This window comes from Anabrus simplex, chromosome 3, assembly GCF_040414725.1.
Source record: "Anabrus simplex isolate iqAnaSimp1 chromosome 3, ASM4041472v1, whole genome shotgun sequence".
In the NCBI taxonomy this organism is placed as follows: Eukaryota; Metazoa; Arthropoda; class Insecta; order Orthoptera; family Tettigoniidae; genus Anabrus; species Anabrus simplex.
In genome coordinates this window covers 282,873,660-282,945,748 of record NC_090267.1, presented here as the reverse complement: position 1 = coordinate 282,945,748, position 72,089 = coordinate 282,873,660, and the positions used below count along the sequence as shown (strand labels likewise).

The 72,089-nt window shown below is 40.7% G+C and overlaps 1 protein-coding gene across 1 annotated transcript; it reads left to right on the top strand.

Annotated features, from left to right (window-relative positions):
• Positions 1–28,624: 28,624 nt before the first annotated feature.
• On the top strand, positions 28,625–68,059 carry RpS13 (ribosomal protein S13). The gene is made up of 4 exons (XM_067143065.2): positions 28,625–28,760; positions 28,987–29,114; positions 52,819–52,984; positions 67,868–68,059. Exons 1-4 carry the CDS (start codon positions 28,738–28,740, stop codon positions 68,004–68,006), a joined length of 456 nt encoding a protein of 151 aa, XP_066999166.1. The 5' UTR covers positions 28,625–28,737; the 3' UTR covers positions 68,007–68,059.
• Positions 68,060–72,089: the final 4,030 nt, after the last annotated feature.

Sequence of the window (72,089 nt, the reverse complement as noted above, 5' to 3'; positions counted from 1 at the left end):
AAGCGACAAATTAACTTGGCACCAGAAGCTATCAGAAAATTTGAAAAATGTAAGCAGGACTTGGCAAATGCAGCACTGCTTACATTTCCATACCCAACGCACCAGCTGATCCTGGTAGTAGATGCAAGTGAGTTTGCAGTAGGAAGTGTCCTGCAACAATATGATGGTGGTGATTATTATTTTAAGTGGAAGTACAACTGGGCAACCATCCTCTATATAACCAAATCAGAGAGAAAAAATGGAAGGGGCCCGACATTTCGAAAAATGATGGTATCGGCCCAAGGAGGTCAACGGCCACGAAGGGTGTGAAAATGAAAGACTCTCTAGGCCTCCATACGTAATACTGTCGGGGTCGGAAAAACAAGAGTTGACCAAGGGAGGTTGGATAGGATATATGAAAGTGAGGAGTCTGGGACAAGTAAGTTGAATCAATGCAATGACTCAGCTAAGGGCCCTGTGCGTGCCAACATACGCTCCAAAGTTCAGAGCCCCTTGGCCCCTTTTCGTCGCCTCTTACGACAGGCAGGGGATACCGTGGGTGTTATTCTACCGCCCCCACCCACAGGGGGTTGCATCAATAGGAAGAAAAGAATGGAAACCTGTTGAATTCTTTTTGAAGAAGTTAAGTGATACACAGAGAGCGTATAGCACCTGTGACTGTGAACTGTTAGGAATCTACCTCTCTGTCAAGCAGTTCAAACATTTTCTCGAAGGAAGAGACATAATAATATATACGGACCACAAACCACTCATTTTTGCGTTTCATCAGAAAAATGAGAATGCATCTCCACGGCAGCCGCGACATCTGCAGTACACCTCCCAGTTTACAACAAACAACAAACATCCAACACATTAGTGGCAAGGACAATATCGGTGCGGATAACCTGTCACGGATCGAATCTATGACTGTCATCGATTACGACACAGTCGCTGACAGCCAATGTCAAGTCAGTCAGTGAACTTCAAGAGGAAAGTCAGTCACTCGTGTTCAAAAGCTACCCACTGCCTTCTGGAAAGTTACTGTGGTGTGATACCTCCACAAACAATATGAGGCCATACATTCCAAAATAATTTCGCAAACATTTCTTTCTTCAGATCCACAACATGGCGCATCCAGGGAATTGGACTACTTTTAGGCTGATGACTTCCAAGTTTATCTGGCCTGGTATCATGATTAACGTCAGAAAATGGACGCAAGCCTGCATGGGATGTCAAAGAAACAAAATAACAAATACCATACAGAATCGCCAGTCAGCCATTTTCAAGAACCTGATGAGAGCTTCAGCACTGTTCACATAGACATTGTTGGCCCTCTTTGACATTCTGATGGCTATCTCTACTGCCTCAATAGATCGCTTCACCAACTGGATGGAAGCAATACCATTGCAAAATATAACAGCAGAGATGGTAGCAAAATCATTTTATGATCATTGGGTGACGCGGTTTGGAGTCCCATCAAATCTAGTTAGTGACCAAGATCGAAAGTTTGAAAGAATCTTTCCGCATTGTGTGGCGTGAAGTTTAAACGTACGGCACCCTATCATCCGCAGAGCAATGGTAAATTTGAACGTCTTCATCGAACAATAAAAACTGCTATTAAAGCCCACAACTTGCTTTCTTGGCTTACGCTGCCTGAACCGTCAACGATAGACCCCAGGTGTAAATGTAGGAATTGTAGAGCATAAAAACTTCTACAAAAAAATCCGCGAAAGTATATACCTATTTCGAATCGTTTACCCTCTAGAAGCAATTTTATGTTATAGTCCGCGGTAAGAAAACATAACTCCTTAATATTAAATAAATATTTCGATATTATCCTCGAACTCCTCATCAAAATAAATTATTTGACCTCCTCCACTATTTCACAAGGATTACAATAAGCCTGTCAGGACATTATTTGCATGAATGGTTCAGAAGTTATTACCATTTTAGACTGTAGTGGTAATTCGTTCCCTGTTGTCTGCTGGCAAGTTGCCTCTACCTAGCCGCTAGAGGTGCTAGTGTTGCTTCAGCTGTCAAGTGGATGAACCTTCTTCTTATTAGACCTTCGCGACTGTATATATTAGACTGTGCCTCCATCTCATATATAACAGGAAACTTTTGTCTCCAAACTTCAGCAGCACATGCAGCAACTCAGACCTTGAAGTTAAGCACAAAACATTCCGAACCGTGTTCATCCGTAAAGACTTAGTAAATGTACTCATGTATTTCTGAGAATCGATAGAGTGAGAAAACATTTGCAACCCACATATGAAGGTCCTTTCCTGGTAACTGCCAAAACTGATAAATATTTCACGGTTACCATAAAACATAAATCTGTGAATATCTGCATTGATCGCCTGCAACCAGCCTATTTCATAGCAGCAGATGATGAGACTTCTACAGCTCGTCATGAAGAACGACCGAGTGTCTTGCAAGGACTCTGCCCCCCTGATAGATTAACGGCAGATTCCCAGGACAACCCCAGCAAGGAGAAAGTGGTAAAAAAATCACGTAGTGGAAGGACTGTCAGGTTTCCCGCCCGCTATTTAGATGATGTTAATATTCTTGTAATTATGGTCTATTTTGTTTATGTTTATGTTGTCTTTGTATCGTAAGTTGGATACTGGAGGGGAAGCGGTGTAGGCCACCCCTAGTGGAGTTTGACTGAACTAAATACTGAAGATAAAAAATCATTGCCGAGGGAGAAAGGCGGCAGAAAAAGTAAAGATGGAGTGAGCTGTTTTTGTTTATTTGTGTAACGATGGTGCAAAAATAAAGTGTAGCTAAAGTGTATTCAGTGTGTTTTGTACTTCACTATATAATTTTTGTACTTCACTATAGACGCATAAGTTTGAGTGGTGTCTCTAGAAGTAGGAATGATCACAATATGAAAATCAAGTTTGAAATCAAGAAGACAAATTGGGGCAAATATTCGTTTATAGGAAGCGGTAGAGGCGGAAAACTATCGATAGTTATCGATAGCGACCACTATCGTCTGATATCGATAGTCAGCTGCCTACTATCGATAGTCAACGATAGGTTTTTTCCCTCATTGTCTTATTTTATAGCCTAACAGAAATTGTACCGCTGCTTGCAGTTAACTGGTGAGGAGTTTGTTCCAATTCAAAGGTGTGCATTTAAGTATCTCTGTATACATGCGACTTCATTGGCGGCAGAAAAAATATTTAGCATTTTGGAAGGTGGGATTCTCTATTCAACCTAACTTTAGTTGAGTTGGTGCCAATACGGTACAAATATGAGATTTATAAGTTGCCAGAGATTGTATGTTGGCGAGAAAAGATAAGGCACATTTTAGGTCAAAGACTTAATGAAAACAACTGAACACTCTCCTGCCAGCTGTTGAGAATGCTGTAAAACATATTTCCAAATATATTACAATACCCAAGAAAATGTCGGATGATCGCAAAATGAACACTGCAGCTGAACAAGAATTTCTCGTGCGTTCACGTTATAGGCAAGCGCGTGCACCCGGAGAATGTCACGGACGTGCCACTGAAGAGATTTATAAGTGATTCCGATTTGAATTTCAGAAATTACATAGCATGAAATTGTTGTGCTTTGTAATAATTTTTTGTAGATTGTGTTCAATAAATGTTCTATTTTCAGGCATAATGGTATGATTCGTTCCACTTTTTGAAAACTATCGATTTTTTTAAATGCTGTTTGTTCGGGGCGTCGTCTTATAGAGATCTTTTCCCCTACCTTCACCATGATCCTGCGTGTAATCGGAATGGAGGAAGTGTAGAGTGTTGAATATTAGGAAAGGAACGTTAAGGACGACACAAACACCCAGTCCCCAGGCCAGGGATATTAATCATTTACAATTAAACACCCCTGACCCAGCCTGGAATCGAACCCGGGCCACCGGGTGACAGGCGGACGCGTTGCCCCCTACACCGCGGGTCCAGGCAAACTATTGATTACTATCGATAGTAAAACTCGTAATATCAGAAAATATCGATGGCGATTACTATCAATAGTCTGCCGCCTCTAGGAAGCGGAATTAGGTATTCGAACAAATTACCATGGGCGATGTGCAATAAATATCCAAATATCCAATTTCTTTGAAATCATTTAAGAAAAGGCTATGAAAACAACAGATAGGAAATCTGCCACCTGGACGACTGTCCTAAATGCAAGTTAGTATTGATTGATTGATTGGTTGATTGATTGATTGATTGATTGATTGATTGATTGATTGATTGATTGATTGATTGATTGATTGATTGATTGATTGATTGATTTATAAATCTCCACCACCAATCAAAAAATCTGGAGCTATCACAGAAGATAAATAGCAGCACAGACTTTACATTTCCTTGTAGCCATTGCGCAGAGGCAAATGCAGTAGAGACAATACGTGACCCTTCCGGATTCAGCCTTGTTAAAATGGGAGACATGTCGCAAGTGGCGCTCCTATTGGGGCTTGACCTGAAAATTCGCGCTAAATTCAAACTTAGCCTACGAGGGTTTACAAATCCTGCCCAATAGCCACTCATAGCTGTCCGCCCTGTGGATGCTATATTTGCCGCTAGAGGCGCTGCAATTCAACCTCATATGAACACATCGGTTGGCGGTATTTCTACACGTTGTACGCTTACTGGTGACGTCTACTACGAAAGTTGAATGTTAATACTAATAGAAATAATGAAACTCAATAACGATTTTGTTTTGTCCGAATCCTTGGCTGAATGGTCAGCGGGAGGCCTTCGGTTCAGATGGTCCCAGATTCGATTGCCGGCCGAATGAGTAATTATAATCACGTCTAATTAATTCTTCTGGCTCGGGGACTGGTGTTTGTGCTTGTTCCAACAATTTTCCTTTCATATTCAGACAACACACTACACTTCCAACCACCACATGAACTTGATATAGTGATTACTAGACCTCGGATTTTTAGGTGCTAAATTGTTATTTTATCTGCCTAAAACAGACTCTGAAATAGGTTCTACAATATTTTTAGGCAGCTGCAGTTTTACGTATCTTAATATGCATTGTTTCAAATACCATGTTGATTTTGCTAAATTGATTATAATTCGTTATGGGGAAATATAAAACAAGTTTCAATCACTTTTTTGCTGCAAACGTCACAGAATTTAATTTTACCATCCAATGTGAAATGAGCAAACTTTTGTAAATTGAGGATGACATGGAACCGGACAATTTCGGCTTAATTCACACACTGACCAAACGGGAAGAGGTTACGTCAATTATCTTACACTGGTGTACTGCTGCGTAGCGTTTCGTAAACAAGGATTTTAAATAAAATTCCTGGAGCTACTGTAGTTTCCATGAATTTCCTTGCCAAGAGCCAACTAGGGAACTATGGATTAAAGCAATAAGCAGACAAGGTATGGTACAGTAAATACGCAGACCATGTGACGGCAGAAATTAGGTTACTTATTATTATTGCTCCTGTTCTTATGAAAATAATTTCCTTATTCTGTTGTGTAGGTGGTACCAAGGATAAGTTATGGAACCCTAGTGACCGCTCCGTCGAGTGCTGCAATGGCATATAATGGAGGGTATTTTGTAAGAGTTGTCGAAGACCACATGCCATGTCAAGAGTGTGTTGATGAAACTAGCAGTATCCAGAATAAATCTCCACTAACGTCATTAATAAAAATCAAAGACAGAGGTGGTCTCACTTCTCAAGTATCCAAAGCCAAGTTTTGTTTCACTACTGATGAAACTGGGTCAAGTAAGGGACGAAATGTTATCTTTAACGCTGAGCATTCCAAAACTAGCACAAACATTAAACGAAATACTGTTTCCACGTGTTGCTAAAAATCCTATTCTACAGTGTGGGAAAAGTTATCATCCTGAGGAACTAAGCAGAATAATACTGCAGAAGTTTCTGCGCCCCTCTGTCACAAACTACGCTAATGGCATGCAGATAAGTATCGCCGAGAATACTTCTCAAGAAGAAAAACAATTTATGAGAAGAAAATATTAAGGAAAATGGTTAAAGTCGTTCCTTTTCACTGATGATCTACGGTGCGGTAGTAGAAATATGTAGTGCAGATCTTATATCCTTTCAAATGCCAAACATAAATTTCGACAGTTATGTGTGTTATCTGAAATGAAAACCCATAGCTGAATTGAACTCCTAGGGTTAAAAGGTGAGCATTTATTATTTTCTACTTTATTCTGCTCAGTAACGTATATAATAAACAGGAAGTATAGTGTAGAGATAAATTTGTGCAGATTTTAACTCACGTTAGCAATGCTACTGAGTGCTGATGTGAGGTGGTATACTAGCGCTACAGTGGTCAAGACTCGCACTGCCAGGCGGACACTGTTTCTGAAGGGAGCACTGCGAGTGAGCAGGCTTTATCAATGGAAATGTATATACGGATATAAATAAATAAATTACGTCTAGAAAGAAAGTATTACTTAGATATTATGGCGGACCCGAGTATTAATATATGCATATAAACTCCTTGAACTTTGTTTATGTTTGGAAGACTTCTATATATTGATATTCTGCGCTACTAATGTTATCTATATTATCTCTCTGATAATTATTCATGTTGTACGTTCGTCCCCACGATACTTTGAGTGTTAATTCAAGACCGATTCCAATCCTCAGACCTTAATGCTACTCTCGATCGTTCAAAGATGGCGAATCGAGTAGCCGAAATTGTTGGAAATGTGGGTTTGTTTTGGTTTGTTGTTATCGTATGTAGTCGGTGTAATTTTATTAAATTTGACGATAAATGTTAGTTTCTTTGTAGAATATAAGTGTGCGAGTGTATTTATATGAGTCGGTGGGTACATAGGATCTGTAATTATACGCAGTAATGTGAGAATGTGCTTGTTTTGATCGTATTTTTACTCATTAAAAAACATGAGTGCACTAGGTGGACCAGTTTTTAGTCTAACTATGGCAATGCCTCTCATACAACAATTCTTAAGTTTCCTACGAAATAGAACATTAGAAGAGAAATCGATTAGGAATATACATCGTGATTATTTTGAAGTCCATGGCAAAACCGTAGCGTGCATACATAATTTTGAGAATAAGTCTGAGGTTAGGAAATCTAGTCCTCTACTTCCAAACTATTCGTGTTCCTCGAAACATATTAACTTAGATAGAATATACTTGATATTGTGTTATTCCGTCAGTGTCTATGTGCTTCAAAGTGTCTAGTGATTTAGATGCAGGTGTATTTTACAATAATCTGTGCTTTGCCTGCGGAAATGTTTGGCTGGTACTTGGAGTATAACAAAACTTATAAGTGTGACGGATGGAGCAATCTGCATACTGTTACACAAAATAAATAGTGACTTAGAGGGATTAACTGGGTTTGTAACGTAGGGTTTTACACTACCAACACCTTCCGATTCATGCTGTGGCTATCAGTTATTAAGCTGACTGTGCCGAACTGAAGCTCGTGCATGTGGTTAAATATCAATGTTTAGTCAATAGAGTTTTTCCACTCATGTTATTTAATGGGTAAAAACCTATTAGGCTATATATTTAGTGTCTGAACGTTTCCACCCCTGTGGGTGGGGGCGGTACAATAACACCCACGGTATCCCCTGCCTGTCGTAAGAGGCGACTAAAAGGGGCTTCAGGGGCTCTGAACTTTGTAGCGTGGGTTGGCGACCACGGGGCCCTCAGCTGAGTCCTGGCATTGCTTCCACTTACTTGTGCCAGGCTCCTTACTTTCAGCTATCCTATCCGACCTCCCTTGGTCAACTCTTGTTCTTTTCCGACCCCGACGCTATTAGGTTTGCGAGGGCTAGGGAGTCTTTCATTTTCATGCCCTTCGTGGCCCTTGTCTTCCTTTGGCCGATACCTTCATTTTTCGAAGTGTCGGATCCCTTCCATATTTCCCTCTGATTAGTGTTATATAGAGGATGGTTGCCTAGTTGTACTTCCTCTTAAAACAATAATCACCACCACCACCACCTCTGAATGTTTCATTACTAAGGTTACTATCCTTGCGTGAAGTGCTGTTATGCCATATGTCAACATTATATTAACATCATGTTAACATAATCATTTCGGGTGTACTTGATCTGAGTGACACCGAGCTCGAAAGCTGCAGTCGCTTAAGTGCGCCAGTGTCCAGTATTCGGGAGATAGTAGGTTCGAACCCCACTGTCGGCAGCACTTAACATGGCTTTCCTTGGTTTCCCATTTTCACACCAGGCAAATGCTGGGGCTGTACCTTAATTAAGGCCACGGCCGCTTCCTTCCCACTCCTAGACCTTTCCTGTCCCATCGTCGCCATAAGACCTATCTGTGTCGGTGCGACGTAAAGCAATTATCAAAAAACTAGCAATGATCTGAGTGACTCAGACGGTTAAGGCGCTGGCCTTCTGATCCCAAGTTGCTGGATTCGATCCTGACTCAGTCCGGTGGTATTTGATGGTGCTCAAATACGTCAGCCTCGTGTCGGTAGATTTACTGGCACGTAAAGGAACTATTGCAGGACTAAATTTCGGCATTTCGACGTTTCCGAAACCCGTAAAAAATGTAGTTAGTCGGACGTAAAACGAATAACATTATGATTTCGGGTGTACTTCCCATTCATTGGGTGGTGATTTTAAGAAATTATCTACCACTTCAAAGCTAAGGCAACAAGTTATGTTTGTGTTTCACAGTTCTCATGAGAGCGAATAAATCGAGGAATTTTGCACCTTAATTTATTTTGAAATATTCAAAATGATGCTAGAAATATCATTTTAACAGTTTTATAACATATTTTCATCTATCCAGCGAAGTGAAATCTAAGAGAAAACGTTATTTGACGAATTGAAATGTCTAAATAATCAGCTTGTTGGTCTCTTTTCTAGTAGAATATATGTGATTCTAGTTGATTATATGTGGTGCGTACTTGTTGGCGAAGCGATTTCATACGTGTAAAAGTGATTTTCCTTACGATGTTACATTTATCATATTAAATTACGGCCGTTTATATAAAATGCACGTGATATTTTCGTGTTAGCCAATACCAGCAATTCGGCTACTTCGGCCGCCATGTTTTTCTTATATTACGGTCTGAGGATTGGAGTCGGTCTTGGTTAATTAAACCAAGACCGACTACAATATATCAGACCTCATTGCTACTATCGATTGGGAGGAATTCCTGCCTGAACGTTCACGGCTAAATTTTTCTTTTTTCTCATTTAAAAGCATTGTATCATCATATAAGAACACATGTCAACAAAAATATCAGCACATTCCTTACACATATGATCCAATGAATTTACATTTGAGAGGTGGACAATTTTCCTTTTAACTTGAAGCCTACTAACAGAAAAAATGTATAAATTTAGCCTAAAAACATTCAGACTTTCCCTATAAGCAATACTTGCCACAATGCCATTATATTAGGGTAAAGGAAATTTGCATCATCATATTGTTTAAACAAAATATGTAAATGTCTTAAATCACCCATATTTTCTTCTGTGTTTGACAACGCATTACGGCATTCCAAATGGGGTAACTTGGAACACAACCAGCCCCAATCATATGCATATGTATTTTCCTGAATTAAAGCAAACCCACAGATCACACCTACAGCAACACATCGGTATTAAAGGTTAACTGCTGCACTATACAACAAAATATGCGTATTATATTTTAGGCCAGTTAAAATATCATTGGAAGAATATACATGCAAACACAGTATTACTTACATTTTCTTGTCACGAGGGAAACGGAAGAAAGACCGCGCATTCTTCTCTACTTCATAGTTACTGCAGCCAAACACAGCAGAGCAGAGCACATACCTTCAGTGGCGGCCCGTGGCCAAATTATCCGGCGGGGCACAACTTATAAAATAATATGGACAGTCAAGTAGAAACTCAAGGTATCGGTTGCAAAATATAACGCTAATGCGCATGTGAATAAATACACTAACAACTGACTTGTAGATCAGCTTATCCCGTTTACAGTTGGTGCCAGTTAGATATCAACACCAAGGAAAAAGACAGTGAAATTTCGGGTCAAAGGAACCGGGACACGAACCCGTGACCTCTCCATTTTCGGTCAAGTGTTATTTCACTGAGCTAAATGGCCAGGGATAAGCTGATCCACATTTCATTTATAACCTGTTCCCCTACAAGTCAAGTAATAATGAATACACTAACATTCTTATTTATAGATGAAGTCCATTCTTCGATCCTTTGCCTGAGCAAATACCTTGATAACTCGCTGGTTGAAGTCGGGAATCGAACGTACCATTGTACTTTCAACTGAAAGCATCACCAGGGCCATTAGTCTGTCTTGGCTCATCGTATTCCTCAAGAAGGTCTTTATTCGATTTAGAGTGGAGAAAAACCTTTCACTTTCCACTGTCGACATCGGGATTGTAACAATGGTGCTCAGTAACCTAACGCATTCATTGAACGTGTCTTGCATATTGTTGTGCAGGAAAAGTTGCAAAAGCGCCGCAGCACCATCTGCCGCTCGTACGTCTACCCTGGAATATAACACTTCAAGTTCGGTCCTGAGCCTGGCTTTGTTCACTTTCGGGTACGTGTTTACGGTTGACGCGAAATCTTTTTCCGTAAAGCGAGTACAAAATTCTCCAAAAATTTATACCCGAAAAAGGTTGGCAGCTGATAAATGGCCTGTGAAACTAAATCTTTCTTCTGCATGTAGTAAAATAGTATCACGTGTTTCCAAAGCAGCGATTCGTTTTCGTAGCTGGAAAGTTCGCTGCCGCTTAAGAGGAACTGGAGCTTCGTAGTCATCAGTTTCCTCTAAATCAGAGCGAATGCTTCTGATATTACGAAGAAAGTTCGTTAGGAATTCAGATACCAAGACAGGGTCAACATTACGCATCTGAATTTGGGAGAACAGTATATCAACATGAGGCATCACTCTATGGAAGAAATTCAGCCAATATATGAAGTCAGCGTCGTTCAGTAATCTGATAAATCCAGAAGCTTGCCCTACAGTGTTTTGATCTGTCTCTATTTCGCATATTGTTTGGAAGTACTCAATCAGGACATCTCTGTTTTCAAACACTGTATTGACAATGTGGGTCTGAAAGTTCCAACGCGTTCGAGCTGCTTTCGGCAAACGGCGCATTACAACTGTATCTAGTAGTTCGGTGCGTTTACTAGAGCGACTGAAAAAGGAGGAAATTCCCTGAATATCACTGAAAAATATCTTCACTTCTTTCTGCATAATCAAATTTCCTACATGAGCATAACAATGAACAAAATTAGCTTCATTATATACTTCCTTTATGCGTGCTTGTACACCAGTCTGCGCACCGCTCATTACACTGGCCCCGTCAAATATTTGAAAAATTAGTTTTTCAGGGGTTTTGTCAATACCCAACTTACTTAGTTCACTAAAAATCACAGAGCTTATACCTTCCGCTGTATGACTGGATGCCAGAAAGAAACCCGAAAACCGCTCATGTATTTCGCCATTTATATGATAGCGAAATATAAGCACCACCTGCATTTTCGTTGCATTGTCGGTTGTTTCATCTGCTTGGATGGCTAAGTAATTAGCAGCACTAATTTCTTTCATTATAAAAGTATGACATACTTCGAGCATAGCATCCAGTATATCGTTCTGTATCGTCTTCGACGTACCCTTAAAAACGGTTGCAGATTCTAAATGTTCTTTCATTGCGATATCCATGCTAGCTACAAAGTCAACTAAACCGCGAAATATTCCAGGATTGTTTGAATCGGTTTATTCATCATGGCCGCGGAGCGCAACTTCAAACACACCGCAGAATTTCACACAATCAATCAGACGAGATAAAATATATCTTTGTCGACTTGTTCATGCTGTTTACGAAGTGAAAGTATGTACCCACTATCAAGTTGCATCCTTATGTCCAGCTCACCTAAAAGTGCGAGATCCATTTCGTTGTTTAAATGTTTTTTTCGATTCGCTGTGTTTTTTCAGTTTTTCGTTCAAATGCTTTAAATCTTTGACACCTGTTGTGCTCCACGCACCGTCACCACACACATACCGAGCTCGATAGCTGCAGTCGCTTAAGTGTGGCCAGTATCCAATATTCGGGAGGCAGTAGGTTCGAACCCCACTGTCGACAGCCCTGAAGATGGTTTTCCGTGATTTCCCATTTTCACATCTTAATTAAGGCCACGGCCGCTTCCTTCCCACTCCTAGCCCATTCCTGTCCCATCGTCTCCATAAGACCTATCTGTGTCGGTGCGACGTAAAGCAACTAGCAAAAAAAAGTAGCATCGTCACCACCGAATAGAATGCAAGGAAAGCAAACAAATGAATTTCTCTCTTCGCATCCACATAATCATTTCGCTTTAGCATTCATACCACTATTAAATTTTCTGTTGAAATTCCTGTTTTTTCCTTCCGTCTGCTGCACAATAATCGTATCAGGTCGCGGTGGTCCATAAACTCTTGGCACGAACTCTGGTCTCAAAATTTAATTTCTTTTCAATTAACTCATTGCTAGTTGCTGTACGTCGCACCGACTCAGATAGGTCTTATGGCAACGATGGGACAGGATAGGTCTAGGAGTGGGAAGGAATCGGCCGTGGCCTTAATTAAGGTACAGCCCCAGCATTTGCCTGGTGTGAAAATGGGAAACCACGGAAAACTATTTTCAGGGCTGCCGATAGTGGGGTTCGAACCTACTATCTCCCGAATACTGGACACTGGCCAATTAACTCATTGACTTTATTCATTTTGCAATAAGCAAGCGCACAAATACACAAAATATAACACTGAAGAGAATTCACGTCACACCCAGTGTCATTGTAACTAACTTATCAGTAGCACCTCGAGCAAGAGAGAACGCGTGTAAGTGCCGGAACAAAATGTTACTGTTGCTAATTATTGGTCACTTGGTTATCTGATATAACTTATATCAGATATCGAAACACGGTAACCTCGTTTAAGATAACTTATTTTAATAATGCAAACATCTGAAAACAACTATATCCCTGCAGGAGTGATATGAACGCAGTTTTTAAATAAACAAGGCTAAAATATTATTAGATTTACTTTAGTTACAGAATTGGTGAATTGGCTACACTGATGTTTGTAAAGCGTGGATATTTCTCGTGATCTGCTATTTGCTCTATGCGCATGCGCTGCAGAAGTCCTCAAGGATCTGAGTGCCCAACCTGAAGCATCCCCCGTCGCCCGCTCACCCTCACAAGCCCACAGCTGTCATGGACGTTCACCATCTTCAAATACTGTGTTCTAATGCGCAGGCGCATCGTTTCGGCACGAGACGGTCTAGTGCCCAGAGCTGTACAATCCGCCTGCTACTTGCCTCGCAAGGCTCGTTTTGTCATTGTCGCGCTGACCGCAACAACTTGTCTCTTTAAAAGGTATCCTCTCTTCGTGCTTAAAGACATGGTGGGTTTAAATACCTACCAAAATCCGTAATCCAGTTAAGAATATAACATTTTTTCGTGATAATATTTGAAGAAATAATTATGTTGTTCGGCTGTAGCCCAACTACATTATAAATACTTTTCTGAAATTCTGAGTGCAAAAACTTGACAGGGCACGTGCCCCTGTGCCCCTAAGGGCCCACCGCCACTGCATACCTTTCCCCTCACGTTGAGAGGAGATATCAAGGACTGACACACGCTACTATTTAATGATGACAACTTCACATAAATACACATGCTCTTATGACAGAATCAGTAGTTCTCAGGTCAATCCGCTAGAGGAAGCTCTAATAGCTGTCCTTCGTTATCTCGCTGAGTGTCGCGCATTGTCTCTACTGTATTTGGCAGAGGCTGGGAGGAACGATACCTCTATCTCTCTCTCTCTATCACGCTCTCTTTCTCTTTTGTGTTTACTCATTGCCAGTATGATACTTCTCACTAGCTGTATCTTGTACCCCAATGAGTGATCGTATATTATTAAAAGAATTGCGCACAATGTGCATCAGTATTTAGCATGAGTACACAATGATTTGTTTATATTTTTGCAAAACTGCAAGTGATATCTGTGACAACTTTCACAACACAGTTCGCATACACATGAGTCACAAGGATAATGGAATCTCTTACTAGTGCAGACTACATGATGGAAACTATGACAAGCATACCGGGTCACCACATGTCTTAACTCGTAGTTACGCTGTGTCCACGCCTTATTTGTCATGGCGTCAGTGGTATAGAACTCGCATCAAATGTCATTTCGTTTTTGTTCTCGCTTTCTGATGCATTTTTGGGGCAGTCGTTGATTGTTAGTTGCATAGTATTTCTGATTTCTTGAATTAGATAGTTTTCTTTCGTTAGGACATATACAAGTTTCGATCGAGTGAATTGTGAAACACCAAGTGTTCTCTTCAGAAATGAAGCTTTCACTTTTTCTAGAGTTTCCACATCACATACTTTTAAATGGTCCCATATAATTTCTATTCCATATGTCAAAATTGGAATTATTTTCGCTTGAAAAAGTTTCATTGGTGTGGACAGAGACAATTTTTCCGGGCTTGGAATGTCTTTCATGGCTCTAATCGCTGCTGTTACTTTTTCTTTAACATGTATAAGGAAGGTTGCTCGAGTCGTCTGGAAACCAATACCCAGGTATTTGAATTGGTTCACAATTGCTAATTTGTTTCCTTCTAGGTACAGTTGGTCTTTAATGCATTCTTTCCTCCTTTCCGAAAAGTCATTTGAACTGTCTTCTTAGTATTAATTGAGAATTTGTTTTCAATTGCCCATTCCGAGAGTCTATTGAGTGTATTTTGGACGTTTTGTAGCACTGGCCCTCCTATGACAATATCATCGGCATACATGTAGATCGCGACGGCCTTATCCATCCCATGGGTGATTTCTGTTACATCAGATGTTACTATATTGAATAAGACGGGACTCATGGGGTCCCCCTGAAGTACACAATTCATTTGCTTTATGATACTGGATGCAGCAATGCCATCATCTATTATCACTCTTGTGTCAGCTATAATGTTTCTGATTATTATGGCGAGGTAGTTTTCTTGTCCTATCAGTTGCTCTAATTTCGTGATGAGTATTCCTCTGTCCAGAAATCAAATGCCTTGTTGAAATCTATAAAAACTGCCAAGAACTTTCCTTTTTCCTTCCTTAATGTATCATCGATGTCATTAAATAAATTCTTTATTGCATGAAGAGTTGATCTACACCTTCTAAAACCAAATTGACAGTCTGGGATAGAATTGTCAACCAGCTCTGTTAGTCTACTGCAAATAATTTTAGTGAAGACTTCAAAGCCACTGTTCGCTAGGGCGATACCTCGGTAGGAATTTGGAGTTTCTGTGTTTCCTTTCCCTTTGTAAAGAATTTTGTTTTTGGAGTACCACCAGCACTGTGGTATATCCCCTTTTTCTAAACATTTGTTGAACAATTTTGTCCATAACGTGTTCATCTGTTCAAGTGAGCCTTTTAAGTGCTCATTTACTATATCGTCGGGGCCAGCGGCTTTGTTTTTCTTAGACTCTGTTATTATCTCTGCAACTCCTTGCTCAGTGATAGGTTGGTAATTCGAGACAGGCGTTTCATCTATTTTCATATTTGCATCGAGGTTTCTTCAATTAAGAATTGACGTGAAATGTTTCTCCCATGTTTCTATCTCAATGTTGTTGCTGAAAAGTGGTTGTCTTGGTCTTAAGGCTGGTCTCCACTGATTAACATTTAAAACCAACATGTTAAATTTAACATGTTACAATTGACATGTATATTGTGAATGTGTCTTCCAATTGACTTTGCATGTTAACTCAGAATGTTGAGGTTAACACTTTTAACATGTTGGCGTGTTTTCCGCTCCAAGTGGAAAACATGTTAAGTCAATTCGTCGTTCGTGAGATGTTGGCACAGCTTCGGCAACTTCCTTGCCGTTTTCATGTCAACATATAGCCAGACGAAACAAACGACGTGCTTCTCGTGAAGCAGGATTATAGTTACAACACTCCGCATCACTCATTCTCTTTGTTATAAGCTACAAATACAGTACCGGTACCGGTACGCGCACGTGTGTCGTTCTCTCTGCACTATACTAAAATTTATAGTCAGAAATGGAGTGGAGCAAGATTATTTTGGACTTAATTAATGACATAATAGAAAGGCCTTGTTTGTGGGATGTCTCATCAAAGGAATACAGAGATAAAGCGAACAAATCCGACAGTTTCCAGGAACTCTAAATTATGTATAATTACTCCTGCGAGTGCATAAAAAAAACTAGCGTCCCTCCGCTCCCAGTACAGTGGAGTATCGCAAAAAAAAAAAAAAAAAAAACTCAGAAAAAGTCGGAAGTCGGGGGGCGGGAGCAGACGAAGTTTATACTTCAAAGAGGTTTGCTTTTGATTCAATGAGCAGGATGAAGGGAGAAATTGTATGTAATAACTGCATTTCTAAATCATAACAAGAAACAACAGTGGTAATAACAAAGGGCAAATCCTCTTCATCTGAGTCCATTTTCCTTGTTTGAAAATACTAGACACCACGTAAATGTATTACCGCAAATTGATATGATGAACTACCTATATATAAACAAAGAAAGTCAAGTTTAACATGTTTATTAAGTGTGGACACAATGTTAAATGAAAAAGTATTCAACATTTAACATTTAACATGTTGATGGTGTCACCAGTTAACATTCAACACTTTTAACATTTAACATGTTGTTGTTAAATGTTAATCAGTGGGGACCGGCCTTTAATACTACAAAAGGGTTTGCCTCTGCTTCTTCTGCCAATTGAGTGCAAGGATCATATAAGAGAAATAGATCCGTCACTCCTGTATAATATAGTTCACTGAGAAAACAGGTCATGGAAGCTATAGTGGCCCCTGTATCTCCGCCAACATAAGGAAATAAATACCACGATAATACCTCGTAATAAACTTGATAATAACAGTTGTTACTTTGTTAAAATTTTAATTGTGATAGAGATTGTTACCGTGTTTTTGTGGTAGGTAGAGGTGAAAGAAGGTGCGGGGGGTGAACAGGTCTCAGGCTACAAAATTAAAGTGAATTTAAAATTTAACAAGGTTATATTTTCTTTTCAAAGTTAAGAAATAACAAGCATGGCAGGTACAGAGTAGCAAGGCAACAAAGGTGCGATTACAGTATTTACAGGATTTGGGCTTCGAGCCCCGAATTCACACTTCTAGGGCAATTAGCCCAACTTTACTCCAAAATAAGTTTTTCACAGAGGGGCAGAAAACCCCATTCATGCCCAGGAGCACTTGCTCCAAAATTACACCATAAAGCCTCCACGAGGCATACAACCATCAATTTTCAAGAAAAGAGCCACTCGCTCTCAACTTTAAGCCTATCAAAGGCTACACCAAACTCCACCTTCAAGTTGTCCTCTAAGGACATAGACACAGGGGCAAAATACCCAACCTACTGAGGCCTATTAAGTGAGAAAAAGGTTAATTACATGACCTCAAAAATAACCAATTGAGAGGAGGTGACCTGCACTCCTAATACATTTGTTTAAAACCTACTTGGCACTAGGCCATTAATGCAAGGGCTAATCCCATACTAAAGAGGTGACTTTAGAAAGGAACAATTTACATTACGTTAAAGAAGAATAGGTTGAGAAAAAATAAGTTCACCTCAAAACACTATGAGTGGGAGCTCGAGAGGGTTAAGCACTCTCTATCCCGATATGCAGTTTAAAAGATAGAATAGATACTAAGTGTCTTTACATTTTTAAGGAAGGTTACATTATGGAAAAACTTCGGACCCGCCCCGAGAGTTAAACTGCTGAGCTAGCAAGGAAAGAAGTTATTAATCGGCCATTACCTTATTGTTGACTGCTGCCGAAGAAAGAGGCGCTTCCCGCCCCCTGCTATGTACTTTACACACTAAAAGATGGAACAGAAGTGGCCCAGAGACCCAAAAATCAGCAGTTTATATACTCTCGCGGAAAGTTCGAGGCGTTTTTGGAATGAGAACACCCTCCCACCAAAACTTTATTGGTTAGGGATAAGCAGCATATTCAAGTTGGGGGAAGATACATCAGATTGGTCAGAAATTAATTAAAGAAATTCGGGATTGGCTAAATACAAAACAAGGGGAAAGAGAGGGGTATACAGCCAACTTAAACAATAACAGAAAGAAATTTAACAAGAAACAAACTTTTGAAATAAAAATTTCTCCGAAAAACAGTTCTTTCACATCGCACTAGGGTGCACCATTGTAGTTTTTCAGTAGTGTCCTCTAGAAGAGAAAGTTCACACTTCTTACTACAGGTAAAACAAAAATACATCAAAAGTGACACAGTTCAAAAACTCCAAAATTTCCAAGTAGTGACATCTTCTGAGAAACTTGAAAATTAATACCGCAGATAAAGTTCAGACTTCCTCCAGCAGAGGAGTTTCAACTGGCGCAAATTTTAAATTAGCGGCGTGGAGGTGTACCGCCCGGTACAGAGATAATGATTGCATTTCGGTAGGAAAGTTGTATCTAAAGCTTCTCTCGTGTCTTTTACTTGAAAAGCAAATTGCAATTACCGTATTTGTATGTTGGCAATACTGCTATAATGCTAGCTTGTATCGTTGTTTCGCCGTTCGCATTGTAATGTACATTTACATCTATTAGATAATAAATGCAACATTGATTACTGAAAATGTTAATGCAATTCATATAAAACCCCAAAACGCCCATATTTGCCTAAATCACGATCTAACGTAACCTCATTCTTTCGCTCGTTCGTTAAACCCTTCGCACGACTTTTATGTATGGGAATGGAAAACAGGAGAAGGAGAGGAAGAAGTAAAACACAGCATAATGCACACAGTTTATATTTTGAATTTTATTCCAAACAGCAGGTAAGAAGCACAATCACACACACGTTAACTCGCAACAGCTAGGTAGTTCAATGTGAAATACGTTCATGATCATAATACTATTTCTTCACACTAAGAACGCGTATAATTGTAATTTCACTCCATACTCTCAAAAATCTGGATCAAAAATCTCGTTCAGTGCGAAAGAATCTCAACAAATTTCGTCTAACAAGCACTATTACTTACCGTACGACCAAGTTCCCTTCACGCGCAACGATAACAGTGTTGTGTTTTGAATTTGCTGTACCGCGCAACTGAATGTGTAATGCCAACCACTGCCTTCTAAATTAACCCTCTATGAGAGAATTTTAGTTTTCACTAGTTGGCGGAGATTGAGGAGCCCATCTCGGAACTGCTTCGGACGCTCCCTATGAAGTGTCACCCCCTTGATTGAGTGTGCTTCGTGTCTAAATAGTTTCTTTCTTTTTTCTTTACAATTTCTTTGTACTTGCGAGAGCATTGTTATATCTTTCAAGTTTTTCAGGATTCTTGTTATTAGATCTTGTTTTGTGTAGGCAGTCTAATACATATTTCCTTTCCGTGTAGCTTTGAGCATCAAACCAAGGTTTTGACTTACGATGATAGTTTCCTACTGGTTCAACCGCTGTTTTTATTGTGTCCACTGCCTGCTCGAACTGCATCAGATGGCTGCTTATACTGCCTGCTCATTCCATATTCAAACGTGAAACACGACCTACAAACAACCTGCCGCTAGATCGCAGCACCAGACGTACCCATTTATCACGTGAATACAGCTAGATAAGCATACAAGCAAAATTTAAAATCTGAAAGTAACAAAAAATTAAAGAATTGTACGCATAAAGTGGTGCTCTAGGAAGTGATAGCTTCAAGACTTTTCGAGAAAGAGATTTCGTCGAACAAGAAAACCTGGAAACTTTGTCTGTATGGTACTTCCCTACATTACTAGGTAGAGGTTTCACGAATTTGGTCACCACAGTTTCTGGCACAAGTTCCTGGTGCTTACTGTTACTAAAACCCTGTAAAATCTTACAGTGGCACAAAGAGGGTAGAACATCGGGCTAGTTGGCCGTGCGCGTAGAGGCGCGCGGCTGTGAGCTTGCATCCGGGAGATAGTAGGTTCGAATCCCACTATCGGCAGCCCCGAAGATGGTTTTCCGTGGTTTCCCATTTTCACACCAGGCAAATGCTGGGGCTGTACCTTAATTAAGGCCACGGCCGCTTCCTTCCAACTCCTAGGCCTTTCCTATCCCATCGTCGCCGTAAGACCTATCTGTGTCGGTGCGACGTAAAGCCCCTAGCAAAAAAAGAGTGTAGAACATAGTTTTTTATAGTCTGGAGCAGACTTGCAGATTTCTTGCAGTACGGTAGAGCCGCCTCAACAAATTTCTGTAGCCCCATAATTTGTTGCCGGGGATAGCGCAGAACTCCTCTATCCGACTATCTGATTAAGTTCATCAACGGGGATGCATTAACTGAGGTGGAAACGTTACTCATGCACGTGGTGCATTGTTTTTTTTTTTCGATTACACGCACTAAATAACCACACACTAATGCATGGGAAGCCGTTCCCAAAGTGACACACGCCGACACACACGGCTCACGAACATCTTCCAGTAAATCAAGTACATACTCAGGGAATAATAATAATAGACGGCCTGTTAGGCGACTTGTATATCTGAAGATGAAAGCCCTACCTAGGATGATTTCTAATGTTGAAGATGCCACACACACCCCAGCCCCGAGCCACTGGAATTAACCAATTATCTAAATAGGCCCTACTTGCGTAAATAATAATAGCAATAAAAAGAGCAGTATATTGACACGATTGTATACTGCTAGCAAAAGACTCGTAATGGAATCTTAATCTGCTTACCCTCCAGGGTTGGCTTTTCCCTCGGACTCAGCGAAGGATCCCACCTCTACCGCCTCAAGGGCAGTGTCCTGGAGCTTCAGACTCTGGGTCGGGGGGATGAAACTGGGGAGGATGACCAGTACCTCGCCCAGGCGGCCTCACCTGCTATGCTGAACAGGGGCCTTGGAAGGGATAGACAAGGAAGGGTGAAGGAAGCTCCCGGCATTTGCCTGGAGGAGAAGTGGGAAACCACGGAAAACCACTTACAGGATGGCTGAGGTGTGAATCGAACTCACCTCTACTCAGTTGACCTCCCGAGGCTGAGTGGACCCGTTCCAGCCCTCGTACCAATTTTCAAATTTCGTAGCAGAGTCAGGAATCGAACCCGGGCCTCCGGCGTTAGCAGCTAATCACACTAACCACTACACCACCGTGGAATCTATGACAGCATATTATTCTGTTTTGTACCTTCACATTAACAGTACAGTGTCCCCAGACATTATATTACTTAGTATGTAATACTTCAAACCTTACGCTTACCATTTTCTGCAATGGTGTTTGAAGAGCTCTTGTTAGACGTCTCTGTGCTTGAATCCCTTCTCTTAATCATCGCTGAAATTAGCGGTTGTTTATAAGCTGGATAATCAGGGAAAGGGCTGGGTACAGATCCTGTTTTTAATTTTCACGTTTTGCTGGTCACTTTCCCCCTCGTGTGTGCTTCTACAATTGTAGGGGGCTAACCTTGGTTACCCTCTTCAATTGAAGATCCTCTTCGTGGTGAGGGGGACTAGTAGCTCCTTTCTTGCGATGCCGAATGGAGCCCTATTGGGTAACCGTTCGGCATACAAGGAGGAGGAAGCTAAAGCACCGCCCAACCCTAAGGTGTAACGCGACCCGTGCCGATGGGGTGCATGGCACATGGGAGATGTGTCTTAGACGGAGCCTTCGAGATACTTGGCGCCCTCTCGAAGTAAGTAGCCTTACCCAGGTATGCGAGGCTCTGCCTGGGCGGACATATATTTCCCTAGCTACTCGTGGGATTTGTATGAATACGGTAGCCATCCATAAACCGGAGAGCCCTTCTGGGGCCTCCGAGAGAAACACTACAACAACGACCGAAGGGGACTCTTCGGAGATACCCTCGGATAGTTCATCTTCGACAGTTAGAGGACTCACTCAAGAGGTGGGCAATCTACAGGTCCAGAAGGAGAAGAAGAAACAGGGCTCTGGCGCTGAAAAAAGGAGATATAAGAAGGCCTTAAAGGCCCGGGAGCAGGCCAGAGAGGGCCTGACTCCTGGGGCTGAGGGGACTTCTACTATCACAACAGCGTCAACAGTGGAGGGATCCAATGGGCACAAGAGGCGGGACCCTGAAAAGGGCTCTACTTCTAGGGCACAGAGGACCCCACCCACTATGATGCCAGCGGGGAAACGACTTCTGTCGGGGGCAACCCCAGAAGAAGATCGGCAGACCCGCAAGAGACCCAAGGTGGAGTACGCTAGGATAGCCAGAGCTGGGATCAGGATGGCCATAGTACCTGTGGGATATCCTGACCAGCAGCTATCCGAGAAACAGGTGGAAGCTGTGGAAGAGGCTATCACCAATCTGATAGATGGGCTTCCGGAGCAGGGGCCTATTAAGCCTCAGTTCCTGGACTGCTATCTGTCGAGGGGTGCGGCCGTCATCATAGCAGAGAACAACGAAAGTGTAGCATGGCTTTCTAGTCTTGTTGCAGGTATACAACCGTGGGAAGGAGCCAGGCTCACAATTGTGGGCATGGACAAACTCCTTTCCTACAAGAGAGTCATGGTCTGGATACCAGGACAACCAAAGGACAATAATGTCCTTTTGGGAAGAATGGCACGCCAGAACCATGGCTTAAATCCCACCAGCTGGAGGGTCTACGACCGCAAGGAGGAGAAGAGAGGTGTCCACCTTGTGGTCAGCATGGACTCCAGGGATGTGGAGAAAGTGGTGGGGAAGAAGATCTTCTGCGGGGTGCATGTGGCTACCTTCACCTTGGTGGAGGGTAAGCGTGACAAGCAGAGGACCAACCCCACCACAGATAAAACCGAGACCAGCAGGGGCGAAGAGCTGGAGCCCGGACAGGAACCGGGGCCAGCCAAGCCCCAGGATCCATCGCGGGAGACGGAGCTGCAAGTTCCGGAGACCGCATAAGGTAAAGTATTCTATGAAAGTAAAGAATGATTATTTTCATACAAGCAAATATACAACATTGTATAGCGGCCTCTAGGGTACTTAATAGAAGTATCCAGAAAGGCGGGTTTTCGGTCGCCCTGATACAAGAACTCTGGCTTCGACAGGGACATATCATGGGACTAAAATGTGCAGGTTTCACTCTATTCAGTGGAATAGCAGAGGAGAAGCCTAGAGCTTGTATACTAGTTAAGGATCATAACGCTTGGGCTATACCGGGTTTCATTAGTAGAGACCTGGTAGCAGTCCTAATGAGATATGAAGAGGGCGGACAGCCAAGAGACTTAGTTGTTTGTTCTGCATATTTCCCAGGAGACTCTGAATCTCCACCCCCGCCGGAGGAGTTCAAGAGACTGGTGATATACTGTAGGAAACAAGGATTAAACCTCATAGTAGGATGCGATGCCAATGCTCATCATAGCATTTGGGGAAGCAAAAATACAAACCGAAGGGGAGAGCACTTCATAGAATTTCTATGTACAACTGATCTTGAGATCAAGAATATTGGTGATACCCCTACCTTCATTAATAATAGGAGCGAAGGGATCATAGATCTTACCCTGGGTCCCATGGGAATCATGCAGGAATTTAAAGACTGGAAGGTCTCTTTGGAGCCTTCCTTGTCAGATCATAGACACATTGTGTTCTATATAGAGGGATCCATCGAGATCCCGTCTTACAGAAACCCTAGAAGAACCGATTGGATATCTTTTAGGGAGGACGTGAGAAGGGGACTGGAGGGAGGACCCTCAAACATAATTAAAAACAAAGAGGAGCTGGAGCTCAGTGTGAGTTTTCTCACACGGACACTGGTTACCTCTTATGAATTAAACTGCCCTATTGTTAAGGCAAAGAGAGTAACAGGAAGCTTCAAGTGGAATAGTTATCTTGAACACCTGAGGAGAAATACACGAAGGCTCTGGAATAAATACAGGGAACTTCAGGATCAAGAAAGCCTAGATTCTTACAAAGAATCACAAAGAAGGTACAAGTCAGAAGTCAAAAAGGCTTCTAGGAAAGCTTGGAGACAATTTTGTGACTCCATTGAAAGTCAACATGAAGCGGCAAGGCTTCATAAAATTTTAACCTTGGATAAAAAGGCAAGGCTGAGCTCACTGGAGACTCCTTCTGGTGGATACACATCCACAGAGGGGGAGACCCTGAGCTTATTGCTTGATGCCCACTTTCCAGGTTCGGTAATCACGAATTGTGAGGTAGAATCGAGCGGATCCTTCAGACCCGATAAAAGTGGCTGGAGGGAAGCCGCAGAGATTGTCACCACAAGAAGGGTTAAATGGGCATTAGAATCCTTTGCCCCTTATAAAAGCCCAGGTGTGGATGGAATCTTCCCGGCGCTTCTTCAGGAGGCGGGAGAGGTCCTTATACCATACCTGGTTAGAATTTTTAGAGCCTGTCTCACTATGGGGTACGTGTACTCCTTGTGGCGTCAGGCGAAGGTGGTATTTATACCTAAACCCGGAAGGTCTTCATATACTAGACCTAAGGATTATAGACCCATTAGTCTAACGTCTTTTCTACTTAAGACTTTGGAAAGACTGGTGGATAGACATATCAGGGAGAAAGTATTAAGAGACTTTCCCCTGCTTTCCCACCAACATGCATATCAACCAGGGAAGTCGGTTGAGACGGCACTGCACCAGCTGGTTTCTAAGCTGGAGAGTGCCTTGGATCAACAACAACTTGCCATGGTTGTATTCCTAGATATAGAAGGGGCCTTCAACTATACATCTTTGGGCTCCATAGAACGTAGTCTAGAGAGAAGAGGAGTGAGCAGCATGCTCATAAAATGGATTATGGCCTCACTGCAGGGCCGTCAAGTTCTGTTTACCCTCAACGCTGTAATGTTGAGAGCTAATATAGACAGGGGGTGTCCACAGGGAGGAGTATTATCACCAACATTATGGTGTCTGGTAGTGGATGAACTACTTACCAGGTTAAATGTTGGAGGAATATACGCCCAAGGCTATGCGGACGACATAAGCCTGATGGCGGTAGGAAATTTCCCCAGTACGGTTTCTGAACTCGTACAGGGCTCTCTACGTAGGGTGAAAAGATGGTGCCACGAGACAGACTTGTCGGTTAATCCCGACAAGACGGAGCTTGTGGTATTTACCAAGAGGAGGAGGCTAGACGGACTGTCAGAGCCTTTCCTATTTGGGAAAAAATTAGTTAAGACAACTTCGGTTAAGTACCTAGGGGTAATCCTTGAGGCAAGACTGAGTTGGAAGAAACACATAGATCATAAGGTGGATAAGGCTCGCAAAATTATGTGGGCCTGTCGCAGGGCCGTCGGGAAGACTTGGGGCCAAAGACCTAAGGTGGTCTAGTGGCTCTATATCTCCATTGTACGGCCCACGATCACCTATGCATCTATAGTTTGGTGGCCAGGCTCAGAGAGCAAAACTGTGAGTACCAAGTTAAACAGTGTCCAAAGACTTGCGTGTCTAGGAATAACAGGGGCACTGGATACTACACCATTATGTGCAATGGAGGCCATCCTAGGTTTTCCCCCATTACATTTATATGTTAAAGTAATAGCGGGAATGAGTGCCTATCGCCTTTGGTCACTCGGAGGATGGTCCTTCAAAAACCCGAATAGAGGTCATGCCTCTATTCTTACCAGGCTTCACCAGACTTGCCCTATGACAATGATGATCGGGGATGTGATGAAGCCTAGCTTTAATTTGAATTATAAATTTACAGTGGTGATACCCACAAGGGAGGAGTGGGCCGCGGACGCTGGGGCCCGTCTTAAGTCTGGGGGCTGTACGTGGTACACGGACGGCTCGCGGACGGAGACGGGCACAGGCGCCGGGGTCTGGGGGCCTAAGACATGGCTCTCCCTTCCTATGGGTAAATATGCTACTGTTTTCCAGGCTGAAGTATACGCAATACTAGCCTCTGCTGTAAATATATGGAATATGCCTGGACACAGAAGACATATCACTATTTGTAGTGATAGCCAGGCAGCGCTAAAAGCACTATGTGCAGTTAAAACAACATCAAAACTGGTATGGGAATGCCAAAGGATGTTAGATCAGCTGTGTGAGCTTAGCTCAGTTACCCTATTATGGGTTCCTGGGCACACAGGTAACAGTGGAAATGAAGAAGCTGACAAACTAGCGAAACAGGGCTCAATGGGTTCCTTCATAGGACCAGAGCCCTTCCTGGGAGTGTCACTCCGAAGTGTGAGACTGGCAATATCCCAATGGATAAACCAGTCTCACCTAGATATTTGGAAGAGGTTATCCATAGCAAGACAGGCACGTGTACTTATCAAAGGGCCTAGTCAAAGCTATAAAATGGTCCTAATGAATTTGAATAGGACCAGAATGAGAATGGTAGTTGGACTGTTAACAGGCCACAATACCTTACAGAGACACCTACACATCATGAAAATCACCCAGGATCCGATGTGTAGAAGATGCGGTAAGGAGGAGGAGACCTCCGCGCATGTGTTATGTCAGTGCGAGGCTTTTGCAAGCACTAGACATCGATTCCTGGGCTCACATTTTGTGAGCCTGGAGGACATCAGGAACGCCAAAATCCGGACACTGGTATCCCTTATAGAAGCACTAGTGCTGGACTAGGCAAACCCGTCCAAGGGGCACAAAGGGTCTTCATAGACCTACGTGTGGAGCTCTGCGAAAACAGGGCTCACCCATTTCTTATCTATCTATCTATCTTTGCTGGTCACTTTGAAATCGTCATTTACGAAAAGTAGACTGCAAACCACGGAATAATCAGAAGGAATTCATTTACTTCCCTTGCTGTTTCCTTCCCTGGATATAATACTTATCCACTTCCGACGCAATTGTGTACTTGAAGGTATATCATGGAATGAAATATCACGGCATTCTGGTTTCCCTTTCTTTGATTTGCAGAAAGGCACGCAGCAGTACACAATTTTCACTGAAAACAAGTACAGTCTATCTTATTTCCCGCTATTTCATTCCGACAAGTCTGGAGCCGGTTGGTGCTGCCACCTGCTGTGGGTATTTGTAAACGGAGTGTTTCATTTAGTGCCTTGTTAAAATGTTGTAATGAGCAGGCAGTATAAGCAGACATCGGATGCAGATCGAGCAGGCAGTGATTGTGTCTACTACAATCTGGGCTGCATTATCGAGTTGAGATCGTATAGACTTCATTCTAAAGAATTTTCTTTTGCTATGCTCCCTTACCGGCTTTCATTTTTTCCTCTACATTCTAAAAAAGTTCGCATTTCATCCACTAATGCCTGTCCCAATTTTTATACTGATGGATCGAAAAATTCTTGTGGTGTCGGCGCTGCTTTTTATTACGAACAGACTCAGTATGCTGAATTGTTTTACTTATCGTCCCACTTTTTTATTTTTTCGGCTGAACTCCTTGCCATACTGTACATCAAACATTCATCCATACAATCTGCTAATATATTCACTGACTCTCTCTCCGTGCTCCAAACACTAAAATCTAACAAGTTTACGCTGAACTGGTATGTTTATAATGTCAAACACATCCTCTTCAATTTACACCAATCAGGTATCCAAATAACCCTCATTTGGATACCTGCACATAAGTACATACCAGGCAATGAACGAGCCGATCGCTTAGCGAAAGAGGCTTCCCTCTTATCTACAACCCCAGCTACATTTTCTGTTCCAGCCACAGATTTCATATCTCTCCTCAAATCACAACAACGAAAAATACGGCAAAACACATGGACAACATCTGCATGTCAGAAGGGCAAATTCTATCATAGTCTCCAACCCATACTACCTACTACTTTCTGGTATCAACACGTCACCTACACTCGTCGTCATATCATCAATATCATACGTCTTCTCTTTAATCATTCCCTTACACCTCTCTATAAATTTCGATTTCGCTTACAACCGCATCCCATATGCCATTGTGGATCTGTAAATGCTGATATCAATCATCTCTTTTTTCAATGCCCATTGTACAACTCTCCTCGCCGATGCCTGTACTCCAACTTAATACAATACAATTATCCACTCCCCTCGTCAATTGCATGTCTCGTCTACAAGCCCTCTCCCACAATCATACGTATCTTAAATCAGTTCTTAGATCACTCTAATTTACAACTCTAACCCCACTTTCCCACAATACATTGACACTACTTACATATTTCATCATATTCTCATTTGCCTCCCGCCCTCCCTAACGCCTCCTCTTCAAACAAGACACATAGCTACCGTTTATTCTCATCTCCTCCTCCACCGATCGCGTGTACATTTTCATTGATGTTCATATCAACATACTGTCGCCCCTCTTCATCTTTTGTTTACGATTTCACTGACACTTTGCCCTCTCTACATCCCCCATATACGTTGCTCAGATATTTCTTTCCATCTGTCCAAAGTCCTACACTCTCACATATATCCACCCCTCCGTCGTTCCCCTGCCCTCTCCTGCTTGTCCCTTATATGTTGGCCCGGTGTGTATGTTTTGTAGAAGTCGCTGAGACGGCTAGTCTAGCGTGAAGATTAGTATACCTTGTGTCCCTGTGCTTTTCCTATATCTCCTAGTCTTGTATACGTATTTCCTCACTCTCAATTGTCTAGGTGATACGTCTTTTCCTGAACTATTTCAAGTGCTTTGAACCCATTTTGTGAGTCTGCTGCATGGTCTACTTCCCTTAATCTTCAAGTACTTCGTACTCAGAAAACATTGTCAACTGCATTGGTGTACTACTTTATTGAAATTGTGTGCGTGTGTAGAACTAGTACAAATATAATGCAGTATTGTGTCTGGGTGAAATAACGAGCCCAAATCAACTTCACGAACAGAATAGAACATCGTATAGACCGTGGTTACTACACTTCTAAGAATGTTTTTATTCTTTGGTATGGATTTTCTTTGAACGTGTAGCTAGGCTTCGGTGAGCATGGGTCGTATGCATGCGCCTGGGTAAGAAATAAATTTTTTTGTAATAAGGAATATGATAGATTTTAAATAATTGTGAGGAAATTGTGTAGCGAGCAATGTCTGTTATTATTGTTTTTTTTGCTTGCTTGTTATGAGGAAGTTGTTTACTATTATGTTACATCTTCCCTCGTGGCCTTTGACTTCCATATTGGTGTATTTAGGGAGTCTTTAGCTTTAATGTCATTTATTTTGCTTTCTTGCTTTGTAGTAAGGGTATATCCCAATCAGCCCTACCGTACCGAAGAAGTGTACCTACGTGGCTAAAATTGTCTTCGGAAGATGTGAGGGAACAAATTTACAAGTTGGCGAAGAAAGGTTTGACCCCTTCCCAAATCGGTGAGTTGCATTCATTATAGTATTGTGGATCTATGTGTGTAGATGAGTAATAAGTATTATAGTTTTCTTTCACTAATTCAGGTCGATTCATAGTTCGATGAACTGATAATATGGCTTCGTTTTAAGAGTACGTGAACGAATCGTATCCTTTAAATTTCATTTATAATTTTTGTCGTGATGGAAGGTAATAATTGCGGTTAAGCAAATTAAGATTTGAATTAGCAGTAAATGAATAAATAACATTATTGCGAGAGAAAGTATATACATAAAATAAGTCGCTACAGTCTACGTACACGTAGTAAATAGTACATGTTCTACTTACACGTGAAACACAAATAAATATTGGGAAGTTTTATACCACCTTTCATCAGTGCTTTACTTCTCGCAGCCCAGCACTCGCTACATTCAGCTGCGCGCGGAACGACTGTCGTTTGTTTACACGCTCGCGGCCTTCTCGGGAAGGATGTTGTGAAGCTATGCTCAGAGCTGCCAACCTCTGTACGGAGGAACTAATGAGTGAGGTGCTTCGATAGCTAGTGGCAAGACGATTAGTCTGGACGGTTAGGATTCTTGCCGTGGACAAGACGATTGGTCTGGACGGTTAGGATTCTTGCCGTGGACAAGACCATTGGTCTGGACGGTTAGAAGCCGCGAAGCGGCCTTAGGCCCCTAGTTTCATGTGAAAACACGATTGGTCTGGATGGTTAGGATTCTTGCCGTGGACAAGACGATTAGTCTGGACGGTTAGGATTCTTGCCGTGGACAAGACCATTGGTCTGGACGGTTAGAAGCCGCGAAGCGGCCTTAGGCCCCTAGTTTCATGTGGAAACACGATTGGTCTGGACGGTTAGGATTCTTGCCGTGGACAAGACCATTGGTCTGGACGGTTAGAAGCCGCGAAGCGGCCCTGCGCCTCTAGTTTCATGTGGAAACACGATTGGTCTGGACTGGTTCTTGCCGTGCGGACGGTTAAAGACCATTGGTCCGGACGGTTAAAGCCGCATTGTAATTTTACATGGTGTTTTTTGTTTGTGCTTTTATTCAGCCTGGGTTGGTAACGCAATGTATTTATCAGCATTGATGGCGATGACGTCACATTCCGTTCACCATGACCAATGAGAATGCAAGAAACTACTTGAGCCATGGACGATGGCGGCTACTGTTCTTTATTAGGTTATAAAAGTAAATATATTTCTCGGGGCGGGCTGGTGGGTTCCTAGACATGGCAATGAACACATCTCTCCTCTAAAAGGAATTCCAAGTAAGATTTACATTATTTTCACTTCCCTATAATGTTATAAACGTTGGGCTGCGAGAAGTAAAGTTTTACCCCACCTTTCTTCTTTACAGTGACTTCAACGTTATCGTAACGAAAATAAACATTCAGGTACTTATTTTGTGACAAAAATGGAAAAAGAACTCAAGGTAGCACCTCACAAAAGTCTACATACAACACCAGTGTTCACTCTCATTACTTCGTAGTACCTCCACCTGGGTCTCTAACAGCCTGCAGTCTTCTAAGCATAGATAACACAAGACGTTTTGTCATCGATGGAGTAATTTCTGACCATGCCCTCTTCAGTGCATCCTTTAAAGTATCTTTGTGATTCGATATTGTGAAGTCTTTTTTCGACTTCTGCCCAGATATGCTCGATTGGGTTTAAATCGGGTGACTGGGTCTGTACCTTAAGGCCACGGCCGCTTCCTTCCCAGTCCTAGCCCTTTCCTATCCCATTGTCGCCATAAGATCCATCTGTGCCGTGCGATGTAAAGCAAATAGCGAAAAAAAGAAAAAGGGTTACTGGGGTGTTGAGTGCTATTTATAACGTTATACAGGATCGATTTTCAGACAGTGCGAGCAGTGTGTTTTGGATCGTTATCCTGTTGGAAGATCCATTCTCGTCCAAGCCATAAACTTTCTGCAGACACTTTCAGATGTTGTCATAATTTTTTTTGAGATACTGCCTGTGATATTATGCCTTCAATAAGAACCAAATTCCCCACCCCAACCACCACCATTGATCCCCATGCCATCACAGTGGTTCCACCCTGTTTGACAGTTGACAGTTGGTACAAGATTTTCAGTTTTCATGGCTTAATTTGCTTTACGCCATATTTTACCACTGCCATGTGTTCTGAATACTTTGTATGAACTTTCATCCGTAAAGAGAACTAGTTTCCAAAACGTAACATCTTTCCCAAGATGCTCTGTGGCAAACTATCCCCTTCCTTCCGTTCTGCTCCATAATTAGAGGTTTAAGTCTTGCACTTCGTCCTCTATATCCGTTTGTACGTAAAATCCTTCGTGCAGTTTTGGGATGTACAGCTTTATGAGTAGTGTTTGCAATATTTGTTGCTATTTTAGGGGCACTTGTTCGTCTTCAAGACTGACCGAATATGCGTGGACAGTCAGAACGTGATTTATTCATCACACTCCCATTCATTTTGAAATTGCTCATAATTGTTTGAACAGTTGCACGAGTCTTCCACACAATCTTCACTATATTCCCATAAGATCTACCTTAATAATGTAATTTCACTATTAAATTATGAATATCCATAGATATTTCTTTCTAGGCATAGTTACTCACTTTCCCTCCACACTGTCACAAGTGACCACATCCATGGTTGGAGCTAGACTGACTCATGGCCCTCTTTAACCCTCGCAAGATGTAAAAGGTGGACTAATGCTTAGGTGTATGTTGACTTTTGTGAGGTGCGCTTTTGCTATTTCGTTGTCTTCCCGGAAGTATTTTGTTGAACCGGACATGTATGGGTAGAATAGATGATTAAATTGTGTAGAATTATTGGGTATAGTGCGCATTGGTATCACCCAAATATCACTATAAAATTTGTCACAAATGGAACATACCGTATTTCACGGCATAATCGTCGCACTTTTTATACCAAAATTTTCGAAAAAAAATTGTAGGGTGCGACCATTATACGATGAATATTTAATACAAGTATTTGTATTACTAAAAAAATGTATTTATAACTAAATTGTATTTGATACAAATTTAAGATGCGCGTAATACTCGCGTTTATACATCAAAATAATTAAAATAGTCTAAAACAAAATTCATAATTTTTCGCAACAATTCGGCGAACGTTTTTCCAACTTGAAAATAAAAATGAACATATTAAGTTAATTTGTCATTAATTTGAGTATTAAAGTTAAAATATTACACTTGCAAAAAATTATCTCTTTGTTGTGAAATGCGGACTTACCAGTACGCAATTTATTCCAAATCTTCGGTGTCGCTATCGCAGGTTTCGCTATCTGATGCGCCGTCCTCGCCTCTGTTAATACCAGTATCAGATACTTCGTCTCCCTGCCACACTGCGTCATCTTCGGAACCGTCTAGTGCATTCGAAATCCCAGTCCTTTTGAAGCTCTTGGAGACTAGTTCAGGTGGTATAAGATCCCAACTCTTCTTCACCCACGAGCATAACAACTCCAAGGGTAGACGCCTGATATTTCCGGCGGGCGTCAATTGCTGATCGCCGCTCATCATCCACTCGTAAAATCGACGTAAGTGGTCTTTAAAGGGTTTATTAACACATACGTCTAGTGGCTGCAAAGCAGATGTTAGGCCACCAGGAATGACTATCTGTCGTGTCTTATTTGTAGTGAGAATTTGCTTCACTTCGTTCACGAGGTGACCTCGGAAACTATCTAAAACAAGCAGAGCTGGTTGTTTTAGTAGTGCACCAGGTCTTCTATTCCACACAGTTTTAACCCAGTCCAGCATGAGTTCTACGTCCATCCAACCCTTTGGTTGCACTCGTACATGAATTCCACGGGGAAACTGTATATTCTTAGGCATCGTTTTCCTCTTGAAAATGATGTAAGGCGGCAACTTTCTCCCGTCAGCTGTAATGGCTAGCATTGCCGTGCATCGCAACTTCTCACTACCGCTGGTTTTCATTAATACACTCCGTGATCCTTTTAGCGCAATAGTGCTGTTGCGAGGCATATCAAAAAAGATTGGAGTCTGATCAGCATTACCGATTTGAGAAAGCAAGTACGAAGTTTCCTTGCGCGAACGTATGACAAATCGGTGAAAATTTACAATCTTGTCCGTGTAATCAGCAGGCAACTTTTGGCTTAGTGTTGTTCTCCTTCGCACTGACAGATTGTGTCGTCGCATGAACCCCTTAATCCACCCACGAGTCGCCTTAAACTGAGTTACCGGTATGTTGTGTTTGCGCGCTACCTCCTGTCCCTTAATTTGTAACATTTCATATGATACACTGCAGCCATTGTTACGTATTTCACTGACGTACCTAAACACTTCTTCGTCAGTTATAGGAAACTTCCCTGTTTTAGGACCTCTAAACGCGCGTCTAGAAGGGTTTGTGCTTTTTAGCTTGTTTTTTTACTTTCCGCCAGTCACGCACCAACTTTTCACTCACAGAAAATTTTCTTTATGCAGCTCTGTTCCCGTGCTGTTCAGCGAAGGCAATTACGCTTAGCTTGAAGCCCGCAGAATAGTTTCTATATTTACCCATAATCACTTATAAATGCTTTACACGTTAATGTTTTGCGATATAAATGACTTTCCGTAATTGTTCACTATTAAAACAATTTATTTCTGCAAACACCCAAAACACAAATTAAAAACTTAAATTCTCACGCACATATGTCTACAGTAATCACGTAAATCTGAAACAAATAAATGCATCTGTGATCTGTCCATTCCAGAGCAGCCAATACTGTTAGGCAGCAAGGAAGCATGCAACAATTTATCAGTTTAGCTCGTTGGTTGCGACACACTACTGCGCTTGCGCAAAGCTCGCAAACCGGAGCTCTAGCTAGCGCGGTGTAGATCTACTGTATAGTTGACTGTATTCCGAGACGTCAGTAACAAACATTCATTTTTTTCAATTTCTTTTAAACATACGGAAATTAGGTTAATATTTCTTCCCAGTTATTGATGATTTTACATTACATTACTGACGAGTTTATAAAATAAAGCTTTAATAGCATTGGATAATAATTATCTTGACTGCTTGGATAAAAGTTTTCATCCCATGCCCGGACACTTATGACGTAGTAGTAAGATAAGAGTCTAGCGATGACAACTGAGACATCGTAAATAATTCGGCTGAATAATTCCGTGGAAATCTGCGTTATCGTCTTGGATTTCACTTCGTGCGCAATAACACAGCAGACGGCCCCATGGTGTAGGGGTAGCGTGCTTGCCTCTTACACGGAGGCCTCGGGTTCAATTCACGGCCGGGTCAGGGAATTTTACCTGTATCTGAGGGCTGGTTCGAGGTCCATTCAACCTACCTAGCCGGTATTTCCTGGCGACGTTGCCGATAAGCGATAACTTACAGCCTTCCGTATTTCAAATGGGAACTCATAATATGTAGGTGGTGAATAAATAGTACACTGTCTCGCGACCACGTTGTCAAACTGCCGATAGCCTACCGGTAAGCATAATATGTAGGTGGTGAATAAATAGTACACTGTCTCGCGACCACGTTGTCAAACTGCCGATAGTCTACCGGTAAACCATGCGTCGTACATATACCGGTATTATTTATTTATACGTTGTGCAACATGTCGCAAACGTGACTGTGTTGCCAAATTGCCCATAAACCATACACGTATTTAAATTAAGCATTCATGTGCAACTTACGTTGCAGTTCCATTTACCTTTTAACCAGATTAGTGAACAAAATTTGGACGTGCGACGATTATGTAATTAAAGGTTTAAAGTCCGATTTTTTTTATTGAAAATAAAGGATGCGACGATTACGCGGTGGCGACGATTATGGCGTGGAATACGGTAATAATTGCTTTTACACATATCAAGTGAAAAATCCCTGGCAAATTAAGAAATATTTGATTTTTGGAGAATATTATATATACGTACTTTACCACTTTACAAGTACATTTGGTGTTGCGCTCACAGTGACACACGTATGTCTTTTGTCTTACACTTTCAACGATTTCATGTGTGATATCTGTGTTCACTGAAGTTCTTTGCTTTCGTTTCATTGCTTCACTTGTCAAACATCATCATTTCATGAATTGTATTGCGATATGCAATATTTAATAGGCGACAAAATGGTATGGCCAATGTACATAAGAAAAATTCAGTGGACTAGTGATTTATTGGTCCAGGGATCGAGCTACTTTCGTTCGAACAGAAATAAAAATATTTATTGGTCCAGGGATCATGCTATTTTTCTGTTGACCTCCATTTTGCTGTTTAAACTGGCCGCTCTAGTCATATGGACAAAGATAATGAGAATCTACAGGCATAGCACTCCCATTCCACGGTGCTAGCCCTGGACCTGAAGAAAGTAACAAAAGACGACACCAGCAGCGAATGGACAAAGATAATGAGAATCTACAGACATAGCACTCCCATTCCACGGTGCTAGCCCTGGACCTGAAGAAAGTAACAAAAGACGGCATCAGCAGCGCAGTACGTCATAAACCAGTCCTGTCTACAAGCCTTAAGTATGTTTTCATATTTCTCAAATAACGATGGTATTTCTTAATTTGCCAGGGATTTTTCACTTGATATGTGTAAAAGCAATTATTATGTTCCATTTGTGACAAATTTTACAGTGATATTTGGGTGATACCAATGCACATCGTACCCAAATTATTTACGAGGGTTAAACAGGCAAATACAGAGCTCGATAGCTGCAGTCACTTAAGTGTGGCCAGTATCCAGTATTCGGGAGATAGTAGGTTCGAACCCCACTGTCGGCAGCCCTGAAAATGGTTTTCCGTGGTTTCCCATTTTCACACCAGGCAAATGCTGAGGCTGTACCTTAATTAAGGCCACGGCCGCTTCCTTCCCATTCCTAGGCCTTTCCTGTCCCATCGTCGCCGTAAGACCTATCTGTGTCGGTTCGACTTAAAGCAAATAGCAAAAAAGAAAGTGTTATCCAGGAATTACGTTAAGGCAGATGTTGAGGAAAGTAGAAAAGAATGAAGGAAGAAATGAGAAATTGGCAGTGTTTCACATTGGTACCAACAATATAAGTCAAGCAGGTGTAAGTACCAACATAGTTGGGGATGTGTGGGATCTGGTAAGTGCAGCACGGGTGAAGTATAAGGAAGTGGAGATTATCAGTGGAATACTGATATCGGAGGTATACTGACTGGAAGGTGATTGGGGACTTAAATGAGACTATGGAGTGGGTATGTGGGAAAATGGGAGTGAGATTTCTAGATCCTAATGGACGGGTAGGAGACAGGGATCTGCGCTCGGATGACCTTCACTTAAACCGCAGTGGTATGTATCAATTAGGAAATTTGTTTAGAGGGGTTATAGGGAGTTACATTAAGAGAATCGGAATCGTCTAGGGAGCAGTGAGAAGGGTACAGGGATCTGGAAGTCAAGTAGGGACGACATAAAAATGTTCGTGCTCAACTGTAAAAGTATTGTAAAGAAAGGAATAGAATTAAGTAATTTAATAGTTCCTTGCTGTTCCAGTTGTTGTAATGGCCGAGAAATGATGTTACAGATGCAGAAATTTTCTCATGGAACTGGAGTGTGTATGGTGGAGATAGGAAAGAATGGTAGGATGTAATTTGTAACCTACAAAAAAGTTAAAGATCACAAGCGTAAAATTATAGGCTCATCTCTGAAGATAGTAGGCAACTTGACGTCTTTGGAGTGTACAGACTGGGAAAGGGTAACACTGACGCTGATTCAGAATTATTTGATAAGATAATTAGCTGTGTTTGGAAACGATATGGAAAGGAACATGATTGTAGATGGTGGTCTCAATTTACTAAATGTCAATTGGAATGTAATGCGAATGACAGGAAACATGACCGACAAATGGCAAATTAGTTAATATGGGAAGGGCAGCTGATTCAGAATGTGATGAAACCAACTAGAGGGAAGAATAATCTGGATGTGGTGCTGGTATAACCAGATGAGCTGTATAGAGAAACCGAACTAATAGATAGTATTAGTGGTCACAAAGCTCCGCGAGAGAAGTAAACACACAACTGTCATTCCGCACGTAGCTGAATGTAGTGTCTTGGGTGGCACGGCGTCTACTATATACGGACTCGGTTGTGTTATGTAACGAAGTGTACGGTCAAGGTATCGAAATATATAGATACAGAGTTGTCTCACAGGAAGGGCATGTGGTCATAAAAGCTCGCTACGAAGATTCATCTCGCTTCATACCAGACCCTGTAGAGGAACAGGACATGGATTGGACATCCATCAATTCCTTGGCCCCCCTGCTGCCTCTCCCCTTTCACTTCTCTGTCAAAGTAATGTCTTTCTTTTCTCGTTCTGTTCATTCTCATAACGCCGGGCTGAGTGGCTCAGACGGTTAAGGCGCTGGCCTTCTAACCCCAACTTGGCAGGTTCGATCCTGGCTCAGTCCGGTGGTATTTGAAGGTGCTCAAATACGACAGCCTCGTGTCGGTAGATTTACTGGCATGTAAAAGAACTCCTGCGGGACTAAATTCCGGCACCTCGGCGTCTCCGAAGACCGTAAAAGTAGTTAGTGGGATGTAAAGCAAATAACATTATTATTATCGTTCTCATGACATGTCCAAACCATTGTAGTCTGCGTCTTCTTAAGAGCACATTAACAGATATTGCAGGCAAAAGTTGACACCTTTGCCATCTGAGGTTTGCGATATTATAAGGAAGTCAAAATTTTGCAAACCTTACTTGAAATTCCTTACGGAGATGTGTTCATTGTGGTGTCTAGGAACCCACCAGCCTGCATGCATTCTTATCGCCTTACAGAATGCTAGAGACCTAAAGGCCGTTTTGCGGTCCTAACCTTTCCTTTCGTTGGTCACAGTCCAGTGGTTTTGTCGCTAGCCAGAATGATAAATTAATACAGTTACAGAATAATCTGTGTTCCTAAGTAAACAGGTTGGCAGCATTGCTGACCGCTCAACCACAACCTTCGCGAGAGAAGTTAACAACAGTCTTTCCGCACGTAGCTGAATGTAGCGAGTATTGGTTGGCATGGTGTCAACTATTAATGCACACTCATGTTCTTAAAAAACAGAACACCTTGAAAGGCTAGAGATAGGAAGTCCATATTCATAGGACATGTTCATTAGCATTTCAGTCATCTAGGTTCAGCATGTGTCCTGTTGCCTAGTAGGCACTGGGTCCTCCACGGGCACTGATAACTAGTTCCATGCGCGATGGCATTGACGCGTGAATTGCGCCGTTGGGTATAGCCATCCATGCAGCAATCCCCTGGTTCCACAGTTCACCTTTGGTGGTCGGCATTGGGTCACGGCACCCCACTCGTCTTTTCGCCATATCCCACACATTTTTTATTGGCGACTAGTCCGGTGATAGGGCGGACCAGGGCGACAGTCTGACATCCTCTGACAACAAGAAGGCGCATGTTCATGCAGCAACATGTCACGCATTGTCCTGCTGAAATATGGCGTCTGTGGTGTTGTGCAGAAAGGGTATGGCAACGGGTTGCAGGATGTCATTCACGTAGGTCAGACTGGTCACATTGCCCTGGAGATGCACCAGCTGTGATTTGTAGTTGTATCCAGTAGCACCCCACACCATAAGGCCTCGAGTTGGCGCCGTATGTCTTGTGCGAATGCAGTCAGTGTGATGCCTCTCTTCTTGCCTGCGGCGAACCAAACTGTGGCCATCGATTTCAAACAAGCAGAACCTACATTCATCTGAAAACACTGTCTGCTGCAATTTCTGTCCCCAGTGACATTCCATACACAATTGCAGCCTAGCATGTGTATGCACATTAGTCAGAGGTTGGCAGAGAGGTAGACGACACGCCGGTAACCCAGACCATTATAAACGGTGATCGGCTGTCACTCCTGATAGTTTACTATGTGTAGAGTTTGTGGTGTTTAGCATTTGCAAAAAATGCAAAATATGTTGAAATTTTATCAGTGTATGTGCCTTCACCTTATATAACCCTACAAGTGGTTTTTAGCGATTTCGAATTAGCAAAAAATGCAAAATTATACAATTTATGCGAAATAGACGCAAAATTCTCAGTTTTATCCTAAATAAACTGATGTCTTTTTAAAAACCTTGCATTTTTTTCTTAAAAATAAGATATATGTGGTTATTTATTTCAGTGAAAAGAATTATTCCGGCGCCGTAAATGTTACAATGTGTGGACTATCTTTCAACGGCCAAAGAGCGATGCAAAGAAAAACCAGTCACAGCTTAATACAGTACGCGCGGCGATGCCTACTCGATTCATAGTTTGTGTTTCAAAGGTTGCCAATACGAATTTGAAGATAACTGAGGTCTACCGATTCAGCACTAGGGAACCCAGGTATCACTTTCAAGCACGCGTTTATTCACTTTGTGTTGACTCATCATAGTTGGTTTTGGTTATTCTTGACATAGGCCTAGGTGCTGAGTAGTAGTTCTGTTTCAATGTCTGTTAGCCATGGGTAGAAATGAAGTGACGATCAAACAGCGTGCCAAGAGTTACAAATCGGAACATTTTTATGTAAGCAATACAGATATATTGATGTGCCCACTTTGCAATCAAAGACTTGAATGGAAGAAGAAAGATGTTTTGAATAAACACTGCTAGAACAAAAACCATGTGCTACTAAAGGAGCGATTTTTTCTCAACCAGCTCGTGAACAGCCTGGCGGCAAGCCGCAATAGTAGAAATGGATAGAAAGGCAAAACAAGCAAAAAGCGAGAAACAAACGTTTATTGAGGATACTGTGAATATGTGCCTGTAGACTAATATCCCCATCCACAAGCTGAACCATCCTGCTTTCCGAGACTACCTTGAAAAGTGTCTATTTCAGACCTATTTATGGGCATTATTTATATTTGTGTTTAAAATACATTTCCACCATCTTGAGTGGTATAGCCTACCTGACTGCAAAATATTCATAAACTAGCCTATATTTCTCATCCCCCCGCCAAAGAGAACCACGTGGATGGTGGTTTTGAAGTATTGCGATTGCTATACTTCCTTGTTGAATTTTAGGTTAGGTAAACTTTCTACAGAAAACCCCGCAGATGCACGTTTCCGAATACAATGATTTTATAGGCCTCTCCGTGTAAGGACATACCCTAAGGGTGCAACCTTACCCTTTCTCCCCTGTAATATTAGGGTATTGATTTATAGTTAACTTTTCTTGCTGTTGAGTGTTTTGCAGGTCTTTTCCAGTGTCGGTAACCGTACAGTTTAGGGGCCCTACTTGCCGATACAACATTTACATTTACCGTTAATCTGGCACGTTGGCAACGTTCAATCACTGTTCTGGCGTGAATTGCGTGTTGCCACCGCATTGCCGTTAAAGTCACTAGTAATATATTTGCGAGAATATTTAAAGCATATTTTCTTTTTCTGTGGGATTGTAAATCTGTTTGGCTAATACCAGGTAAGTAGAATTGTGGCATGTTCGGATAATGCATTTAATAACATAGTTTGTGTGAAATAATGAAAGTGCTCAAATACACCAGTCTCATATCTAGATCTACCGGTATATGAAATAACTCTTGCGGGACGAAATTTTGGCTGTAGAACTTACAACATTATTATTTTCAAATCCGCAGTGAACTTGAAAGCTGACCTAATTTCCGTTCACGAAGCTTGGCACGTTAGTATTCCTATGTGTTTCCTGATAAGCTTTGAAGATATAACCAGCCTGCAGGCTGACAGTATGCCCAATAATCTCTCTCCTTACTGGTTACCGGTATTGAAGAGAGAAGGAAATGTTCGCGCAAAAGAAAGGGAAGTCATTGGATGTCTGGAACTTTTGAAAATCACACTGCAAAGACTTATTAAATAAATTGCATCGTTTAACATGCCCCTCTTTTCAAGAATATGGTTATAGTACGCCTACTGTATATCAAAATAAAGACAGATATATGTAACATTAATTTGAATGAGAAAGTGTGTTTATTTCCTTAATTCCTCATTGAGCGTGGAAACCGACTTAATTATGAATATCTTGATTTATTTCATCTTAACGTTTATCATTTACTAGGGTAGGAAAACATTCATTATTGGTGTTTACATTGAGGTTAGTTTGTTATGGTTATATCTGGTGATTTTAATATGTAACCAGGCAGGTTGGCAGTAGTGATCAGCCATTGCAAAAAAAAGAAAAAAAGAAGAGCATCGGGCGGCAATATTTACTTTCTGGGGTATTGCCTTACGTGGCGATTACTATACGTGGAATTTTAGGTCAGGTTATTCCAATATTCAACCAAAAACGAAACAAACATGGATGGATGTTATTTTTAAATGTTACAATTTAATAGACCATCTAGGATGTAAAATAATAGCTTGTTTTCATGTACATAAATGGAAGTTTATAGGGAAAAGCTTTAAAACTCATTCGGTGATTCGCTAGTCCAGCACTACACCATTTGTCCTTACCTCTAAACCTATTATTATTAGCATGTTTAACGAAATGTTATTGGCCCCATAGGTATGTCCCAGGATCAGGAGATCTGCCTCAAGTCAGTACTCTTAGCAGAAATTGTTCCACGTTGCGGAGATTCAGCAAGGGCAGAGGTGGTGAATGCTGTATTGGACGAGAAGCCCATTGTAGTAATCGCAAACGAGATGTGTCTTTGCTGTTCTATTCAGGACGATCACGCCAACTGCAGAACAAGTTTATTTTGCAAGCTGTTCATTTTGGGATACTGCCAATGGGTCATCATGCAGCCGAGCTGTCATTGATGCTCTCAAAAACTATAATATTGATTATGAAAACATGCTGGGTTTAGTGTCAGACTGCCAGGTATATGGGTACATGTTTCCAGGCATTACAGACGATTGTTGGAGACAATCTTCTTCACTTCCAACACTTTGCACGTAAGTTGCATCTTGTGGGGGATGTTATTCTTAAGGAACTGTCACAGTTGAACAATTTGGTTTCAAAACTTAAGATGGCTTTTCACCACTGTAGGAAGTTAAAGAACTCCTATCTAAATTTTTTGCAAGATAATTTCCCGGATTTGAATCCACTGTTGTTCCCAGCTCCTGTCATCACCTGATGGAACTCTTGGTTTCGCTCAGTCCAGTATCTTGACAAGTATTTCACACCCCTGGCAGAGTTCTTTAGCTCTCTTGATGAGATTTCCCTAAATAGCGGTGGCCATTCAGTGTTAGATATGTTTAGAGATCAGGATATACTTCCGTTGCTGAAAGTTAATGCAGCACTTACAGTACTGGAGGAATCATCCCACCCGTATGCTCACAAGCTGTGGGATGATCTTACCACTATTGAAGAGGTGTGCTGACGGATGGTTTCCATTGGAAGCAAGTGACCTGCTGGAGAGTTTCAGAAACAATACGAAGAAGGAGGAAATTAAGGTGCAATTTAAACAGTGTATGCTTAAATGCATAACTGAGCTCTCGAAGCACATGGGCGTCAGTGATACTAACGTGTTTTTCAAAGAAGTGTGCAAATTATCCTGTAGTTGCAGGGCAAAACAGTGCTCTGGAACCTAAATCACTTGTGTCTTTATTAAGTTGCCATTTTTTAGAAGTCTCACTGTTGATCAGTTTGTCGAGGGCTGCGAGGCATATCACCAACAGATGCTGCAGAACATTAGAATGGACAAAAAACTGACACTCTTCAAATGTTGATGTCACTTAAGATAAAGTTTCCTTCCTTTGCCTCGGTAGCACTGCAGTGCATTTGGGCCCATATGATCAGTGTCGATGTAGAGAGGTTTTTTAGCAAGTACAACATGATTGTAACTGATAGGCGGACTCGAATGGACACAATTCAAACAATTGGCATGTTGTACTTCATTCGTAATTGAAATTCTTCTTCCTTGTAGATCTGCTGTACTGTGATAGATGAATACGTTCAGCATAGTATTTTTTCACTCATTTGACGGTACGGTTCTCGAATGTGTCTGCGAGGCATCCTGCACATTTGCTAAAGTTACACTGATCCATTACCTTTGGTTTATAGAGACGAGAGCCGCAGGCCTATTTTACCAGTTGATGGTGGTACGCCGAGGATCAGTGTGGACCTCGAACCTGATGGCCCGACATGGTTAATGCTAATCATTTCTTCAGAACATACTGATGCTCTGCCCTGTGAATATGAACTTCCCGTCTCTAGTCTTTCAAGGTTTTCTTCTTTTTATGAACATGAGTTTATGTTGAAACCAGCCTCTTTCCTGTTTGCTTCATTTCTCATCTTTTCCTTCCTGGTCTTTTGGTTCATTGTTGTGATCAATTTCATTTCTGTTGACTGGAATTTATTATTAACCTTGTCGCGTACATGTTTTGAGTCCATAGGTGAGAATTGGAATGAAGTCAGTATGAAGCATTGTCAATTTTGCTTCTTGGGGTATTTTATCATCCCAGAGTAGATTTCTCACTTGAAAATAAAATTCAACCTTTCAGAGTCCTATAAGTATTTCTTGGTTTGTTGAAATGATTGGTTGGTTGAAACGAATACTTCCAAGGTATTTGAAGTTGGAAACATTGCAAGAGAGTTCCGCCCACGGGAAAATGTTTGAAACTGTGCCTTACCTGTTGAAAGTCATTTCAACAGCTTTTGTTTTACTGATGTTTAGTCCATGAACAAGGGGAGTGCGTATGCGAAGATTTTTAAAAGGCAGAAGTATTTAGTCAGCAGTGTGTAAAGATCGTTGGTTACAAGGATAATGTCCAGATCGAGGAGGATACTAACACTAAAGGAGTATTAAAATTTACCTGTGACAACGACATGTACAGTAAGCTACAAAAGTTGAAAGCTAGAAAAGCAGCTGGAATTGAAAATGAAATGAAATGGTGTATGGCTTTTAGTGCCGGGAGTGCCCGAGGACATGTCCAGCTCGCCAGGTGCAGGTCTTTTGATTTGACTCCCGTAGGCGACCTGCACGTCATGATGAAGATGAAATGATGAAGACGACACATACACCCAGCCCCCGTGCCAGAGAAATTAACCATTTATGGTTAAAATTCCCGACCCTGCCGGGAATCGAACCCGGAACCCCTGTGACCAAAGGCCAGCACGCTAACCACTTAGCCATGGAGCCGGACAGCTGGAATTGATAAGGTTTCAGGGGATATACTAAAGACAATGGGTTGGGATATAGTGCCATATCTGAAATGCTTATTTGATTGTTGTTTGCATGAAGGAGCTATACCAAATGAATGGAGAGTTGCTATAGTAGTCTCTGTGTATGTAGGAAAGGCTGATAGACATAAAGCTGAAATGATTTTTTGCTACTGGCTTTTTACGTCGCACCGACACAGATAGGTCTTATGGCGACGATGGGATAGGAAAGGCCTCGGAGTTGGAAGGAAGCGGCCGTGGCCTTAAATAAGGTACAGCCCCAGCATTTGCCTGGTGTGAAAAATGAGAAACCACGGAAAACCATATTCGGGGCTGCCGACAGTGGGATTCGAACCCACTATCTCTCGGATGCAAGCTCACAGCTGTGCGTCCCTAACCGCACGGCCAACTCGCCCAGTGAAGCTGAAAATTACAGGCCAGTCAATTTGACATGCATTGCACGCAAGCATTGGGAAAGCATTCTTTCTTATTAGACGTGTGTGAAATTAACTGGATGGATGGATAGAAGGCAGTTTGGGTTTAGAAAAGGTTATTCCACTGAAGCTCAACTTGTAGGATTCCAGCAAAGTATAGCAGATATCCTGGATTCAGGAGGTCAAATGGACTGTATCGCGATTGACCTATCTAAGGCATTTGATAGGGTAGATCATGGAAGACTACTGGCAAAAATGAGTGCACTTGGACTAGACAAAAGAGTGACTGAATGGTTGGATAAATTTCTAGAAAATACAAAGTATTTTTAAGTAGGCAAAGCTTTATCTGACCTTGTAATAATTAAGTAGAGGAATTCCTCAACGTACTATTGTTGGACCTTTGTTTTCTTATATATATATATAAAATGAGTAAGGGCCTTATTTTTTGGTGAAATAAAACTGTTGATTTCGGTGTTAAAACTAACACTATTTCGGTAGGTATTTCGAGAAATAAATTGTCATACTGATCGATGTTTCTTGTGAAATATTCCTTATGGTATGGGGTAAATCTAACTAATTTTTGTGATTAGTGGTTTTAAAGTGAACACTTGTAATGTACCTATTAAATTGTTATTAAACCTTAGAACAACCAAATATACAAAGTGTTATAGAAATAAGTACCGGTAGGCCTATATAAATCACTGAAACCTCGAAACGAAGTTAGGCGGAAGTTAGGAATTTATACATAGCCTACACTTTTTTGCCGGTCATGTGGTGTAGGGGTTGCGTGCCTGCCTCTCGCCAGGAGGCCCCGGGTTCGATTCGCGGCCAGGTCAGGGATTTTTCTCTCGACCTGAGGGCTGGTTCGAGGTCCACTCAGCCTACCTGATTAGAATTGAGGAGCTATCTGACGGTGAGATGGCGGCCCCAGTCTCGAAAGCCCAGAATAGCGGCCGAGAGGATGCGTCGTGCTGACCACACGACCCCTCGTAATCTGCAGGCCTTCAGGCTGAGCAGCGGTCACTGGGCAGGCCAAGGCCCTTTCAGGGCGTTAAGTGCCGTGGGGTTTGGTTTGGTTCTACACGTTTTTACATTTTGAATGACTTGTCTCCAAAGTAAAAACTACGCATGGTTTCAACATTATCAGGATTCAGAGTTGTGCGACAGTCAGAAAGTATATTTTTGTAAACAAAGCAACCCCTTTCACTGACCACATTAGACGTCGGAAACCATAATGCTTGCGAACACTTGGTGCAAATTTACTGTGGTCTTCGATCGAACCTCCTAAAACTTCACTAACAATGTCTTCTTAATTCTCTTCTATCAGACGGGCTTTCACTGCATTTTGCAAAGCCATATATCCCTGGAGGATATTTATGGATATGCTGGTGCTGCCAGGCCGGGGATGAGTAACTCAGACAGTTAAGGCGTTGGCTTTCTGAGCCCAAGTTGGTAGGTTCAATCCTGGCTCAGTCCGGTGCTCAAATACGTCAGCCCCGTGTTACTAGTTTTATTGGCGCGTAAAGAACTCCTGTGGGACAACATTCCGACATCTCGGCGTCTCCGAAAACCGTAAAAGTAGTTAGTGGGACGTAAAAACAATAACATTATTACAACTCAGCCAGACGATTTTTTTTTTTTTGCTATTTGCGTTACGTCGCACCGGCACAGATATGTCTTACGGCGACGATAGGATAGGAAAGACCTAGGAATTGGAAGGAAGCGGCTGTGGCCTTAAGGTACAGCCCCGGCATTTGCCTGGTGTGAAAATGGGAAACAACGGAAAACCATCTTCAGGGCTGCCGACAGTGGGGCTCGAACCCACTATCTGGATTACTGGATACTGGCCGCACTTAAGCGACTGCAGCTATGGAGCTCGGTGCGATTTATTTACAATAGGCCTACTAATATCGTCATATTTTATAATAAAGTCGGTATTATTTATCTTTCCTTTTATATTCATCCATGTCCTCATGCCAGGATTATCCAGTTTTTCTATAGAAATGCTGGTTTACATGAATGCTTTTGTTGTGTCTATTACAAATTGCTCTCTACCAGTTTTCAATACCTTTGCGATGTGTAAAGTATCGCCGATTGTTATTTGCCGCCTAAAATTATGTTCATTTGCTTCATTATACTTCTTTTTGTGTGTTTCTGATTCTCTACAGTATTTATCGCACGTGTCTCTTCGTTTTCACGTAATGCGAACATTACAGTACTTACACATTAGAATCTTTCTTGCAGCATCAAATACATAGAACGCCTCACTGTTGTATTCCTCGGCCCTCGGAAAAACTGTTGTGACTTTAGTTTTCAGCATTTTTGTACTTAAATGCTGGACATTTGCTGATAAAGTTTCATAAGTGGCGAACTCTAACTGCGAAAGAGTATAATGCCCACTGCTGTATCTACAACCGATCTTGCTACGAACACAACGCCATTTGCTGTAATCGATAACATATATCGATTTTTAATGATTGCCTTAGAGATCGCGGAAATGAATACACATACCTCCGATAAACAGGGCTCATCGCTTGGTGTGCATTTGTGTAGAGAATATACAGCGCTATCAATCAACTGAGAAAGAAACTACTATAGTCAAGTTCTCAGAAGCATTTAAACGTTTATTGGAGATCTTTTCCGATACGATTTCGCATTTTTCGTGCCAAGTGGGGTATATTTCGTGATTATTTGCGCGATTCGCGTAATAAATCAGATTTCGCGATATTTCGCGAGTTCATTTCGCTAAAATACGTTACGGTACGGTACCTACAAGGTCATATATAGGCTAGAAAGAAGATATGAAAAATTTCGTGCGTATCGCTATTACCAAAAAATACGGCCCCTAAAAATGAGTAAAGAAGTGGAATCAAAGATAAGGCATTTTGTGGATGATGTTATTGTGTATAAAGTAATAAATAAGTTACTGGATTGTGAGCAATTGCAAAATGAACTCTCTAATGTTGTGAGATGGTCAGCAGGCAATGGTATGATGATAAATGGGGTTAAAAGAATGTGAGTTTTACGAACAGGAGAAGTCCTCTCGATTTTAATTACTGCGTTGATGGGGTAAAAGTTCCGTATGGCAGTGATCCCCACCAGGGTGCAGTATCTAGTGTTAATATAAGGGAAGATCTTCATTGGGGTAATCACATAAATGGGACTGTAAATAAACGGTTAGCCTGCATGGTTATGCAGATATTTAGGGGTTGGTTTAAGGATGTAAAGGAGAGGATATGTAAGTTTCTGGTAAGACCCCAAATAGAGTATGGTTCTAGTGTATAGGATCCTTACCAGGATTACTTGATTCAAGAACTAGAAAAATCCAAAGAGCAGCAGCTCGATTTGCTCTGAGTAATCTCTGAGAAAAGAGCATTGTTAGAAAAATGTTGCAAAGTTTGGGCTGGGAAGACTTGGGAGAAAGGAGAGGAGCTGCTCAACTAAGTGGTATGTACATTTTGAATTAATAACAGTAATTTCCACCTTTTTTTACTTATATTTGCTTTAAGCAAATTAATCATTTACAGTACATGTTTCATTCCATTTGGAACATCTTCAGCTATATTACAATGCTTAGGTGAAATTACAAGGTATATTTGTTTTACCAATCTAATTGGTCCCTATGGGAATCAACATCTATATATTTGTCTTCTTAAAAACATTGTAATGAGTACATTTTTATGCTTTCAATTTATGTGAATTGAATGAAACCTGTACTGTATAAATGATTAATTTGCTTAAAGCCAATATAAGTATAAAAAAGGTGGAAATTTACTGTTATTGATTCAATGTAAATAAGATTTGATACGGGAAAAGAAGCTGATTTCTTGCAATAAGTTGTATGTTCCGAGCTGTCAGAGGAGAGATGGTGTGGAATGACATCAGTAGATGAATAAGTTTGAGTGGTGTCTTTAAAAGTAGGAAAGATCACAATATATGAAAATAAAGCTGGAATTCAAGAGGACAAATTTGGGAAAATATTAGTTTATAGGAAGGGGAGTTAGGGATTGGAATAACTTACTAAGGGAGATGTTCAATAAATTTCCAATTTCTTTGAAATCATTTAAGAAAAGACCAGGAAAACAACAGATAGGGAATCTGCCACCTGGGCAACTGTCCTAAATGCAGATCAATAGTGACTAAGGCTCTGGTCCAGGGTTGCAGTGGTAACAGAAATAGGTTTCAGACTCGCTCGTGAAATGAAAAAATTAAAGATGGACGAGCTATGTCAAAACAATAGAATGATTTTGCTGAGTTACCGTAACGGAAGGGTTGATCAGTTATTTAAAATAGCTTTGTCATCAGTTATGAATTTTGTTATGTTTCGTATTGATAATACCATGGTATTGAATAGGTGGGCTTTCTCTACCCTTTGATAGTTGTAGCTTTGTCAGTAGTAGTTGGTTTCCGTATCGTCAAATTTTCCATTAGTACTGTCAGTTTTATACATCTTGCTGATTTTATAGATTTTCTGGTAAATAATAATACAAATAAATATGATAATATACAGTAATAATAGCAAAATATTAATGAAGGTACTTTTCAAATTCACACAAGTTCAATACCAACTTAACTGACCTATAATATAGTTCTACATAACATAAAATAGCATAAAAGCTGTGCAGTGTATTGGCAACATCACTTGGGAATTACAGTAGTGCTAAATTTAACACAAACTCGTGTGAACAAATAAAAGGGCATTGACCTTTCCACATTGAATGCTCTTTAGAACAGCGATTCTGATTATCTGATGCCATTCGGAGATGTTCATACAAAGCTTCCTAATTCTTCATGGATTGCCTCACCAGCTCTGTAAGATGAAGCTACCCAGTGCACTATACTCTCAGAAGTTTTAGGCTCCAATTACTGTATAGTGATTTAAAGAAAAAATATTTTTGCTTCGTCACCAGTGAAATTTGCACTATCTATGTTGTTAAAAGTATTTTTTATGGTGTTGATTTGTCTGTAATAACTGACAATTTAGAATCAGCTGCAGCTATTTCCTTGCATATTGTTAATACAATGAATTATACTGGAGGCTGATATACGACTCTGGAGGCCTGTTTATACCTTTATCCAGATCACTGGCTACCTGTAGATCTAGTAAATCAGGGTATTTGTTATATGAAATGCAGTCTTTTGCCACACTGTATGCTGTATGAAAAACCTTATTGGTATCCACATGTTGTTTAATGACTTGTTGAACAATAAGATGTAATTGCTGCTTTTTTGCAAGGTTAACTATATCTGAAATTGTTCTGTTTGCCTTGGTTTTTTATGCTGCCATAATACATAACCTCAGTGTTTTCCCATTTATTGAAATATATAGCTCTGGTTATCTTTCAGCACCCAAATAATTTCCAGTCCCTTTGAACAACCACATGACAATTTTTCTGATCTTCAGTAACTAGTAAAGGGTATGCATTAAAGAAGTTTTTTGATTGTTGAGCAGTTCAGTATTTTGGGTATAAAAGCAAATTTTTGCTTCCAGATGCTAAACAAATAGAACTACTGCTGGCATCTGAACGTAAATCACTTAAAATAATCACGTGGCCATCATTCGTAACTTATTTCTTGTGAGTAGATTCTCAGATTCCTTACAGTCCAGCAGTTTGTTTAAAAAACAGAATGCCGTGCGCGTAGAGGCGCGCGGCTGTGAGCTTGCATCCGGGAGATAGTAGGTTCGAATCCCACTATCGGCAGCCCTGAAGATGGTTTTCCGTGGTTTCCCATTTTCACACCAGGCAAATGCTGGGGCTGTACCTTAATTAAGGCCACGGCCGCTTCCTTCACGTAAAGATAAGCTTCTTAAGGCAAAGCTGTCATTTTTATCATCACTTGTTGGAGATTTGGAACCATTCCTGAAAGTTTCAGACAGATCCGCCATTTGCATCACTCCTTTATAAATCTTTCATTGATGATAAATGTCATGACAAGGTTTGTTAAGTCTGAGTCACTGCAGTCTTCAGAAAGTGTCCTAAAATGAATTTAGACAGTAAAGAAAATCTTCTGCCTGCATCTAAAATTGACATAGGTTATGCTGCTAAAGCAGCACTTGATGGCACTCCTGGATTAAATGATAGAGATATATTAGTGTTTCACACAGATTGTCTAAGAGGAATGGTAGCTTTGTGCAAGAAGTTACTAGAAAGGTCACCGCTGGCATATCATTGTTATAATCTGCACTTTCCAGCTGTTGGCCGGGTCTGCTCACCGCTGGCATATAAACCGACTAAATTAATCTCTTGTTTCGATCCAAGTGTAGCCAAGTAGCCTCTTAAGCAGCAGACTGCTAAGGATAGCTTTAAATGACTTTGTTGAAAACAAATGGATCTCGGGTAATGAAGCTGATCATGTACAAAGGGAGTTCACTTCTGTTTATGAGAATGATACTTTGAAAGATGTGAATTTTTTGTATTCTAAAGACGAGAGGTTAGATCACTTTTGGCTTCGCACTGTTTTTCCAGCAGTAAATTTGAAAACAGAAAAGTTGCCTTCATTTCTCAAAATGATACTAATATTGTTTCATGGAAATGCTTCAGTTGAACGTGGTTTTCCTGTTAATAAAGAAATTATAGTAAAGAACATGCTACAAGTATCTCTTGTAGCACAGAGAATGATATATGATGCTATCTCAAACCCTGGTGGAATTGAAAAGGTCTCCATTTATAAGAACGTGCTCCATGCTGGGAAGGAGTGCTCATGCTTTGTATTTTCAAAATCTAAAGGAGAAACGTGTAGCATTGGAAGTAGAGATTCTTTGCAAAAAAAAATAAGGGCTCCTTTGTTGCTGAAAGAATTAGAAGAAAAGAAGCAGAGGACGATGGCAGAAGCTCGACAGTCATTGGAGGTACGAAGAAATTTCTTCGCTGAAGCAATAGTGGTAATAAATTTTTTTTAAAACTTAAAGTGAATTTAATTAGACTAAATTAAACTTCCAAGTTTTGAAATTTAATATGCACATTAATTGCTCATTTTTTTTTGATTTTTTTTTTTTTGGATGTTACGTTTTTAAAATGTATTTTAATATTACTGATAGTTCCTTTGTATTGTTTTTTTTCATTGTGTGTCAGGGATAAAACTGGTTTTTATGGCTGGAAAACAGGGGAATGTCAGGGAATTTTAAAATCTGGATTTGGTGGGCAACCTGTATATAGAGGATGGTTGCCTAGTTGTACTTCCTCTGTTAACAGTAATCACCACCACTGTTTCCAGTACATGTGATTAGTATCACTATATGCGGAACGCCATGGCCTTACGTTGCCTGTGATTAGTACCACTATATGAGCGACACCGTGCGTCTGCGTTGCCTGTGATTAGTACCCGCTATGTGAGGAACACCACGAGGATACCTATGTGAGGAACACCATTGATTTTCTTTGCCTATGAGTGGCGCCATTACTTGAGAAACACCCTAGGTCTGCGTTACCTGTGCGACTTACAATACTTGTGCGTAGTACCATAATGTGTGGAACACTGTGAATTTGTGCCACTTTTAATTAGTACCGCTACATGGCAAATGATTCTACTTTACTAGCAATAAGTAGCATTATGAGAGGCCGTTGACCTGGATTTTGGATCCCTTTAGATCTCAAGCATCATAGATTCAAGAGTGTGCTTTAGAAGCAGTCCCTTGGTCAGTAATACTATTGTTTTAAGATAGTTTCTGGGAATATGTGGCATTGTGGGTCAGGTCCACTGGTTGTTTTAAATTCATATTCATCCATGCATTCTTCATCATGTTTTGAATTCTGGTCAAAGGATGATTTTGGCCTCTTAAATTGTCATTACGTTTTGTACCATTAGGCGCTGATGACCTAGATGTTAGACCACATTAAACAACATTCTTCATCATCAGCCACCCAGGCAAACGGCAAACTTTATTTATTCACAAATTAGTTACGGCAGACTGAAAACCCTAAGAGTTTAAAAATTAACTGAGTTGAAACTGAAAAATGGTTTCAAATATCACAAACAAAAGCCCCCCCCCCCCTCAGATTTCACAACAATAATGCAAACAAGAACCTAACTGAAAAAATAACTACACTACAATTTTTCTACTTAGACATATCCTAATTTATAAAATACTAGAAATAACAGGCTAACTATAGAAATGTCTAGCTACACTATTGTGTTCATCGAGTGCAAGGCATTATTTCAACAGTTGTGATTACAGTACTTTCTTTTCTCAAATTTGGAGATTAAACAACCATATGTATTAGTGGTTTTTTTTTTCCCTCTCCTTTAGGTGTAATTCTGCGAGATTCTCATGGAGTTGCACAGGTGAGGTTTGTGTCTGGAAACAAAATCCTGCGAATTATGAAGGCCATGGGCTTGGCTCCAGATTTACCTGAAGATCTTTATTACCTTATCAAGAAGGCAGTAGCTATCCGGAAACATTTGGAGAGAAACAGGTAAGTATTATATTTTCTTTCTTGACTTTCTTTTAAGGAATTATTCAAAAGTCCCACATGATATAAAATTCATGGATTTTGCAATAAACCAAACCCCATGGCGCAACAGCCCTGAAAGGCCATGTCCTACCAAGCGACCACTGCTCAGCCCGAAGGCCTGCAGATTACAAGGTGACTTCTGGTCAGCACGATGAATCCTCCCGGCCGTTATTCTTGGCTTTCTAGACTGGGGTCGCCAATCTCACAGTCAGATAACTCCTCAATTGTGATGACGTAGGCTGAGTACCAGTCCTCAGATTCAGGAAAAAATCCCTGTCCTGGCCGGGAATTTGAACCCGGGGCCTCCAGGTAAGAGGCAGGTACACTACCCCTATACCACGGGGCCAGCATGGATTTTGCAATAAGACTGGTGGTTTTAAAACCTCCCTGAAAATTTGGAGCACACCCTGTATTAGGAATAGTCAGATTATGTTTATACCCAGTCACAGTTATGAACGGAATTCAGGTACAGGACTACAGTTTTTATTAGCTGTGGTACTGTGTCACTTTGATGCAATCTACAACTTACAGTATGTTGTCGGTCATGTTTAGTGTGTTGTCAGATGGATATTACTCCACAATGGGGGGGGGGGGGGGGCATTCTACTAAAGGGCTAATGTAACACAATGTTTTTGCTGATTCTTGGAGCTCAAAATCTCTTGTGTTCATGGATAAGAGTACATTCACAGTGTTCGCTTACCTTTATACAAAAGGAAATTAATTTTACTTCTGGGGCATAAAAAGGATGTGGCCTGAGCATGTCGGTAGCACAGTTTTTGGGCCTGTAGCTGTTTGCTTGCATTTGGGAGATGGTGGATTTGAACACCACTATTGGCGGCTTTGAAGTATTTCATGGTTTCCCCATTTTCACCCCAGGTTGTACCTTAAGGCCTCAGTCGTTTCCTTCCTAATCCTCTCCCTGTCCTACCCCATTGTCACCATAACACGTTTCTGTGTAAATTTGGCATCCAACAAATTACAAACGATGTGGTCACTCTGAAAGTATGTGCGAGGAGCTTGTACACGAACAACCATTCCAGAAGACCTTGGCTGTGCCTTGGTCCTCTTAAGGTCGTTGGGAAGGGTTGAAATACATTGGGCATCTTCAGTCTCGCTGCAAGTTGTTCTGTCTTGCCATTAACACATTCAAAAATTAATTCTTGAAAAAAGAATGTAATTATTGGTTAGGTGGAACCTTCATAATACATGGTCATGCCTTAACTAGAACATGTTTTGATCATCTTGTGGGAATCTTCAGCTAGAATCTGTCTTCTACAAAATAATGTTTTAACGTGTATATCCTGTTTTTAATGTGTCTCTGCCATGTAATTAAACACATATTATTATGTGGCCGAAACATGTTCTAGTTTAGGCATCACTGTTTCTTTTCCGTTGTGCACAGGTTTCTGTTGAGAACAGGTAAACATAATGTAAGGTTCATTGCACTCATGTATTGTGTACTGGGGGTGGGCACAGTAGTCAGAGATGTTTTTCTAGTAACTTGACTGCATTGTGACCTCTTATGATACACAACAGAGTACTGTATGCATGTAACACTATCTACTTTATTAATCATTACACAAGAGAGACTAAAATGAATTTCGTTTTCACACTTTTCATGTTCTCAAGGAAGATATACTCCTTTTTAACAATTTCAGTATAAATATACAAGAGTTTATTTCTGGATATAACGTGTAGGATTATCAACATTATTTCTTTCCTTAAAGATTTAAAGAAATTTTTAAAAATGCCAGGCTGAGTAGTTGTGGTGGTAGAGCACTGGTCTTCTGGCTCCAACTTGGCAGAACTTCAGTCTGGTGCTATTTGAAGATGCTCAATTACCCCAGCCTCGTGTTGTAAATTTTCTGGCACATAAAAGAACTCCTGCAGGACAGTATTCCGGCACCTCAGCGGGACAGTATTCCAGCACCTCAGGGTGTTTGAAAACTTTAAAAGTATGTGGTTAGTGGGACGTATAACCAGTAATATTACAGTATTATGAATTCAAAACGGTGTATGTATTCCACTGTATACTGAGAAACGGTTTCTGCTTTGGGTCGTGGAATATTTCCATTGATACCCGGTTTCCGCTGTAAACAGGTTTTGCTGTATTAAGTATTCAATATGGGAAACCTTCATAATCAGTTTTTGAATTTGAAAACTGTTCGATAGAGTGGTGTGGGTAAATGTGATGGCGTGTCTTACTTCCATTTAAATAATTGATAGGTATTTTCAAAGATACTGTAAATCTGATGGACCTCATGAAGCATCTGGGGAAAAACAGGCACCATTGTTATTATAATCAAAGTAGATGTGAATTACAGTGGAACCTCGATTATCCGTTCCCGGAATATGCGTTCAAATTACGTGGTCCCGCGAGCATCGTAATTAAATCACGTTGTAAAAGTCCCGCATTATCCGTTTCCTCGAAGAAACACTTTCCCGGATCAACCGTCCAGAAATTCCAGTCACATCAATGCTAAATCCTCGATCAATCGTTTTTTAATAAACTGTATCTCACGAAAGGACGGCTATGGCATATTTATGGATCTTGGCGTTAACGCCCCATCACTGCATTAATTAAAGCAAGTACTGTACCGGTACTAGAAAAGCGATTGGCGGTGAACTTGCATAAGAGACCATCTTAGCATCGTATTCGGGTGGTATTGTTTAGAGAATCTCGGAAAATCATAAAGCAGAAGGTGCCCACAACAATTGCAAGGAGACACGGCGCATTTCGACAGCTCTGCTTGAAGACGGAACGAGTTTCGTCATATGTTCGCACTTATAAAACGTCCATATTATGTCCAGGGTTAGATGTTTATATTTTTACATTTTTTCGATCATACTGCCGAAGAGGTTTTTGGCACTTTGTACAGGACACTGCAGAGTAACTGGGCTTTCAGGCAGGAATCGAAACTGCTCCTTCTTAACACAAATTCAGTACCTTTTGATATTATCGTACATGATATGTTAGCGAGACCAAAACAGATGTTGCACCCTAGATTTAAAAAAAGCCATGGGAGGTCTTGGGATTGCCTATTACTGTTTAGGTCCTGGTGTAAGACTGGGGATTTTACGTTTTTGTGTTAAAATGCCAAAAACTGCAGTCGTTTTATTTGCGCACGTTACATTTTAAATGGTTGGTATCATTTCAAACTTGTACTGACATGTGCAGCGAGCGCGCTTTCCAGATGACCTCAAGGTCACAAATAACCGTAATTTCTGAAGTTTTTATATTTCTTTTATCTTTCCAATTTGATTGGATTTGTGGCGCGCAGAGTTGAATATAATGCATTCAAGAACTTTTAAGAATCGATACTTACATTCGAAACCATGGTTTCGAGTTCAACATAACCTTTAAAAGTCGATGTAGGCCTAATTTGCGCGGTATGAGATTTCCAGAAACTGACTACGAACAGTATACCGGAGTCCAAATTACAATGAAAGATTAAGAAATGAACAGATTTTGCCATCATTTTGGGTGCTTTTGTATCTAATGTGCTTTATTTTATTAGATGAGAGAATTAAAAACTACTTGTGGTCGATTGTCGTTTGGCTTGGCGTTATTAGATTTTTCGAAGTTTGGCTAGCCTAATCAAAGTTGCTGAACTGAAAGAAGTTTTCACGGGAAACTGACGAAGATTCCCCTGTAAAATTGAATGTAAAGTACCGAGATTTTGAACTCGCGTACCGGTAATTAATGTGGTTTCGCGGTCTTAACATGCCCGCCTCTCATCCAGAGGGCCCGGGTTCGATTGCGACCAGGTCAGGCAATTTTACCTGGATATATGTCTGGTTCCAGGTCCACTCAGCCTACGTGAATACCTTTAATTGTGGAGCTATCTATTGGTGAGATGGCGACCCCGATCTACAGAGCCAGGAATATTTGCCGAGAGGATTCGTCGCACTGACCATGCGCACCTCGTAATCTGCAGGCCTTCGGGCTGAGCAGCGGTCGCTTGGCAGGCAAAGTCCCACTGGGGCTGTAGTTTGGTTTGGTTTAGGAGTTTTTGTAAGATTATAATTATAGATACCGGTATTTAATTTTTGTGATGTTTAGCCAAATTGTTGATGGTTTTCATTCATTCCTGGATTTTTTGTTTTCCCGTGTTGTACGTTTTGTTTTCATGGTCCCTCGAAAAACTGAGAATCGAGGTTTCACTGTATTAACTCGAAGGATGAATGTTTATAAGTATTTGAATGGTGAAATAGTTTTCAAACAAGGTGTGAATCCAGATCAGAAAATCTTTCTCAAGGGATGTTAGAGTGCATTGAATTTAAGGTCTCATCCCTGGTGTACTCGTACAGGGTTGTTGCTTATTTGTGTGGTACTGGGTACATACTGATGAGTAATAATAATATTTGCTTTACATCCCACTAACTACCTTTACGGTTTTCGGAGACACCAGGGTGCCGGAATTTAGTTCCGTAGGAGTTCTTTTGTGTGTGCCTGTAAATCTGCCGACACGAGGCTGGCGTATTTGAGCACCTTCAGATATCACCAGACTGAGCCAGAATAAAACCTGTCTATTAGTGGTCAGAAGGCCAGCGCCTCAACCGCCTGAGTCACTAGGCCCAGCATACAAGTGGCCATGCAGTTATTGTGCTCACAAGGGAAACAACCCCTGATATAAACTACAGATCCAGAGTATTTGGCGAATTTGAGTGATTGCTTTATCTGAAACGTTATTGTGATCCTTAAGACAAAATAGAAAATAGGAGGGGCTCCATTCTTTTGGTAGGTTTAATCACTCTTGTCCTATTGGTGTGGCATGAATCACTACTGCAAGATATCAAGGTAGACTGTGCTGATGACTGGATTCTGTTAGAAAGAGAGGGACATGTCAAGTTTCTCTGAATTCTGCAAGTCATATCTTCCTCCCTTTCATTAAAATGAATACAAAATCTTAACTGCTTGACATCATCACAGTTGCTTGAATCTCTTGGGTGGACATTGCTGATCAATATTGCAAGCATGGTGCACCATCTAATTGGTCGCTGGGGACTGGACACTAGACTTCCCTCTGCACAGACAATTGTCTCCTTGAATTGTTTATTCTGCTTATCCATCCATTCTTTCAGTGGATATTTTTGGAAACTGACTGAAATGCTGCTCACCATCTTACGACTAAATACTGCCATTTTGTTCTTAACATCTCTAGTCAGTACCTTCCATTCCCCAACTGCAATAAATTTCTGGAACTAGGAAGGTCTTCTAAAATACCCCTGTTAATAATGTTGATGTGCTTGTACTGGTATGAAAAATATAAATATATATACATAGGTGGGCTGGCACAAGGTTGCACTTGACATTTGTAGTTCGTGTTGGCGTTACTACAAAACATAATTGAACGTCACCTGTCAATCAGAACGACCAATCCACTACTTTCTATGTCAGGTACAGTTATGAATTTTATACATATTAGTTTGTATTTAATTTTGTATAACGCATATAACCTTTTATTTACTTACAAAAACATGAGCGTTTAAAAATGTAGTGTTTAAGTGAGCTACGAAATAAAGATGAACTATTTTCATTTGGTGGTGGTTAGCAGTATGGCTATAACTATCTTGACTTCCGTATTGAAGTGTTGCAGCTTGTCTGTCATCGCTCGCACGTGGTCACGTGTGATTCGCGCTTTGATGGGTTTTTTGTATGAGATAACTTTTTTGTAACTAGCCCAGTGCGATGTCACAGAAACTACAACATAGTGATGAATCACGAAGTGATAAACCTTTGTGCCAAGGAGTGCCCCTTAAGTCAGGCATGTGAATTAGTGTGGAGAACTTGCGAGTTTTACCAGCAGGAAAGCGAATTTGTATGCTTGCAAGGTCGTCCCTCTGTTCCTGCCGGTAAAGTTGTGGAACGTACAAGTCTTTCAATGCGTAGTTTTATTCAGAAAGGTGTTCTCCTCCAGGAGCTGAGGAAAAAAGGACTGGGGAACCTAGCAGTAGCGAAACGGGACTGATAGTGGGGACTTGTTTCTTAGCACTCCAGGAAAGAAACTATTTAAGCCATCTCCTGTGTAACCGTCCAGGCTTCTCCAGCCCTACTAACTTAATATATCATTTTACGCGATATCATTTGATATCAGGTTTATCTGCCATCGGCAATTATTTGTAATAACATATTTATTCAACGTCAATCATTTGTAATCAAGGCATTTTGGAATCATATTGTGTATATGATAACATCGTTTTATTATTTAAATTATTATATTATGTAGGATAAGAATTCATTATGTTGTAAATACGGTCAGTATGTTGAGACATAGTTGTTTTCATCTCATGTTTGTGTATACGGAGGGTTATTCTTGAAGCTTGGGATTTTGCGTGAGTTATGGGTTTATTTTATGACCAAGGCTAGTAAACAGCGACCCGTGCGCGAGGCTTGCAAGCTGGTCAGTTATATCATCGCCACGCCTTCTGGACTTGTCGAGGAAGAAGAGGAGGGGAGTTGATGCTTCGATCTATCGAATCGGATACTTCGTTGTATATGAGTTTTGAGATTGAACTGTTACCAAGAGTGGGGGTGAGCCCGGATATATACTCATTCTCAACACGAGAACGGGACCTTAAGGCCTTCCGACCTAACAACCTTACAACCTAACTACGGATACTCCATCACTAGTACCTCAACTGAACATCTACTTTGAACGACGTGATTTGATTTTTGAAACAGTGTGTGGTCGCTCCACGACATAGTTATTTTTGTACAATGTATTATCGCTTCGATACAGTACTTAGGTGCGGTAATGTTATCGGATCTACGAGAAACGAAACAAGCTTATGGCTTGTGATATTCAGTAAATATTGTGGACGAAGGACTATGTTTAGTTCAAGTCTACGGAATGTGGTACAAGTCTGTACCGTATTAATAGTATAGCTCAGTTGGATTGAGATTTCTACTAATATGGAAAAATTCATATCTCTGAATTTTCTCCTCATATGATCAACGCTGATCAGTTATTACAAGTATAGGGCCAATGTCTAATTTAAAGACTAGGCATGTAGGGAGTGCTAGTCCAGATAGCCCATACTACATCAGAGAAGGAAGGAAGGATGCCCATGGAGCAAATTCTAAATCGAGAAGAAGAGAACGAGTAGCCACGGAAACCAGATGACTTCAACGGAAGCTGCAATTGGTGAGCTTCAAGTAGATAAAGCAAGCAATAGTAAATTATAAATTCCTCCACGCTTTAAGGAAACTTTTCCGATTCATCTCATTTTTTAAAATAATAAATTCATTTGTATTTTAAATTGTGTTAATTTTCTTTCTTAAGCGATACTTAATGGTTAATTATTTAAAATCCTACCCCTGTGATTTCAGTATAAGTCTCTATGCTAGTAAATATAAATTCTGGTTTACAGTTTTGTTTAAAACTGTAACCATGGCACCCAAACATTACATAGAGAAATTTGCGTGGCAATTTGCGGGCAAGCCACAAATAGTTTATTTAATATTCATGTGCCCCAAGATAATAACTTTCATCTCCCCAAGTGTTTTGATGAGAGGGAACAGTTACACCTGTAACAGGAATTGATTCTTTCCAGGCTGATGCAATACGAAGACACATGTACGATTGTTACAGCGGGAAGGAATACTGTAATAATAATATAAGAGAATTTATTGGACTCCAACCTATTCAATACATTACAGGACGTTAACATTTTTAGTTCAACATCGTTAAAATGGAGACATGTTTCGCCCTCCGCGTGGGGCATCATCAGTCATATCAAAGCGCCTCAAAATTAAACCAGACGTCTGGTTGGAAATTATAATGTGTAAGAAAGAATGCATTAACACGTTCAGTACCTGCTTCTGAGCGGGACACTTGAATGCCTGGACCAGCCATTTTCATGCCCGGCCCTCCCGACATGCATCACTTAATACAATTTACATTTACTCCTAAACTATAAGTGTTAGAAAATTGATGCTTTGTGCTTACCTGTAGTAAATATTTAAGGTGTGATATATGGTGTGACAGGTTTCAAAATACGTCTAATTGTATACATCCTATCTATATTTTCGGCATAACGATTACTGTCACCGAAGTGAAGAAATTAATATGAAGGAAGCGTATTCGGAACATTGTTTTAGAAAATATCGTAGTATGAATAATAGGCTCTTCGGTCCAGTACATTTTTATATCAAGATTTTGGACTAATCGGTTTCCACGATTGCACGATCGAATTCTTTGTGAAAAGCCGGGGCGCCGCACTTATCACTTGACTCGCGTATAGATTGGTCTGCTCACACATACTGATAAAATTCGTCATTCATGAAAATACTCACTTAACTCAAAATATCCTGCTTATTTTCTATTTGAACGTTTATACCTGAATTCTCTGTAAATAGTGGAACGGGTGGACAATAAGTAGAATGATATGTATCAGGCACTTCACTTTTCTCTACAGGCCTATCGGATTCGGGAATCGCAATTTCCTCACCACTCTCACTTTCACAGAGTCTATTTCAGGAATAAGTTCAACACCAGAATAATCATTGTGAACAATATCTATTTAATCTTCCGTAAGAAACTTTGTATTATAAGCCATTATACTACACTCGGTAAGGACGACACGCACTGCATTGGAATCTCAAGTACCGAATTTACGCGTGAGGAAGTTATGAGATTTTTCAGCTAAAACTGCTGAGATAAACATGAGCCCACTCAACGCGAGGTTTATCTCAACAAGGTCAGCCAACTTCCTGCTACAACCAGTAACGCTGACTAAGGTGTAAGAATGCATAGATGACGAATATAAACAGCATTGCTTCGCGCGGAACATTAAACGTCTTACGCCGTCTACGGCCCGAGCATAGGAGCAAGCTTGAACGTCTTACGCCGTCCACGGTCCGCAATGAGTTAAAAACACGTACAAGGTCCTATCCTAAACGAAATAACAATAGACTAGTTACACGTAGTAAAATACGCTAGTGGTTTCTTAATATTAAAATGGGGCCATCATATGTACAGTATAACAATGAAAGTAATCAAAGTCTCTATGATATCGAGTTCGAAGGTAGTTCTACGTAGTATATACAAATTTTGGCAGAATAAAATATAATTTACAATTACTGTACACTTATTTATAATTGTTAAAATGCCGTGCGAATAGAGGCGCGCGGCTGTGAGCTTGCATCCGGGAGATAGTAGGTTCGAATCCCACTATCGGCAGCCCTGAAGATGGTTTTCCGTGGTTTCCGATTTTCACACCAGGCAAATGCTGGGGCTGTACCTTAATTAAGGCCACGGCCGCTTCCTTCCAACTCCTAGGCCATTCCTATCCCATCGTCGCCATAAGACTATCTGTGTCGGTATGATGTGAAACCCCTAGCAAAAAAAAAAAATGTTAAACTTGATGAGGTAAAACATTCCAATTTGTCTATTTGTCATCAATTTTAACAATTATAAATAAGTGTACAGTAATTGTAAATTGTAGTTTATTTTGCCAAAATTTGTATATACTACGTAGAACTACCTTTGAACTCAATATCATATAGACTTTGATTACTTTCATTGTTATACTGTACATATGATGGCCTCATTTTAATATTAAGAAACCACTAGCGTATTTTACTATGTGTAACTAGTCTATTGTTATTTCGTTTAAGACAGGACCTTGTACGTGTTTTTTTAATGTATTCCTTCTTACATGTTATGTTCATAATTTCCAATCAGACGTCTGGTTTAATTTTGAGGTGCTTTGATATGACTGATGATGACCCACATGGGGGGCGAAACATGTCTCCATTTTAACGATGTTTAACTAAAAGTGTTAACATCCTGTAATGTATTGAATAGGTTGGAGTCCAATAAATTCTCTTATATTATTATTGAGATTCTTTCAATACGGAAAATAAAATGATTTTCATTGCTTGTAATAAGGAATACCGTATCATGGCAAAATTACTACTCTCCCTTTAGACAGGAAAATCATTTCTCCAGGGGTAACGCCGTGCGGGTGGGGGATGCACATGTAGAATACACCCACGGTATCCCCTGGCTGTCGTGAGAGGCGACTAGAAGGGGCAACCAAGGGATGATTGAATTAAAACCATGAAACTACTTTTGATTCGTACCATCACGCGGGGAACACCATTAGTTGTGCCTGTACTTGCGAGTAGTACTACTATATTAGGTACGAAATAGGTTTGTGATTAGTAGCAGCAAAGTGTGGGTTTCCTGTACCCGTGCGTTGTACCCATGTGGGCAACACCGTGGGTCTGGGTGTTGCCTATGAGTTGTATCACTACATGAGCGACACCGCGGGTTTGCATTGCCTGTGATTAGTACCAACTATGTGAGGAACACCACGGGAATACCGATACCCGTGACTAGTACACCTAGGTGAGGAAGCTCATAAGTTGTCCCTTGGTCAGTAATACTATTATTTATGACCTTTTTTGAGTTGGATCCACTGGTTTTTTTGCTTTTTTGGGTTCATGTCCATTCATTCATGACATTTTTTTATTTTGGTCAGTGGATGGAACTTTTGTTTTCATTTCATTTCGTACCATTAGGGGCTGATGACCTCGATGTTAGGCCCCTTTAACCCTTTCCCACGGATATTCTTTGACTCTCTCTCGAAACTAGGAGTAATAATTTGCTTGTAGGAATAGTTGTGGGGTACCGTCACTAAATAATTTATTTTGTAAAAACCGCTAAAGTTACTGCCTTGAAATTTTACAAGAGTAATACATGTACTATAATAATTCTAAAATGATACAAATATCTTACCTAATTACATACAGGAACCCCCAGATCAGTATGAAACATCAAGAAGCATCCAACACGGCACAAGATAATGCCACATTGCTTGCACTTAAAGGCAGACTGAATTGCTCTACCTGATGGGGCTCTTCTTTTCTTGTTCATGCAGAGAACACAGGACTTCACCCTCCCATCAATCTTGATAAGAGTGTGATTATTTGCTGGTAAAGGGCATGATAAGGGAAGGGAATGTTTCCTGCCCCGCCGTTTCAATGAAGAAGAATTTCCAATCATTTCCTGTACAAGACGCTTCCTAAATTCCAGTTGTGTATGCCCATGCTTTGTCCGAGATGGAGAGTTAGTTGCATCAAATAATGTAAAGCTATTTATGATGCAGACATTGATTACAAAACCAAACACATACTTCCACCACTTCTTACGAGGCCTACCAACTGTGTAGTAGCTCCTCTTCTGGTCTGCTCAATCAACCCCTCCCATGTACTTTGTGTATTTCTGAATAGACAGAGGACATTGCACTTGTACCCTTTCCTTGGATTTTCCCACTTTCCTCTGTACCTCAAACTGTACCATGGGGTCAGTATTTGTTAACAACATGGTAATGTCTTGCTTGTCTTTCCAAACAGTTGCAAACACATTTCTACACTGCAGACTTCTACTCTCCCCTTGCTTTAGTTTTAGTTTCTTGGGATATTTGAATTCAACTGGCCAGTCCTTTCTGTTGGTATTCACAGTACCACATGCATAAGTGCCTAGGATATAGAATTCATTCATAAGTAAAAGATGTGAAAAAGCTATCAAAGTATACATGATGATTCTTCTGCAGATAGTTTTTCATTAGATTTAGCACAACTTGTTCCCCAAGTAAAAAGTCCTTGTAGCGATTTTCCTTCTTTCCCAAGTAAACAGTAGCCTCCAAGATATAGCCCCCAGGTGTTGCTAAAACCCACACTTGGAGACCCCATTTAGTGGGCTTTTTAGGAAGATACTGCTTCAAAAAATGTCTCCCCTTGAAGCCAATCATAGCTTCATCAACGGAAAGTTCACATCCTGCTCTTACTTATCTCTAAATCTAGGTATCCTGTCTGGAATAGGCCTTACTTTCTGAAGACAATCATACTCTAAATCACCCAATTTCTTTTCATCTTTGGGTTCCGTCAGCTGAAGATATTTAGAGAGCAAGTCATACTGCCTTTCAGACACACAGTTACTAACTAAATTACACTGTATAAGGTTGGAAGTCACATGTAAGTTTGTAGTGTCAGCTAATTTTAAGAAAAAATCGCCACCAATCATGTCCTGAAAATATTCTAATTCAGTGCTACCAGTTGGAAGATTATGCACAGGTCCATAGTCCGAAACAAAATTAGCTGGGGGATTGAAAGTAATATTGTTTGTCCAAGTAGGCCTAATAGTTTGAGCAGGGACAGTACCTGAATGAGCATCTCCCGTCCCATCCAATACATTTTGACATTCTTCAGGTTCATTTTCTGCACCAACTGCTTCTACATCACTTTCACTATCGTCACTACAAATTTCAAACTCACTATCACTGCATTCATCAACACACTGGTATAATTCTTCACGAATATCGTCTTCATTCAACTCGCTGTATGCAGCCATCTTGCTATGATATGTTTACATTCAGTCAGCTGTCTGTTTTCTCTAAGATAACCTATACAAAAAGGCGGTATTTTAACAAGCTGTGCAGGTCATTCGTATCTAGGAAGCCTAGAGAATTCATTGGTACCAAGAAGTTATATGTTTGGCCTACAGATGGCAGAGGAAGACAGTTTGAAACTCGAGTACGCTCTACTACGCAAACCGCGGGAGACAACTTGCAAGTCCGGTACGCTTTACTACGCAATCCGCGGGAAAGAGTTAAACAACAAGCATCATCTCCAGGGGTAAATCTTCCTTAAAATTGGCACTGCGAGCCATAGGTTTCAGATATTTAAAAACTGTACGGAAGAAAAGTGCTGCTTGAAAAGTCTCACTTCGTGATGGCTAAGAGTATTTTTCTTAGTAAACTTGTCGATTAGGATCTCCACGAGGTAATATGGCTGGATGAGACGTGAGTGAAAGCTAGGGAATGCCCTGCTAAATCTTGAGTTGATGACAGTCCTAAAAGCTCCAGTAATCAACCTACTGGGAAGGGCGCCAGATTAATAATGGTGCGCGCATGTTTGTCCAGTGGTTTTGTGAAAGGTGGTCTTCTAATGTTCTGATTTTAAAATGGTGATTATCATGAAGATATGGACCATGTTAACTTTTAGATTGGTTTAAGAAGCTCCTGCAACAGGTCAAAGGCCCTTCTGTCATTGTTATGGACAATGCACTTAATCACTCTGTATTAATGGACAAGACCCCTACATCGAGCACCTGGTACTGGAATACCTGTAGGCAAGAAATATCCCAGCACATATGGGTATGACTAAATTAGCCTTATATGCACCGTTAAAACAAAACAAACCGGTTTCACCGATGTGCGTAGTCGATGAGGTAGTGAAGGAACAAGGGCAAGAGGTTGTTAGGTTGCTGCCGTACCACTGTCACTTCAACCTATTGGGTTTGTATGGGGTGAAGCGAAACATTACGTACGCACAAATAAATTCTTCTCCATTACTCAAGTGTAAAGACTCTTCCGGGAGGGCATTGCTGTAGGGGATGCGGCTTCGTGGAGGAAGGAAGTTATTGATGGTTATGAATTTCATGTTTTTGGTCCGTATTGAACTGAGAATAATATATAAGTAATAATAATAACAACGTAAACGTTTCCACCTTTTCAATACTATAATATATTCACAAAATTATAAATTACACGGTACTAGTTTCGACCCATCTAGGGTTCATCATCAGCCGTATTAATTAACTCGGCAATGGCAATAGATGGCATCATCAGTGATTGTCAGGAGTTGATGATATGCCTGGATTACGACAACAAAGACGACTATAGTGTTGGCAGTGATCTAGAGAGTATAAAGCCTCTAGCAATGTGAATAAGGTAAGAAGAATCACACTTCTGAATTCTTGTAAATTGAATACACTTTACTTGAAATATTTTGTGTTAGAACCGGTGTATACTGTAACATTTAGAGGTGTATTTAAAGTGAGATTAATCGGTGTGTTGAACGTGCGATTGCTGTCGACCAATTTCATTTGTAGCATGTATCGTCGCGATTACGTTAAAAACATTTCTCTCCTGTTTCTAAAATCTCACGTGTTGTGCAATCAGCTGTTGTTATGGCGGCAACATCGCTTCGTGCGCCATTGCAGTGTGACCAACATTTTGCGCAGCTGTCATGTGTAACCTTACGCCGGCCCACCTATAGAGCGAGTGTGTGTGTTGTGGGGGCTGCCGAATAAGAACCGCGGTACATCTTGCCTGTCGTAAAAGGTGACTAAAGGGGCACCAGGGGTTCTTATCTAGAGAATGTAGGTTGGCAACCACGGAACCCTTAGCAGAGTCCTGGCATTGCTTCCACTTACTTGCATCAGGCGCCTCACTTTCATCTATCACCGCTTTTATTTATCTCTTGTTCTTTTCCAACCCTGACAGTATTACATGTGGAGGTCTCTAGGGAGTCTTTCAATATCACACTGGTTGCCGTAGTCTTTCGTTGGCTGACCCCTTCATTTTTCAGACTGCTGGGCTGTTTCCATTTTTTTCTGCTCTGATTAGTGTTAATAGATGATCTTTGCTCTGTTGTACTTCCTCTTAAAGCAATAATCACCACCACCTTCTTAATTGTTGGGGAGCTCCCGTTTCTGTAAGATTTAATTCGTAAAATACCGTAGAGTGTGGTCTGATCTAGGATGATTTACCGTTTCAAGATGTTATTGTAGTTGATTTAAAGTATTTTTTGAACACTTGTAAACATGTGTTCAGAAAATTTTCCTGAGATATTTAGGATGCCAGTTCTAAAGTTTATATTTAATTTCATTCACAATAATCTATCATCTCTATATTGTAACTGCAGCAATTACTTCACATAAAATCTAGCCCTAATTTAGTTGTTGTCCTACTGTACCCATGCAGCCTCACCTCCAGTCCTAGCCCTTTCTTGTAGCATTGTGATTAATAAGCACTTGTTTTATGTTCCAGGAAAGACAAGGATTCCAAGTTTCGTCTGATTCTGGTGGAGTCCAGGATTCATAGACTGGCCCGTTACTACAAAACAAAAAGCATTCTTCCACCCAATTGGAAATATGAGTCGAGCACAGCTTCAGCTCTTGTGGCTTAATAATTGTGATTTTGATTGTTAAAGTAATTTTGTCAATAAATGTATAAAGAGTAGTATGTTTTTCATTTATATGCACGCACAACAGTGGAATTAACAGTCCAGCTCCTTGGTTGAATAGTTGGCATATTGGTCTTTTATTCAGAGGGCCCAGATTTGTTTTCAGGCGTTTTGACACGCTCTTTATTTCATTTTTTCAATCGAATTATTATTTGTCGAAATGTGCTAACTATGAGTCAAATGAAGGAGAAATGTTCGGTCATTGTCGTGAAATAGTTTGTATATAACCATGTTGCACTAATCAAATGTAAAATGTTGCCAAAGTAGCATCATAATCCCATTGTCTTGTGCTAGCTGCTACATACTCAGCGGCTGGCCACACTTATATCTCAGCTGAATCAGCTATATTTAGTCACCAGTTTTCCTTCTGATATCAACTTGAAGTATTAATGTCAGCAATACTGAATCGTTTCCTCGTTTTTGTTTCGGACTGAATTGCTGGCTAGCGAGATACATTTCGTGTCAGTCGTTACAGAGAAATCTTTTTGTCGTCGGGAGTAATGTTCCGCGCTGTGTTTGTGCCTCTAAATATTGTCGTAATTGATCTATATAAAGTTGGCGTTGCCAGAGAGGACCCACCTGTTAGACAATGAGTACCGTTATTTTATTCACGGATAACTGATATACAAAAATCCCTTTGGCTAACAAACTACTTTAAAGGGATATGTACCTCACACGAACAGTGAATACATCTTTAAAGGGACTGTCTCAGATTGTTGTAGGCAAGGTGACATTCTACTGGTTGCTTATAAAGGGAAGCAAACACGAAAACCTGTTTTTCTCACAACTGGACGTCGTGCTGAGGACAGTGATGTCAGGAGCCGAAAGGGAAATGAAGGGCGGATCTGTTCAAGGGTTGAAACCACTACTACAATTTCTGCATGGGAGGTGTAGACGGTAAAGATAAGTGCATTTACCATGCCACTTGTTCCAGACTGACCAGAACTGGAAGCAAATGTTTTCAAACCTCCTAGATATGGCATTATGTGATGCATACCTCCTGTACATAAAGAACACTGATAAGCCTTTAGCAAGACGAGACTTTATGGTCAGTATAGTTAGGGAATTGCTAAATGAGCATTTGCCATTTCCAGTTGAGGCCACAGGTGATGCAGGGGGCCCCTCTCATGCTTGCAAAAAACTGCCACAGAATAACAATCGCTTATGTGGTGTGTGCTCGCAAGAGAAGAAGTCTACATTTTGGTGTCCAGGCTGTAACTATGGTATTCGCCAGGGGTGTTACCATCAGCTAGTGCACTTCTGGAAGCCTGACAGTCGTGGAGTAAAAAGAAAGACCAACCCAAGTGACTCTGAGTGAAATGTACAAGTGGTAGCCTTCAATTGTATATTTTTTTCATCTAAGAACAGTATTATGAACTAGATACCAGTACGTAACTACAGTAAAACCTCGTTAATTCGAAGTCGTTGGGACTCAAAAATCGGACTTCGAATTACGTGATTTCGAATTAACCGCCAATCCGCAATTCAGAAGTACCAACCCTTGCCGCGTTATAAAATATTCTAAGGCCCGTTACTGCATGCATTTAACCTTGATTCACAGTTTATACCTTTCAAACGCCATGAAAAAAGAACTATTTCCAAAATGTATCCAAGAAGGTGCATTTACAGTATTCAAATAATACACTCGGATATCTCACTGGTAAACATAACCTCACGCAACGAAAGAAAAAAAAACACGATTCAAAGACGAGGAGAAATCTATGCTCGCTCCCATGTGCAAGTGCTTTATTGATTGGATTACTATACTGTATGCATTTTAGATGCCTTGTATTTACACAGAAAGTACCCGATGCCCTTAAAATCGAACTTTCCTATGACTCTATCCAAGACCGACTACAATAATATCAGACCTTAATGTTACTATCGATTAGGAGGAAAATAGCGACTTCGTGGGCGAGCGTTTGAGACATGTGGTTGATTCATATCTGTGTTTACATTCTGTTAAAGAGTGTTATTTTGATCGAGTTATTGAAGTATAAAGTATATGTTTGGTAAAATAGTAATCTATAACAGTTTATCAGGATGGTGTTTTGTTAGAAATTTATATGATGGTATTTTTGATGTATAATAGTGTTTATATTATCGTGCTGTAACATAGCACAAAATGGGTCGTTCCTGCTGCGTTCGTGGTTGTAGATCTAATTATACCGTTGTTGAAGCTTTTAAATTCCCTGAAGATAGATCTCTACAGGAGAAATGGATAAGGAATATTCACCGGGAAAATTTGGAAGTCAAAGACCAAACTATCGTACTAGGCTATGTGTGTAACCAAAATTTGTGGTTAGGGAAGATCTCTTTCCAACAGATAACGGTGAGCCTATTCGTTTTAGTTTTCTCATTCAGTCGGAGTAATTTCATGTAAGTTGACGATAAGTATTAGTTTCTATGTAGAATATAAGTGTGTGAATGTATTTATATGGGTCACTGGTCACTAAGATCTGGAATTATACGCAGTCATGTGAGAATATATTAGTTTTGATCGTGTTGTGAACCGGATTTAAATCGAACTATGGCAATGCCTCTCATACATCTATTCTTAAGTTCTCTAAGGATTAAAACATTAAGAGAGAAGTGGATTAGGAACATACATCGTGAATATTTCTACAAAACAGCAGTGTGCATATGTCATCTGAGAGTAAGTCTGAGATTAGGGAAGACTATTTTTTCTAATTCTAAATGGTTGACCTATTCGTATTCCTCGAAAAAACAATTCATTTAGATATTGATAATTGATATGGTGATGTTCCTTCAGTGTCCATGTGCTTCAAAGTGTCGTGTGATTTAGATGCAATTGTATTTTGAAAGAATCTGTGCTTGCCTGCGGGAACATTTGGCTAGATCTTGGTGTATAACAAAACTTATAGTGTGATAGATGGAGCAATCTGAACACTGTTACACAGAAGAAATAGTGATTTGCAGGGATGGTGGTGGTGGTGATTATTGTTTTAAGAGGAAATACAACTAGGCAACCATCCTCTATATAACATTAATCACAGAGAAAGAATGGAAGGGGTCCGACTCTTCGAAAAATGAAGGTATCGGCCGAAGGAAGACAAGGGCCACGAAGGGCATAAAAATGGAAGACACCCTAGGCATCCATACGTAATACCATCGGGGTCTGAAAAGAACAAGTGTTGACCAAGGGAAGCCGGATATGATAGATGAAAGTGAGGAGCCTGGCACAAGTAAGTGGAAGCAATGCCAGGACTCAGCTGAGGGCCCCGTGGTCGCTCCAGAGTTCAGAGCCCCTGGGGTCCCCTTTAGTCGCCTCTTACGACAGGCAGGGGATACCGTGGGTGTTATTCTACAGCCCCACCCACAGGTGGATTTTCAGGGATTAGCTTTGTTTGTAATTCAGGGGTTTTATTGTACCAATACCTTCCGATTCATGCTGTGGATATCTGTTATCAAGCAGTCTACACCAAATTGTAGCTCGTCCATGTAGGTTAAAGACATCATTGTTTAGAGTCAATAGAGTTGTTTTACTCATGCTCTTCAATGGGGAAAATCCTATTATATCTTTAGTGTCTGAACGCTTCATTGCTAAGTTTACCACCATGGTTGGAAGTGCTACTATATCATATGTCAACATATGAGTAAAGAGTTTCCAGTAAGGAAGGCTTAACATCACCGGGGCTGTTCATTGGGCTGGCATAATCATTTCGGGTGTACTTCATTTTCATCATTTTCATTTTCTTCATTTTCATCGAGTGCTGAACATTAGAAATTGTCCACCACTGCGAAACTAAGACAACACGTTATGTTTCATAGTTCTTATGAGAGTGAATAAATCGAGGAATTTCGCACCTTAAATTATTTTTAAACATTCAAAATGATGTTATAAATATCATTTTAACAGTTTTATAATGTATTTCCATCTATCCAGCGAAGTGTAATCTAAGAGAAAACGTTATTTGACTAAGTGACATTTCGAAATAATCAGCTTGTTGTTCTCTTTTGTTGTGGGGCTGTCCATCTATTCTAGCAGAATATGTGTGATTCTAG

What these genes read in the sequence shown, in the direction of transcription:
- RpS13 (XM_067143065.2), top strand. Translation starts at nt 28,738, where the DNA reads ATGGGTCGTATGCATGCGCCTGG. An exon ending in GGTCGTATGCATGCGCCTGG is followed by an intron (nt 28,761 to 28,986) that starts GTAAGAAATAAA and finishes CTTGCTTTGTAG; the next exon opens with TAAGGGTATATCCCAATCAG. An exon ending in TTTGACCCCTTCCCAAATCG is followed by an intron (nt 29,115 to 52,818) that starts GTGAGTTGCATT and finishes CCTCTCCTTTAG; the next exon opens with GTGTAATTCTGCGAGATTCT.